This window comes from Bos indicus x Bos taurus, chromosome 21 (genome assembly GCF_003369695.1).
Source record: "Bos indicus x Bos taurus breed Angus x Brahman F1 hybrid chromosome 21, Bos_hybrid_MaternalHap_v2.0, whole genome shotgun sequence".
In the NCBI taxonomy this organism is placed as follows: domain Eukaryota; kingdom Metazoa; phylum Chordata; class Mammalia; order Artiodactyla; family Bovidae; genus Bos; species Bos indicus x Bos taurus.
In genome coordinates, this window is record NC_040096.1 from 33,433,231 (window position 1) to 33,502,739 (window position 69,509).

General features: G+C 54.5%; 2 protein-coding genes and 1 pseudogene across 3 annotated transcripts; 1 reads left to right on the plus strand and 2 right to left on the minus strand.

Annotated features, from left to right (window-relative positions):
• Window positions 1-573: 573 nt before the first annotated feature.
• LOC113879584 lies at window positions 574-9,955 on the minus strand (annotated as a pseudogene).
• Window positions 9,956-15,083: 5,128 nt separating this feature from the next.
• On the plus strand, window positions 15,084-17,224 carry LOC113879810 (taste receptor cell protein 1-like). Its single transcript, XM_027521621.1, has 5 exons — window positions 15,084-15,172; window positions 15,314-15,459; window positions 15,791-15,867; window positions 16,028-16,071; window positions 16,530-17,224. Exons 1-5 carry the CDS (start codon window positions 15,084-15,086, stop codon window positions 16,558-16,560), a joined length of 387 nt encoding a protein of 128 aa, XP_027377422.1. The 3' UTR covers window positions 16,561-17,224.
• An 11,234-nt stretch (window positions 17,225-28,458) lies between these two features.
• Window positions 28,459-40,013, minus strand: C21H15orf39 (chromosome 21 C15orf39 homolog). 2 transcript variants are annotated; one of them, XM_027521257.1, is made up of 3 exons: window positions 39,675-40,013; window positions 31,756-34,611; window positions 28,459-29,861 (listed from the first exon to the last, which is right to left on the minus strand). In XM_027521257.1, the coding sequence occupies exons 2-3, from the start codon at window positions 34,559-34,561 to the stop codon at window positions 29,494-29,496; spliced, it is 3,174 nt and encodes a 1,057-aa protein (XP_027377058.1). In that variant the 5' UTR covers window positions 34,562-34,611; window positions 39,675-40,013; the 3' UTR covers window positions 28,459-29,493. The 2 variants fall into 2 exon arrangements, with proteins under 2 accessions (XP_027377058.1, XP_027377059.1); XM_027521258.1 differs by having other exon boundaries at window positions 31,704-34,611.
• Window positions 40,014-69,509: the final 29,496 nt, after the last annotated feature.

Below are 69,509 nucleotides of genomic sequence, written 5' to 3' on the forward strand. Positions count from 1 at the left end.
ATCCATGTTGCTGTAAGTGGCATTTTTTGATGACTGATTAAAATTTCATTATATGTATTATATATATAATATACACACACACACACACACACGTGCGCGCATGCGCACACATAAACCACATCTCTATCCATTCATCTGCTGATGGACATTTAGGTTGTTTCCATGTCTTGGCTATTGGGAACAGTTCTGCTTATGAACATAGGGGTATGTCTGTCCTTTTTCTTTTTTTTGGACATGCTGTGTGGCATGTGAGGTTGTAGTTCCCTGACCAGAGATCAAACCTGTGGCCCCTGCAGTGGAAGCATGGAGTCCTAACCACTGGACCACCAGGGAATTCCTATGCATGTATCTTTTCTAATTATAGTTTTTTCAGGGTATATGGCCAGGAGTGGGCTTGCTGGGTCATATGGCAACTCTTTTTTGTTTTGTTTTTTGAGGAACCTCCATAGTGTCTCCCACTGTAAATTGTAGCTGCACCAATTTACATTCCTAGAGGCACTTCTGCATCTGTCCCAGGATGAGGCAGGGCCCCTTGTCATCTGCTGCACCTTCAGGCGGCCATGGCCCCTCACCTCACACCTTCAGGCTGTCATGTCAGTTGTCCTGGGCCATCACGTAGCATTGGTAACCATATATCACCTCCTTTATGATTGGAGTCCAGGTATGGTGCCTTCTGGTTGGACATTTGTGACCTGTCTGTAGTCTTTCATCACTTCGAGGGCAACTACTTTCCATGGAAAACCCTTGATGAAGGTTGGTTCTGGCTGAATACAGTCTTCACAGTTCTTGAGTACCACCTAAAACCACAGGAGTTTGCTATAGCGGGCTGGATCACTGTACAATTTGTACACTGTACAGTCACTGTACAATCTGGCATTGTTTGGGTTCTGTTTGATGGATTCTGTCTAAATGCTTCCTGGGGTGGGGAGAGTCCCTGTCCTGAAAACATTCATTGCCTTTGTTCTTCTCCTCTGAAGCCAACTCAGAGCGTATGGAGGCTCTTGCTCCTTCAGGATTTTCTCTTTCTGTTGGCACTCTTTTTTAATTGGAGTATAATTGCTTTACAATGCTGTGTTAGTTTCTGCTGTACAACATTGTGAATCACCCATGTGTTTACATGTATCCCCTCCCCCCAAGCCTCCCTCCCACCCCACTCCCCATTCCACCCGTCTAGATTATCACAGAGCACCGAGCTGAGTAGTATTGACATGTATACCCCTACCATATGTAAACTAGCTAGTGGGAAGCTGCTGGATAGCAGAGGGAGCTCAGTTCAGTGCTCGGTTGACATGTTTGGAGCACACCTGGGATTCAGTGCTCTGCTGGAGACTTATAAAAATGGACGGCGTCCTTGTACTTTTCTTCTTCGAAATAAGAGTTGCCAATTCGAGCATAAGCTCTGGCCATCTGTTGATAGTCCTTCTGGCCCACTTCAGTGGTCTTCTCACAAAGCTCCTGGCATTCACCGTAGTCACCCTTTGCAAAGAACATGACTGCTTGATTGGTCACATAAACCATGTTGGTGGAGTCCAGGCCCATGGCTCTGTCATGGAGCTTCAAGGCTGTGTCAAAACCTTTCTCGTTATCATCCCCTGGTTCTTTGTCTTTCAGTGCCTGCTTCTTCTCTGGAAAAATCTTCTTCCTTTGGCTCCGGCTTGGTCTGCTTTTGGGGAGGAGGTGATGGTGCAGGTGTCACAACGTCCTCCTCCTCAGGCATCCTGCCCACACTGACTCTGAGGAGGACGCTGAGAGTAGAGTAGTCATGATCAGGGATTTTGAAGTTTTGTGTCTAGGTTCAATGGCTTGTTTCATAGTTGCTCTGTTAGTTCCTGGTAGGTAGGGTTAGTGAGCTGTGTCCTTGTCCTGGGATCACTCTCCAGCTCCCAGGACAGAATGAGTGTATTGAAAGGGTTCATGCATTTCTTCTCTGCCAACCAAGCCTCCATGGTCTGTAAACCTTCTTTGAGCTGAGGAATGTTTGCCTTATGTTTTAAACCCGCCTCAGAGGTTTGCTTGGCTTCTTCAAATTCATTTGAGAACTCAAGAGTCTCTAGTTTTCACGAATAGCCCTTGCCCCAGTCAGGCTTGAAGTTGAGAGTTTTGCAGCCATCCTCTGAGGGGCTTTCTATTGTCTGCTGCTTTCATTAATTCTTGGTTTGTGTTTTCTTGTCTCCTTCTGGGCCTCATTGCTTTAGCTGTGTGCCAAACATTTTAAAAACAGTAGCTTGTAAAATGTTTTGAGGATTAAGATAATGTTATCTTCCACCAGAGACAATTTCATTTTCCTATCCCAGGGCCTGAATTCAAGAGCAATTCAAGATAATTGTAATCCAATTTTATGAATTGAGACTGAAAACTGGGCTGCAGTTTATGTGAGATTTGGCTTACTTCCAGATCACCCTTACTCCCAAGATACAGCCGTCTATAGCCATCCAGAGTTCCATACCAATGGTCTGTAGGTTTATAAGAACATACGCACACCCTACCCCAAACTTTGGCAGGTCCTGGACTTCAACCTTTGTCTCTATAGTAACCTAGAAGCTCTTCAAAGTACTGATCAGCTTCTCAGCCACCTTTTTAGAATCGACAAACACCCCCATGGGAAATGCAGCTCCAAATGCTGAACCGTTTTCATCTCGTACTTGTATCTTGGTCTAGGAATTCTTCACTGTTGAGTTGACTCTCTGATGCCTTCATGCAGATTTCTATTTCTCTGCAGCCAGTGTTTTTATTAAAGGTAGACATTGTGCTGGTTTTCCAATTTTTTCCTTGGTTAATGGGATTCCCTTGTGGTTCGGCCGGTAAAGAATCCGCCTGCAATGGGGGAGACCTGGGTTCAATCCCTGGGTTTGGAAGATCACCTGGAGAAGAGAAAGGCTACCCACTCCAATATTCTGGCCTAGAGAATGCCATGGACTCTATAGTCCATGGGATCACAAAGAGTCGGACACGACTGAGCAACTTTCACTTCACTTCAATCGGCGGTTCATAGTACCTACCCCTTGAGTCAGGAGCAAAAGCATGGAGTTGGAAATGTACCTGGAAAGAATGAGTGTTCCCACTTAGCCCAAGTGGAGGGTGCTTGTTGGGGAGACATGGCGAAGTATGAAGAAAGCAAAATCATAAAGGGCTAAGAGCGCCTAAAAGTGTGGGTTGCCTGGAAGGGATGTGTGCCCCCAAAGACTGCCCACTGCTCCCACTGAGTGAGCTCTGTTCATGTCAGCTGAGTCGGGTGCTGCCAAGTCAGAGAAGGAAGGCCAGGCATAGTTTCTACCCAATACAGGTGTAAAGTCAGGGCTAGGGCAGTGAAAAATAGAAAGCCCCAAATAACAGTGGCTTGAATAACATAGACATCTATTTCCCTCTCATACCCAAACAAGTTTGGAGGTAGATAGTCCACAACTGGTCAGGTGACTTCACAAGGATGTCTAGGACCTTCCTGTTTGCTTCACCATTTGACATTTACAGTCTCTACTTCATGGTTCAAGAGCTTGAGTTTCACATTTCAGTCGGCAAGAAGGAGAATGACGAAGAGTAACACTTTTTCCTGTCGAGGACATCCCTCATGGTGCTCTGCAGTCCATGGGGTTGCAAAGAGTTGGACTGAGCGACTGAACTGAAATCATGGTGCTCTTATCCTATTGGCCGGAACCAGATCACATGGTCACACCTACTGCAAGTGAGGCTGGGATATGTAGTCTTTATTCCGGACCACTGCATCCCAGCTAAGAATAAGGGATAGTTGGGAATTTCCCTGGCAGTCCAGTGGTTAGGACTCTGTGCTTCCAATGAGGGGGTGCAGGTTCAATCCCTGGTTGGGGAGCTAAGACCCCACATCCCATGCAGTATGAAAAAAGAAGAACAAGAAGAAGAGATAGTAATGAAAAATAGGAGAAGTATTCGGGGACAACTAGCGGTCTCTGCTAGTGCCCTCCCCTTTCCTATCCTGTCCAGTCCCTCTCCTCCAGGAAGCCTTCCCTGATATCTCCAGTACTTACTAAGCCCCATTTCCTTTGCTGCACAGTTCAGAGAATCTGACCACTGTAAGGAAATTTTGAATAAAAAAAATTACTAGATGTTTCCAGTGGAAAACTATGCGTTGCTTTGATTAAAACCATTCTTCTGAAACTATATATATATATATATATAATTTTTTTACAATCTTTTTTTTACAATCTTATGTTGAGGATGACTGATAGCAATGCAAAATAATTGTTTATAATCAAGCAAATAAAAAGTTTTACAAGTATTTATAAATCTATTTAAACATTTCTTTATTCCATATAAATTAAGGCTTCTTTGAATTCTCCCCTGAACTGGTCATAATGCCTGCCTGGTTCCCTCATTAATACTGAGTTAAACACAATCTCTAACATGTTCATTTTTCCATCTGCATGAGAGCCATGATTTTCCTTTCATTCAACTTTCAACACCACACACAGCCTGACTTGGTAAGCGGGGGAATCCAGCCAGAGGTTCCAGCAGGAGAGAGGCCAATCTGGGTAGAAAAACCCAGGAAAAATGGCATTAGGTATCAGACCCCTGACCCTCCTTAGAGGATGTACCTTTGGAGATAAAGGGCAGGTCTGGGGCCAGGTTTCCTACTTGGGCACTGTCATTGCCCGGGGCTGAAGGACAGGTAGCGGGTGAGGCAGAGACTGGGGAGAGGCAGGCCAGAGGCAGGAAGGCAGTCAGTTGACCTGATTCAGCTGGGATTTCTGCTTGTCACTTGCTCCTGACAGGGCCTCACAGAGTGATTCTGACCCTGTCAACATGCTTGGAATGGGTGGGTTGACACCCTGGGTACCTGAGTGATGTGATGATGGGCAGAGCTGTAAACTGAGACCCTGGGGGAGCCTGGGCTGGGCCCCAGAGGGAGCTGGGGAAGTGGGGGCTCTGGAAAGTGTCTGGACGGCGGGGAGGGGTCTACCCTTCCTCCTGTGCATGAACTGAGTTAGCTGTAGAGCTTTGCTAAGGCTGTTCTCTCGGCCTAGAACACCGTCCCTGGAAGCACAATGGAGTGGAAGGTGCCACTTCTCTCACACCGCTTCTCCTGTCCCTTCCCAGAGCTAGCACGTGGCCACCTCAGCAGCCATGGGCAGGGGTGGGAGTGGAGAGAAGCATGGGCTGCCGCTGGTCTGGGGAGTGGGCCAGGATGAACGTCAGCCAGGCAGGAGAGCCAGAGGCTCATGGAGAATTGAGAATTCAGCAGAGGATGCAGAGGGCCCTGCCTTCCCCTACTCTTCTCCCTGTTCCTCCCATGAGCCTCCTGTTCTGTCCTGGTCAAGTGGCCAGAGCCCTCAACCATGAAAGCAGCCCTTCTCTAAGGAGCAAAGTAACGGGGGATTAAGGTCTGGATGGGCAGGCACCTGCCAAGGGGCACATGAGTCATATAAGCTGGTCCCCACCCCACCCCACCCCCACTCCTCTACTAGAGGATTGGGAGCCCGGAAGAGACAGCCAGGAAGGGAGGACCAGCTTCATACCCACCTTTGAAGCCAGAGAGGCCTTACCTCCGGAAGGCACAGAGGCAAAGCTGAGCATCCACCGGCCCCACTCCCGGTGTGTCTAGGCAAATGTCTGCCCGGTCAGTCCTGGGAGGACCTGTCCTGTTTCTCCTCTTGGGATCCCCCTCTCACTCACTGCTTTATAGATCTCCAGGACTCTTTGGGTCTCCATACACCCTCTCTTTTGGTGCTGGACTAGGGTCATGGGATGACCGCCAGTGTAGCCCTCCTCCTGCCCCAGGAAGCCACTGCCCCAGTGATCACAGAGAGAGAGGGCTCCCCTCTTTACTCAGCTGTGTTAGGGAGCAGGGCATGGAGAGGGAGCAGAGCTCTTACACAGAACAGCAGACTATATAACTGGGCTAGACTGTGGTCCTCTCAGGGCTGTGGAGCTGGGAGGAGGGGAGGTCCTGATGGAGGGGCCTGAGCTGGCCCATGAGAAGAGGAATATTACCCAACACTTGGCTCCGGATCCTGCCCCAGAGGTTGTGAATCTTCTAAAAGTTTTTATTGAAATCCTTGATCTAGGGTTAAGATTCCCGCTCATTTTATTTCAAGGAGGAAGACAGGTTATTTCAGGTGTTGGGATGGCCTTCCTACTGAAGTGCAGGGGAAGAGTGGAGACAGCCCAGGTCTAGCTCAGCTCAAGTGCAAGTCCCAGCACCGATGCGGACACAGATTGAGCCTCATTCCCATGCATATCCTAAACCCTGATCCTAGACATAGACCTGAGCCCCAGTCCCTAGTTCTTGATTGAACTTTCTCTGAGATTGGTCTCGATCAGCAGGGGCTTGATGGAGAGAGAGAGCATGTCCTCATCTCCCACCTCTGGAGCCTAAGCCCATAGCCTTGCCCAGTGACGTGGAGTGGACCTCAGGCACGTTTCTGTCCCTCACCCCTCTTCTGTCCCTGGGAGCTCACGTTTTGACCTCACTGTTAAGCCAGTCTCAGTGCTGAAAGAGTCCAGTCCAGCCTAGCCTGGGGTGTGAGTGGCCTTTACTCTTGGACCAGAGCCATCAGAAACCAAACCTTCCTGGTCCTGAGGGTGCCTGGGAAAGGGGCGGCCCTGCCCATCTAGGTAGAGTTTGGGATTGCTGCGTTCACCATCTCCTTTGTGGAACACTGACATCTCCCGAGACAGAGGCTTCCTGGCATCACCAGGTAAGACCTGGGCATCCTGGGTGCACAGGCAAGGGAGATGGAATGGGGGTGCCGGAGTGGGTGATGGGGTCATGGGCCAGAATTTAGACCTGTGGAAGGGCAGGGGGGAGAAAGGGGGCAATGAAACTAGGCCTGGAGGCAGTTGTCGTCAAAGAACAAAGCCTGCCCTTAGGAGGACATCCACCCCAGAGCCTGGGGGGTCTGGACCCTTAACGTCTTCACGCAGAAGGGGCTGGGTGCAGATGGCTGTCTCTGGGTATGTGGACAGAATAGCTTGGGTTTACAAAGCAGTTGAGCTGTGGTTGAACGGCAGGAAAAGGGCTGGGCTGGGGCGTTTGCCTGATCCTGGGATGATATATGTGTTAGGGTGATGTTGGGTCATGGGGGAATTTTTCCCTTAGAAAGGGGAAGGGGTGCATTCAGGAAGGAGTTGCTGGGTGGTGGCTAGAGGCAGGCAAGGAGGGCGGGAGTTTCTGGTCTGATTTCCTGTTCTGAAGGGTTCTAGGGATTCTCTTCCCTTGAGGGGTTTCTGCGGCCTGCCTGTCCTGAGTGACCTGGGACAGGTCTTGGACCCTCCTGGAGGTCACATACAAGCCAGGAGCCTGGTAGGAGAGGCTTTGAAAGAGCTGAGAACCTCCTACGGCTGCCAGGTGTAGGGAGAGTTGTGGAGCATGGTCTGGGCCCCAGGCCTAACTGGCTCCCATGAAGGCAGCAGACCCCTGCCCTTCCTGCCCTCAGTAGCTCAAAGCTTCTTAGGGCCACCCTCTTCCTTCTCCTCCTGTGTCTTCGGGGGCGAGGGGAGGAAGGAGGCGGTGAGAGGAAAGCAGGACTGACCACAGCAAGGACCAATAGGAGGCTCTGGGTCTGCCTAGAATGCCGGGTCTGCAGGGGAACCTGGGGAGAACCCTTGACCTAAAGCCCACCCACCTCCACATTCAACATCCCCAGTCCAGGCCTCTGGCCAGGATTCCACGTGGGCCCAGTGTAGGGGGCATGATGGGGACTATTCTCTGATCTGCTCTCCTCCAGACTCCCCTCCTAGCCTGATGGGGTGGGAGCTGGGGCAGGGAACGGGCATCACTGCCCTCCACCAGGTCCCATCCCACATGGACACTTGCAGGGCTCCCACCACAGTTACTACCTCCACCACCATCACGAGTCTGCCATGACTGCCACTGTCGCCACAGCCACCCCCACCCCACCATCAGCACCACTAATACCCCTCCTACCCCTACCCAGATCATCTCCATCACTGAGACCCTCACCACCTCCATGAAGACCACCCCACCCCTAGACCGGACAGAACTTTTCACTCTTCTTCAATAGATTGTCAAGCCTATAACCTCTCAGGCTGTGGGGCTGGCACACAAAGTCCCCATTCAACAGAGCCTGCCGCCCAAGGGGAGAAGGGCTTTGCTGGAGGACACAGGGACTTGCGCCTGAGCTGCAGAGCAGGACTGTGGAAGGAGGCCAGGCAGACGCAGCTCAGGGCATAGCTGGAGGCGTCGGCTGACCAGAGCTCACGGCTGGGCCGCACTTCTTTCCTGAAGGGACATCTGGAGGGAATCTTCCACCTGCCTCCTCCCATCTGGTTCTGGGCTTGGCAGCCTGAGCAGGAGCCTTCAGCATGGCTGGGCAGTGGCTTCCATCTGCTGGGATTCTCCTGGCTGGTAAGTGGGGGTGTGGCCCAGGGGGGCCCATCCCAGACCCCGCCAGCTCACTTCGGGGACTCCCATGGCTCCCACATCAGGGCTAACCTTCCTTATCTTCATGTCAGCCTGGCTTTGTCAGCTCAAAGGATCCCCTCCTCAGTCCCCCAGGCTTGGGTCTCCCCAAGGGCACTCAGTGTCACTCACTGGGGAAACGTGGCGTTGGGCTGGCCCCATGGGGCTCAGTGCGCCCCAGCATTATGGCTTTCAGAGATGGGGCCCTCCCCATCCCTCACCCCTTTCAGCCCTCAAGCATCCTGGGTTCTGGAAATGTGACGAGGTGATTGCCTCGTTCCCTTGCTGGACGCTGAACAGCACTTGTCAGCCCCCTCCAGTAGCCTGGGTCTCACCAGAAAGGACTTTCCTTGGGACAGGGTCCTGCTACAGGGTGGAAGAAAAGAGTGGGACCCTTGAGGTATACCCTCTTATCCTCACAGTCCCCCTTTCTGGTGGCAGGGCAGGGTTGCCTTGTCTCTGGTGGGCTTGGATCAGAGAGGGGAAAAGTCTCTGGAGGTAGACCAGTGGTTCGGGGCAGAGCCAGGGCCAGGGTTTGGGTCTCCTCGGGTCCCCTGAAGCAGGGAGGTGGCAGGGAGAGCAGGCACCTGAGACTGTGGGCCAGTTCCCAGCCCACCAAGCGGCTGATAGAAAAGGGCTCTCCTGGTTTGCAGCTGTCCTGGTGGTCTCGGCTCCTGCCCTGCCCCTTCCTCCTGCTCACGAAGACCTGGGCCCATCTCCCTGGACCTCTGGCACATCTGCTTTGCAAGGTGGCAGCAAGAAGATACTCCTCTCATCATTAAACCACTTGGTGCCAGTCCCTGCAGGGGTCTCTCCCTCAGTCGAGAGGTCAGGGGAGGCTCCTAGCAGGAGGGCAAGAGGCCTTTTCCCAGAGGCCCCCGGGGACCAGCAAGGTCTCCTAGGCTTCCTCCTGGACTCGCAGCTCCTCCCGAACCAGACTGCCCCTTTGGGACCCTCTGGCACCCCAGGAGGCGCCACACACAGAGCAGCTCTATCCGCAGTAGCTGAGCCTGCAGCCTACGGCGCCCCCAAGTCCCAGCCAGTGTCCCATGTGGCTGCACCTGGAGATGGAGAGGAGATCTTGGTCCCTGGGTCTCCAGAGAGCGCTGCCACATCACCACTGCAGGCTTCTCCCCAACCGCAGTCCCAGCCTGTGAGCAGGCACCTCTTCAACCCCAAGGTCTGGACACCATCTGCATCAGGGCCCAGCAACTTCAGGCCAGGGAACGCCCCACTTCTGACGTTGGCTCCAAGGGCCCCAGAGAAGGCCGTGTCCTCAGCACCCCAGGGCCCACTTGCGTTTGCATCGATCAGTCACATGTTGGCTGCGACAGAGCTGCTTCCTCCTGTAGCAACAGTGCGGTCAGTGCTGGACACGGCTTCTGCAGCCCTCACGGTGGTCTCGGGCTCCCCTAGAAATGGTCTGGAGTCCAGTCTGGGCCTGGGTCCTTCAGTGTCGCCGTTGCTCTCAACAGTACCCTCTTCACAGTTGTCATCAGCATTACCGCCACCATCATACCCACTTACATCTCCGTCACCCACATTGGCATCACTGTCCCCCATCGTGGGCCCAGGTTCCCCCTTCACCGCCAGAGCCAGAACCTCCCAGGACACTTCTGCATCTGTGCTCCCCCACACAACCGCAGGCCGTCTCGTCAATGTTTCCAGCTTTCCACCTGCCCAGCCACCTCCGGCGGTTACAGGGATGGCTGCTCTTCAGTGGACAGTCCAGCCTAGGCCATTGGTCCCTGCTAGCCCAGCCTCCTTGGCCACCCTCTCCCTCAGATGTGCCCTTGGCCTTCCTGCTGGCTGTCCCAGAGTCCCAGGAGCTGTGGCCTCCCCCCAGTCGCCTTCCCTGTCTCATCCCCGCCAGACTGTCTCATTGCAGGACTCGAGATCCTCCTCCCCACGACCCAGCCGTGTGACTCACTTTGTGACCTTTAGGATCACCAATGAAGCCTTAGTGGTGGCACTTGGGAACCCTTCCTCTCCAGAGTACCAGCTGCTGCGTGACAACATCCGACATCAGGTGTGGGCTTCTTCCTTCATCTCAGGAGTGCTGACCCCAGCCCACCCAACCTCGCTAGCCTCTGAGCACACAGGCCTGTCTCTATTCTGTTTTGGCTCCTGCTATTCCTCCACTACCCTGGCCCTTGGAGGGGCCTCCCCCCACAACTCAGACCCTGGCCCCACGGAGCTGGCATCTCTCCCTCTGTTGGCTCCCTTCCCCACACTGTCCCATCCCAGCTTGCCTCTCCCTGTGAACCACAGCTCCATGCGGGCAGCTGGGCCCAGGGTGGGGTGCCCATGGGGGCTCTGGAAGCATGGAGTGAGTGAAACCCGCCCTGGGCTTCTCGTCAGTGTGGGGAGGAACATGTGGGGTGCACAGTGGGAGCCCAAGAGGTAGAAAGCTGACCCTGTCCTGTGAGAGGCTCCAGCAGGAAGCGGAGCCAGGCAGAGACTCTTGCAGAGACGGAGTGTGGGGAACTCTAACAGGATAAGCAGAAGACTGGATTAGATAGCTGGGGTCAGGGGGGTGCCCAGAGAACACCTTTCTGAGGAAGGAGAATTTTAACTGGGATGGACAGAAGGCTAAGCCAGATGAAATGAGCAAACGTTTCCTAGACAGAGGAAACGGATGTGTGAGGACCTTGGGGTGGAAAGGTGGGTAGAGGCTGAGGTCCAGGGTCACAGGTGAGAGGCTGTCTGGAGAAGACTTGAGGCCCGGGCTGGGCGGGGGGGAATTAGGAGGGGCTGCCGCCTGCAGGGTGGTGGCTGCGGGCATACAGGCTAATCGGATTGGAGAGCCATTTTCAGTAAAACTGCAGTGAAGGAAAGGCCTGGGAAGGCTGTGTGTTTGCTGGATAGCTGAGGGTACCCTGCGGTTCTCAGTAAAGGGTGGTGGGCAAGTGGTCTCTGGTAGCCATGCGGGGAAGTCTTGGGTGGCCCCGGGCTATCCAGGTGGACAGTGAGGCCACTGCAGGGCCCGGACCAGAGATAATGAGGGGGAGCTGGCGCTGTGGAGAAGGGGGCGCCGTGAGGGCCCTCACCTGGCTCTGTCTGCCCCTAGCTCCAGTCCCTGTATCATGAGGCCTTCTCCAGCTTTGAAGGCATCGGCGTCCTGCAATTCAGGTGAGTGAGTCTCTCAGGGTCCGCCACCCGTCTGCCAGGCGGTCTGCACCTTCTCAGGCCACATGTGTACCCGGCCAGGCTGCCCTGCCCTGCCCTGCCCCACCACAGCGCCTTGAGGGCCAGAAAAGCCCTCAGTGGGCAGGCAGGAGGCCCACATCTGGCTGCACCTCTGGCTGTGTAAACTTAGGGGACCTCTTGCCTGCTCTGAGCTCCAATTCCAGCTGCAGGATTGTGGCAGGGGTGCCAGGTTTTGCCTGAATCTGGTAGATAAGGCAGAGGACTTCCCTGGGCCAAGAGCCCTTAAATGACATGCCTGTGTGCTAAGTCACTTCCGTCATGTCTGGCTCTGTGGAACCCTGTGGACTGTAACTCACCAGGCTCCTCTGTCCATGGGACTCTCCAGGCAACAATACTGGAGTGGGTTGCCATGCCCTCCTCCAGGGGATCTTCGCAACCCAGAGACTGAACCCACGTCTCTTACATCTACCTGCATTGGCAGGTGGGTTCTTTACCACTAGCACCACATGGGAAATTAAATGACATGTAAGCAGGTGCAAATTCTCTGGGGTGGGGGGGTGGGGCTCTCTGGTTCTGAGCCTCTGAGGATGCTGTGGGAGTCCTAAAGCCAGATTTGGTCAGCAGATGCCAGTCCTGAAATCTTATAGAAAAGGTTGAGAAAGTCCAAATCATCAAGCCCCATATGAGTTGTGAGCTCAGTGTGGACCTGGATGGAAGCTTGGTTATACTTAGTGACGGGAAGTTCACCACCACTATCTTTCCTTGACCCAAGTTGGTTAGAAAGTTTCCCCTGTGAACTGAAATCAGTCTCTGGATTCCCTGCCCTGGGTCTGAACAGAGGCTTTGTCTTCCCAAACCCAGGAGGGCACAGCACAAAACGGGTACTCTGGGGAAGGATGAAGGAAGTCTGGGTCCTGAGGCTGCTTGTTTTCAGATCTTTCCCCACAAACTCCTTCAACCCCGTGCTCAGGCCAGGCTGCTTCCTTGGGATGTGGCCACATGGCCCACCTCCCACAGGCTTACAGAGATTCCTCAGGCCTGTCACCTCCCTCTCTCCCGACCCCCTGCTCCTTGTGATACCACCGAAGATGTTTTTCTCAGCCTGACTCAGGCTGACTTCCTGCTTGCTCACAGCGGCTCTTTCCCTGGGCGGGATTCCCAGTGTTCCCATCAGAGCCAGTTTGTTGGGCTGTTCAAGGGGACTGGCTTTCCCAAGCACCTGCTGTGTGCTCTCCTGGCTGCACCATTAGTCCCCACGCAGCCCTGCTGAAAGGAATCATTATCCCTACTTTAGCCAGGAGCTCAGCTGAGGCCCAGAGGGGTGATGTCACACAGCAACCCGGTCCACAGCTCCCTCCTTCCTCAGGACCCTGGTCCTGTGCACCAGCCGGGTCTTCATCCGTCCCCCAGGGGTCTCCCTGTCCCGCCTGGACCCCTGGTAAGGAGGAGTCTGTCCACAGGCCCAACTCCGCAGCTGTGAATGCCTCCCTTGTGTTTGGGGGCCACATCCCGGGCCCCTCTGCCCGTGAAGTCCTCTGGACCCTGCACCACTCAGTGAAGGCCGCAGGGCAGATGCTGGGGAACCTGTCCTTGGATGAGAGCAGCCTCGCCTCGGATGGTGAGTCTCTGCCCACCCCTCTTCCCCCACCCCTCCTTGGTGCCCATGGACAGATGGGGGTGCTCCTTAGGTGTACCCCCTTTCCCAACCATGAGGCAGGGGGTGGTGGGTCAGGAGGCTCCCAGGGCCTCCTGAACTCCTAGCCATGGCTCTCAGGGTCCAACCTGACTGACCTGGCCCTGGAGACCCTCAGCGTCCATCTCACAGCCATGGAGCCCTTCCATCCCCTGCTCCTCCTGCCCGGCTCTGCCCCCTTTGTCCTACTGGAAAAGAAGATCCTCCCACAGGTGAGGTGGCCTCTGGCCTGTCCTCCAAGGTCTGGGACTCACTTTGCCTTCCTTGACTGCAGGCCTCTGTGGCTTGGGGGTGAGGGGTGGGGCAGCCCCAGCCATGGCCCTATGGGAGGAGGCAGGCATGAAGGGCACACAGCCCTACCCACTGGGCCCCAGTTTGAGGGATGACATTCTGCCTGGCACTGGGGAGGTTGTCTGGGGCAGGCAACAGGTCATCTCAGGGGGTTATGGTCAGGCTCTGTAACCAGACACCCCTACCCAGGGCCAGCACTAGTGTGAGTGAGGGAGGCACCCAGAATGCAAGGTTTAAGGAGCTGCTCAGTCACCTCACCCCAGTCCTGCCCCTCCCCACCCCATGCTGAGTCTCGGGAGAGAGCTCCAGGCCCACTCTGACTTCCAAGACTCCCCACAGGTCACAGCTGTGGTGGCAGAATTCTATTCAGCGCATCCCCAGGAGGGCCCCCTGCTCCTCTTCAGGTGGGTGGGGCTCTCCCCCTGCAGCCCAGCCTACCTTCCTCCTCTCCTGGGGGCCGCCCTGGGGCAGAGGGGGCTGTGAGCCAGGCCATGGGAGCTGTGGGCTCAGGGGCCACCAGGGGAGGGCTTTGTCCTGGGTAGCCCCAACTGGCCCTGTAAAGCTCTGCCTTAGGAGGCAGGGAGCCCTAAGCCTGAGGATGTGCTGGGGTGGGAGGCTGGATGCCTGCTTCTAGAAACACGTGCTGGCCAAGCCTGTAACCCTTGCACTCCCTCCTCGTACTTGCCCTAGTAACGCGGACCAGTGGGTGGGCGTTTACATCGAATACAAGTTTCAGACCCCCATAGGTACCCACCTCCCTGGCTTGGCCAATTTCCTGGCCCAGAACATAATGGATCCTGCTGTCCAGAAATCCAGCATCATGGCCAATGGTGAGTCAGGGCCAACAGTGAGTCAGGGCTGGGATCCCTGGGTGTCCTTGGCCGGCAGCCTCTTAATCTCTCGGGTCTCAGTGTTCCTCCTTTGGAGAATGGACAGAATTTCATCTCAGTCACACATACTCTTGTCCTGGGGCCACAGAGAATCAGATGTGGGACCTTAGATGGGGAGCTGGAGAGAGAGGCTCTGTGGGCCATCGTGTCTGTCATAACTACTCGACTGCTCCCTTATAGGGAGAAGGCAGCCACAGACATCACATAGACAGATGGGCATGGCTGTGCGCCAGTACGACTAGACAGATACGGAGACTTGAATGTCATGTAATTGTGCCACAGGATGTTTTTCAACTATCTGAAAAATGTAAAAGTATTTTTAGCTCATGGGCTAAGGCAGCAGGGCTGAACTGAGCCTCAGACTGGATTTGGCTGATTGCTGGCTGAGAGTGTAGAGGTGGGGTGTGCAGCCCAGGGCTCCCAGGAGAGGGGTGCGGGCTGATGCCCACCTCCTCGCCCATCTAGGGGAGAAAGCAGAGCTGGTGCTTTGTGAAGTGTGGCTGCAGATCCTGGACCAACACTTCACCGAGGCCTTGAAGGACAAAACCAGCCCTGACTCCCGGAAACTTCGGGGGCAACTGACGAGATGGGTGAAGTGGGGAGGGGGAGGGAAGAGCAGGAGGCTGGAGGCCTCAGGGAGGGGCCCCAACAAGGCTGCAGTAAGGCCATGACCCTCTTCACCTTCTCTGCTCCCCAGCTGACCACCATCCTCAGGCCTCTGCGGCCCTTCAGCCAAGTGGTGGTGGAGAAGTTCCAGTAAGTCCTTGATGGCTCTGGGTGACCAGGGGCCCAGGGCTGGCCTCTGTGGGTGGGGTCAGGGGCTCAGAGAAACGGCCTTCCTGAGTGAGGCCCCTAGGTTCTCTAGCCTCCTGACACAGGTGGTGATCCTCTGGCCAGGCCTGACCCATTGACCGCCAGGGTGGCCACCACCTTCTTCAGGCCTGCGCCGGCCCGAGCCATCGTGCAGGACTGCGTGCTCCGGGGTCTGCGAGCCCTGCGGGAAACGGAGGGCCTCTCTGTGAAGATGGTCATCCCAGGCCTCGGTCAGTGCCTCCCTCTCTATCTTCTATCCATCTGCCTCCTGCCTCAGGCCTGTTGCCTTGCTGCCCCTGGTTGCCCTGACTCTGCAGCCTGCTGCCCCTCCTCCCCTCCCTTCTTCCTGCTGCAGATCTGTAGGGTCCAAGCCCAGCCTTCTCTTCCTGGGAGCCCTCCAAGGTGGCCCCACCTTCAGAGCTCTGTTCTTGTAGCATTTCTGGGCAAGGACCCCTCACTTGGGACTTCTCTGCAGGCCTGGCTGTGCCTTCTCAGGGGTCTGTGGTCTCGAAGAATGGTGACCAGCCCCAGCCATCTCCCTGCTTTGTTCTGCATCCTCAGGTCAGCCTGACGCCTCCATCCCCTGCTATGCTCTGGCACTCATCATCCTGGGTCTCCTGTTTATTGCACTGGTCCTGGTGAGTGTCTGTCTGGGCCAGGGGCGTTTTCCTGAGAGACATGCTGGACCCTTGACCCTCTGAGTCAAGGTGAGGGCTCGTTTCCCTCCTGAGCCCACCCAAGGGAGCTGAGGGTCTTCCAGCTGGAAAGCTTGGCCTGACCCCAGCCTTCCCATTTCAGGTGTGGAAGCGGAAGACCTGCTTTGGCGTGTCCAGCCAGACACGGTAAGGCACAGGGGTCAGTCCCTCTGGGATGTTTACTCTGGGTGGGGTCTGCCTCCCAGCTGCCAAGGCTTTGTGCAGACATTTCCCAGTGGGTGTTGACAGAGCCTGGGCGGTACAATCACTGTGCCCCAAAAGTTTACCCACTAATGGGGGCTGATCCCAGGGTGGTCAAGCAGAATCCTCTAAATGGGTTCCACTTACCCTCAGAAATGCTGCAGTGGGTGGGTGGACAGAGACAGAACTCGGGGCCCCACGTGGCCAGAAGAGTTGGGACAGGGAAAGAGATCTGGGAGTGGGGGGGTTGCCTCCACCACTGGAGCACCAGGCAGTGACTCCTCCTTAGCCTGGGAGAAGTGGGGACCCCAGGGCCAGGTGGATGCGGAGGAGGGTGGGGAGCGCCATGCTGGGGTACCTTGTGATTCCTGGATCCCGGTTTTTGTCCTTTCCTCCACCCCCAGGTGCCCCTTCCTGCTGTTGCTCCTCCAGTGAAACCAAATTCCAGACCTCTCCTCCTGCCCCAACCTGCTCCCAGCCTTCCAGAGTCAGCGCTCAGCCCTGAGAAGCAGAGCCAGAGCAGAAAGGCCCTAGCCTGAGGTCCCCACAGCACGGGGGGCTTCCTCCCTTCCAGCTCCGCCAAGGACTAGACTCCGAGGGAGCAACAGAGGTGGGCTGAGGGGAACAGCACCTCACTGCCCCCACCAGGGAGACCAGCATGCATTAGCCACGGCAGCCACCTCCACCCAAGGTCTGGGAAAACCCTCCAGGTCACCGTCATACTCAGGTCAGGCCCTGAGGAGCGGAACATGGCAAGATGGAGGCTGCAGAAGATGCGGGAAGGGGAACAGAGCTGGCTTCCTCGTACCTGGCCTGACACGGTAGTGGGGCTAGAGGTATTACTGGCCTCAAGACAAACTCTGGTTGTTTAGGGTATGGGAAATTAAATAACAGGAGCAATCAGAAGTTGGTATAAGAGATTGCTTTTGTTTCTAGGCAGTCATCTGACAGGAAGACATGGGAGAGGTTCGGAGTGGAGGAGGAGGAGGAGAGGCAGAGGACTGACAGGTTCAGGGTGGGGATGGGGACTCCTGGGGGGCAAAGTGTGGTCCCAGTGTCACCTCCGCCTTAGGGCCGGCCACCCTCAGACCAAAGGGCTTTGGGGGCTGGTGGCCAAGGTGAGGCCTGGTTGCTACTCAGCAAACTAGAGCACTGGGTGTGCGCCAGGGAAGGTGGGAGCTGTGGGGCAGGCCCAGTGCAGAGAACAGACTGCCTGGCTGGGGAGACCGAGGAGGGAAGCCAAGCTAAGAGCCCCTCAGAGGCCTGAGGATAGGGCCGTGAAGGCAGCTTTCCTGGAGGACACAGGCAGGTGAAGGCCTTGACTCACAAAGCTCAAGCAGCTCCTGGGCCCCCTGGGATGTGAGAAATTTGGTAGCACAGAGGGATGGCCTTTTTAAGTCTTTACAATATTGCTTCTGTTTTATGTCTGGGTTTTGGCCGGGAGGCAATTGAGATCTTAGCTCTGAGACCAGGGATTGAACCCACACCCTCTTCATTGGAAGGCGGATTCTTAACCACTGGACCACCAGGGAAGTCCCTGTGGGCTTTGAAACCGTTACCTAAAGTGGAAGGGGACTCCAGCTTAGTCTTACCTGAAAGGCTCCCTCTACCTAGAGAAGAGCCAGCAGGCCCAGTGAGAGGACCCAGGAGCCTAGAGCCCAGACCATGGGATTACCCAGCCGAAGACAGCAACTGACACCAGGATGCCAGAGAAGGTCAACTGTAGGTTGGCAGCTACAGCTACTCAGGGCCCCACAAGGCCAGGAGATTCCTCTGTACTTCTGGAATAGGCAATCATTCATTCATACCCCTGAAGGGCCCCTGCCCCCCAAGGCCCTACCCCTTGGTACCCAGAAGACCAGCACCCATCTTGGGTCAGCCCCTTCTTTCTACAACTTTTGACTCAAGGGCCAGAGCAGGCCAAGGACTAGGAACAGGCCCTGGTAGATGGTCTCCTGGCAGTCAGGATACCTAAAACATCCCTCCTAATGGTTTTCTTTTTTAAAAAGTTGTTATTTGACAGTGCTGGGTCTTAGTTATGGCATTCTAGTTCCCCAACCAGGGATTGAAGCTGGGCCCCCTGCATTGCGAGTGGACCACTGGACCACCAGGGAAGCCCCTATTCCTGCTACTGTTTTTCTTAGGGAGGGAGGGCTATGCCAGCCTTGCTCTCCGGAGCTGCCGCCCTTACCATCAGAGTCATTTTAGGGATAAAGGAGAGACGGAGAAGATAATGGCAACCCACTCCAGTACTCTTGCCTGGAAAATCCCATGGACGGAGGAGCCTGGTAGGCTGCAGTCCATGGAGTCACGAAGAGTCGGATACGACTGAGCGACTTCACTTTCACTTTTCATTTTCCTGCGTTGGAGAAGGAAACGGCAACCCACTCCAGTGTTCTTGCCTGGAGAATCCCAGGGACGGGGGAGCCTGGTGGGCTGCCGTCTATGGGGTCGCTCAGATTTGGACACGACTAAAGGAGAGAAGGGGGTGAGATAAGCAGGAACGAGCCTGAGGGCCAAGGTTGGCGGTAAAGCTTAGTCTCCCTGATCTTCAGGTTTTGGTTGCCTGATCCTCCACAAACCAGGCTGCTGAGCATCATGTGAGGCCTTGTATGAAGGTAGAGTTCAGACACACCCAGTGACTTCTGTGGGTTTGAGGGAGAGGGTACAGGGAAGGGAACCCACACGTGGGGACCTAGCTTGGTGTCTCTGGAGGTAAGGTGACAATGCCTGCACCACATAAGGAGAAAGGGTCCACCTGGCAACGTGAGCCGGCCAGATGGACGCCGGGCTGGGCAGACATCACCAGGGTCTGCCAGAGGGCGGAAGGGCCGGCAAGCTATCTCTGCAACACAGACGATAGAGTCTGTCCTAAGCCAGTCTTCCCTGTGGGCCTGATGGTGCCTGCAAAATACTTCCCACGATCCATCATCACACAGACTTGTTTCTCAGCAACTCTGGAGCTGTGCCTCCCCATCATCCAGCTAAATAGAGGCTCAGAGGTGAATGTGCAATGCTACCTTGATCACAACCGCTGCCACCTCCAGAACTCAGTTCATTCTAACAACCTAGCATTCACCAAGTACCTGTGACACAGGGGCTACCATCCCCCCATCACAGCTGAGGAAAGGGAGGCAGAGAGAAGTGACAGTCACAGGGCTGGGCTCAGAACCCAGGCTCCTAACTCCAGAGTCTGCGTTCTTGACTGCGTGCCTATGGCAGAGGTGGGCTAGCATCTGCACCAGAAAGGTGAAAATTCTGCTGCCCACCCAGGGGCAGGGCCTGCAGCCCCAGGTTTGCGGAGGTGGCAGGGCAGGGAACAAGGCAGCCCACTGGGCCAGGCTTCTCCAGGGCCTGCACGCCAGGGAAAGTGCTGTCAGCTGAAACCCCCACCCCACACCATGCACTGGGAATGTTGAATCGGCACCTGCTGGAGGCCAGGGAAGGGACTCAGCTCCCACTGCACCTGAAGGAGTGGGAGGCGGGCAGGGATGGGCACTCGGCCTCCAAGGAAAGCATGACCCCCCGGCTACTCCAAGGCCAGACCCGGGCCTATCAAGGTGGCTGTGTCTCTGGTGAGGGGCTGGTAGACAAGAGATGCAATGTCCGTGAGGGTTAAGGACAGATGAGGCAATAGGCAAGGCAGTTATGTTCAGAGGGAGCCTGGAGGGGCCAGAAGTAGACAAAGGTCAGCTGGGTCCAGGCCTGGCCCCCTGGAGGGACAGCAGGCTGGGGGAGGGGTGTCACTCACCAGCCACAGTGAGGGAGCTCAGCTCCACAAGCAGTTGGCCAAGGTCATCAGCACCTGGGGACCATCTACCAGGCCTGGCTCTGTGCTCAGGCTTCTGCTGGCCTGAAGTACGGAGGGTGGCATGCACACATGCTAAGTCATTTCAGTCGTGTCCACTCTTTGCAACCCCATGGACTGTAGCCTGCTAGGCGTCTCTGTCCATGGGATTCTCCAGGCAAGCATACTAGAGTAGGCTGCCATGCCCTCCTCCAGGGGATCTTCCCGACCCAGGGAGTGAACCCAGGTCTCTTGTGTCTCCTGCATTGGCAGGCAGGTTCTTTACCACTAGCTCCAGCTGAGAAGCCCAGGGCTGGTGGCAGGGCGGGGGCAGGGGGGCGGCTTGCCCAAAAGAGACTACAGGGGCCACGAGCTTAAACAAGTTTCCTCCTGGGACATCTTGTCCACATAAGTGAGACCTTATCCCCACCCTCAGCCTATAGCCTGGTCGAGGCTTGACAAACAGATGTCATTGCTGCAGGGAGGGGCCTAACCTCGCCTGAGACATCCAGCAAAGCTGTGTCTTGCATCTGCCAAGAAGATTCATCAACAGAAAGACCTTCAGGTCTAAGTCCAGGGCCCAAGAACTATGGGCTAGATGTCCATCCAGGGGCTGGGAGGTGGCAAGGCGATGGCCCCAAGGCTCCAGCAGGAAGCTGTGGTAACCAGAGCCAGTCTTGATGGGGCAGCCCTGGGATAGCTGTGCCCTGGGTCCCTCAGGGTTAGGAGAGGGGAATGCCAGGGGAGGGGTTTAAGGACTTCTAGGGTACCTGGATTAGGAAGCAAGTGTGGGTATCCTGCCCAAGGCCAGGTAAGAACCAGGGGGCTTCCCTGGTGGCTCAGATGGTAAAGAATCTGCCTACAATGCAGGAGACTGGGGTTAGATCCCTGGATCGGGAAGATCCCCTAGAGAAGGAAATGGCTACCCACTCCAGTATTCTTGCCTGGAGTTTTCCATGGACAGAGGAGCCTGGCGAGCTACAGTCCACGGGGTCGCAAAGAGCTGGACATGACTGAGCAACTAACACTTTGATTTTTCACTTTTCTCATCTAAGAACGAGATGCTGCAGCCCAGATGTCATCTCTCCCCGAACAAGAGATGAGCTGGCAGGGAAGCCAACCCATCTCCTCCCTCCCCCTCCTAACCAGCTCTGAAGGGAGATGAGAGGCTTTCGCAGGGCCCGTTCTGGCTGACTTCTCTAGCACCTGGTGGGGGTGGGGAAAGTGCAGTTGAGTGAGAAAGAATCCAAGGTTCCACTCTGCCCCTGGACAAGCTGCTTGCTATCTCTGGGGCCAGGAGACTCATAGGAGAACGGCCAGGTTTGGCGGTCCTGAGCCCAGAACCCAGAACTACCCATCGAGAGGACAGCCTATGGAGTCTTGTCCTCCTGATTCTGCCCCCAGCCCCTGGGAACAGCGTCCTCCCAGCTCAGAGGCCGTGGAGATGCAGGGGCTGCACCTGCTTTCGGCTTTCATTCTGAGCAGGGTTAAAAAGGTGACAGGCAGCTTCGCGGGCTCCAGGTGCTCCGAGGTATACACTGAAGGGCACAACACCGTCAGAGTATTAAGACGGTGAATAGGGGCCCCAGGCCATTCTGGATCAATACTCTAGCTTTGTTTTGCCACAGAGACTCTAACCAGGGAAAACCCCTGCTGTCGTAAGAGGATGTCGATATTGCCTTGGAAGGCAAACAAGGGCAACCTCAGCTCCCAGCAGGCCCGAGACCAAAGGAGGCAGGGTTTTGGGCTGTTCTAGAAGGTGAGTCTGGGGCAGACGAGGGCCTTACCCTGAAGGGATCACAGCCATCTGGGCCCTAGTTTCGACTCACCTGCTGCTGCTGCTAAGTCACTTCAGTCGTATCCAACTCTGTGCGACCCCATAGACAGCAGCCCACCAGGCTCCCCCGTCCCTTAAAACCCAGCCCTAACATGAACACCTACAGAAAGCTGTACAGTGAGGAGGCAAGAAGTGAAGGATGACCCGTGGGGAAAAGGTTCGTAGGGCTAGGGGAAGGTTTGAGCTGGGCCACGGGGCAGTCAGGAGGGTAAGTGACAGGCATCCTCGCAGGGTCAGCCAGGGAAGCCAGGAGGGACAAACGTGCGGTAATGGGCATGTTCCAGGAAAGAGTGGGCAGCACTTCCCCCACACACATCACTGGGGCTGAGCGAGGCCAGCCCATGCACCAGGGGCAGTAGGTACCCATGCGCTGGCCCACCTTGGCTGCCACGGTGCTAGGAAGATCTGAGGTGGCAGGCAGAATCTGCCCCCAGCCTCCACCGACACTCACTCTGGCTGCAGAGAGCCAGTGTGGCAAGGACTCTGCTGGTGGGCTAGCCAGTAGGGGAGGCCAGGCCCCTCCCCCGCCTGGAAGGGGCTTTAGAGATGGGCGGGGACCCAAACTTAGGCTTAGCAGCCTACCCAATCCATGGAGCCAAGAAGACGTACTAGAAACAGACTGGATTTTAGGAGGCCAGCAAGGAGGACAGGAAGCACCTGGACAGAGGAGAGGGAGGCCTCGAAGCGTGGACTCCACTAGGCATGGCCGCCAGGGAAGGACTGGGCTCGCTTCTGTCATTAACAGCTGGGGCCATGGGGGATCTATCCATCTCGCTGCCTCAGCTGGCCTTTGAAGAGGAAAGGAGGGATAATTGCCTCTCACATGGAACCCAGGACAAAACAAAGCATCAATCCCACAAGGGTAGGGAGAGAAAGGCCAGGGGCAGCAATGGGTGTTTGGGGCTGGGCAGGAGAAAACTACCTTCTTTGGGGGCCAAGGAGAAAGGAAAATGAGCAGGGAGGAACTCCCAGACATTCGGCCTCAGGCCCTTTTCCAGCCACCCCCTAAGCAGGCTTCTCCTTGCTCAGCCCGTAACTTGGGTGGCACTATTCTTACTGTCAGGATGACTTCCAGGCTGAGCTGGGGCTGGGGTTGTGGGATGAGCAGTGCGTAGATGATGTGCATGGAAGTGGAGAAGGGCATGGGAGCCTTGGTGGCCAGGCCCTGGGTACAGGCAGGCCATGCTGTAACAACCTGCCATCTGTGACCTCCAACTGTAAGGTACCCACATTCCAGGCCAGGACTGGAGCCAGGGACAGAGTGGAATGGGACACAGGCCACCCAACCAATACCAGGGCTTTGGGCCTGTTGGTCGGCTGGAAAGACAGAGGGACTCTGCTCGAGGGAAGAGCAGAGTCCCTCTGTCTTTGGGCCTGGACTGCTCAGACCTGCCTGTGGGACAGGGGCGGTCCCACAAGTCTGACCAGAGGGGACTTGTAGTCCCCCCAAAGCGCCCAGCCCTTCACACCCAAAAAAGAGGGACAGAAACACCAGGCACTCCCTGCTGCTGGCTACAGCCTCCTGCGGTGGTCTCCAGGACTCCTGAATGAGTCGAGTTGGGGGCCCCAACAGCCAAGGCAGAAGGACAGCTGGGTCCTCAGGACTGAGCCCTCTGCCCAGGGACACTCCCACTGCCTGGCTAAACCCTGAGAGCCAGGGCCTGGTGCCGGTAGGCTCTGCTTGTGATGTCCTGGGGGTCATTATACCTCTATGCCCAGGGGCTCCAGTGTCCAGGTTGTGGATGGGCCAGCAGTCAAAAAGCAGGAGGCTGTGGATCTAGACTGGTCTGAGGGCCTGGTGTGGGTTCCCCAGCCACAGAGCCAAGGGGGAAGGGGCACTGGGCTCTCCCTCACTGAAGTCCGTGTCATCAAACTCCAGAAGGGTCCCCGGGAGGAAGACCAGCATGAGAGGAAGTATTGCAGGAGCCTCAGGGTGGGCCCAGCTGAAGCTTAGGACCCACATCAGGGAGGTCAGCCTCGGGGCCACAAGGAAACAGGGAGACCTGCTGGGGCTGCGTGGAAAGCACGCCGGTACACAGAACGTGGCATCAGCCGAGCAGGGAGAGGTCTCCTCGAGGCAGGCCAGGCACCCTTTGCTGCAGTGCTGCAATGCGGGCACCCAGACACACATCTCTGCGCAGCTGGGGGCAAATTCTGGATGACACAGAAAGAGACCGAAAAGCCCAACTGCCACTTCTGAAGAACCGGGAACAAAAGCAGGATACTGCTCATGCCCTCTGCACACAGCACCACCTAAGGGGTGGGCAAACCACCTAAGCCACCCCTCCGACCCAACCCCCGAACACACATCTACCCTCATCCCATATAAGTAACCTGCTCGCCCCCACCACCACCATCCTGAGAGCAAGCAAGCAAGGGAAACTTACTTGTTCTGGCTCCTCCCTGCTGCAGCAGGGGCCCTAATAAAGACTGGCCTGAATTTCCCGTCTGGCCTCTGATCAATTTCTATTGATTAAGGAGGCCAAGAATCCTGGTCGGCACCATCCCCACCAGTCCTGAGGAGTGTTGGAGGAAACCAGGCTGCCAGGGGCTGGGGCCAGGGGTACCCAGGCCAGAAGAGGGGCCTGAGCTACCTTCAGTTGGGGCAGCATCAGGTCCAGAGAGGCTCTAAGCTGGACAACTGGCAAAGGCTGGGGAACCAGAGACTGGGGGCCTGGAACACCCACCGGGCTAGAAGCAGCAGGCAGAGCCGGTGGGGACCAGGTATAGCGGCTGGGATTCATGCCACCTGTGGGGCTTAGCAATGCCAGGGTGCTGGTAGACGGGGCTGGGGAAGACAGGCCCCCTGGAAGCTGGCGTCTATGTGTCCTCAGAGCCAGCAGGTGGCAAGCTGAGAGGGGAAGGGAAGTCCAGTCAGGGTGGCCCTGGCTCTCCCATATTGAGGAGGCTCCAAGTTTTGCAGAAAGGCGGGCAGGGCCCAGGGCTGTTGGAGGACCCAGGCCTCCCCAAGCAGGGGCTTTCATCACCATTTATGGTGGATGGGAGCCCAGGCCTCACTGAGGACCCTTCAGAAGGAGGGCCGAGCCCTCAGCAGGCAACAGGCTGGTGGAAGCTTCTAGATTTTCTGCTGTGGGGCCCCAAGCCAAACCCCAGTCCCTCTGACAGTGGGGCTTGGGGAAGGAGGTTTAGTAGGTTTGAGGAGAAGCAGCCACCACTCTTGGAATCCCAGGCTGTGAACCATCAGGAGAGAGGACTGCCCCAACCTCACTACCCCTGCGTGCGAAGGACAGGGGCTTGTTAATGATTTTATCTGGGGGCTGGTGCAAAGAGGAGCAGGGGACCCCCTGCCAGGCCTGGCAGTCATTGGAGGGGCCTCTTGAGGTCCTTCCATGGAGCTCAGAGGTTCAGCACCTGCTTTCCAGGAGCCTAGGTCCCTACTGCCCTGAGAAGGCACAGGGGCCTGGGAATTGGGCCCCTGGAAGACAGAGGTGGGGATGCAGGAAGCAGAGTGGCCAGTGCAGGCTGAGGCCGGGGCAGGGTGAGGGGGGCCAGATGGGGTGGCTACAAGCCTCTGAGTGGGCAGCAGCTAGAATGCCCATGACTGGCGTCCCCAAGGAGCCCCCCACCTACCTGCCAACCTCAGTCCAGCCAAGGGAGAGAAGAGGAGGGCCCTGTGGCCCCTCCCCTGCCTTGGGGGCTGGAGGCTGGCCCTGCACTGGGCTGGGCAACCTCTTGGGGAGTACGAGGGGTGGGGGCTGGGGAAGCTTCCCTGGGCAGAGGTCCAGAGGGCAGAGAAAACAGCAGCCAGCAGCAGGGCCCAGTGCCCACCGGCCAGAGATCCCCACTGCCTTCCCCACACCCACCAGCGCTCACCTCTGCTTCCTCAGCTGGGGCCAGGCCTACGGGGCAGCAGGCAGGGTTGGGGGGTGGCCCCAGGGGCTGAGGCAACCACTCCCACCTCTAGAGGGGCCTCTGGGGTCAGCAGAGGCATGTTCCATCAGGTGGGAACACATGCGCCATTTCCCCTGCGGGGACCAAGGGAAAACAGCCCCTTCACTCAACGCCTCAGTGACAACAAGCCTGGGAGGAAGCCGTGGAGGTTGGGAGTGGGGTGTCTTCATGTCCCTCACCCCCCCACAGCCCCGCCCCGCTCTCCTCCCTCACCCATGACACCCTGCAGAGCTGCCCCCTCACTCACCTTCTTGCAGGCTTAACTCCTGGCTGCAAAACCAGTGGGTTGGGACCCTCGGCTGTTGGTACTGAGCTGTGGAGCCAGAAGGGCAGCCAGGGGGCAGGGCCGCAAGCAAACCGAAGGCTCACCTGAGCACCTGCCTCCTTTTATTAGTAAAAGGAAAGAGGCCGCACATAGTGGGGCCACCTGGGCGGAGAGAAGCCAGGCCAAGGCAGGTCTGGGCCCAGCCAACAGAGGGCGGAGCAGAGCCAGGTACAGAACGTTCCCCGCTCCCCACTGGCCCCGAATCCTCAGGACTGGACACGGCCCCTGGTCTGCTCAAGGTCTGGACACAGTGCCTGACTTGATGCGACCATCAGCAACTTCCTGGACCGCTTTCCCCACCTGTGACCCAGAGGGAGTAGTAGTCCGTGTTACTAGAAATGATTCCTGACTCTGTGTCCCCTTGGGAGTTCAACTGAAACCTAGATTCCAGGGCTTTGCCTAAGACCCTTCTCCATGAGGCCCAGGAGAGCATTTTCCAGGTGATTGCTTGAAAAGTCCTGCCTGGTTGCAGCCCAGCCCAGGAGACTTAGCTGGCTGCAGGGGAACTGTGGGGTCAGAAGAGCCACTTGGATGAAACCACAGTGGAGTGGGCCCCGTTCCAGTCTCCTCAAGGGGTGCAGGCAGCCACCACACTCGCTTACACACCCTACCCTGGCTTCCTTGCCCTCAGCTCTTAGCCATCAATATTCCTATCAAAGAATGCAACGGGCTTAGTGAACAATTGTGACGGGTGGTAGCACTGTCTCCCGGACAGGAGGCCTGGGGTAGAGCTTTGGACCCGTCCCCACCACTTAGGCTGGGGCTCCTTGGAACACTGTGGTATCTCCTCCCTTAATAGAGCCCTCAGGCCAGGGCTGTCTCTCCCCTCAGGCTGGGCTCCCAGGTCAGAGCTGTCCCAAGAGATGCAGCCACCCCCACCGCCGCTCCAGCTCTGCTCCGCCCTCGCCCCGCCCCGGGGCCCCAGGTGGACACATGGACTCGGGTGCAGAGTCCTGTCCCTGGGGCCTCAGTTCCTGCCCTGGAATGGCTGGCAGGATGTGCACTCTGGCAGGTAACAAGGGACGCTGTAGGTGTACAAGGCAGGCAGGAAAGAAGGGACAGACGGAGGGGGGCAAGGAAGGAGGGAAAAGAAAATAAGAAAGTAAAGAAGCAAGAATCAGAGCCAAATCCACCAAGGGGCTGGCAACTGTGGACAAAACCCAAGGCTTTCAGTGCAGTCCTGTCTCTCCCTCTAGTAGCCCCGAGTGATTCAGACTCTCTGCTCTTCACCTTCCTAGAAACAACACGAACCACACCCCAGCTCTTCAGGTTGCAGGACTGACTGAGCTGCCAGCAGGATGGACTGAGCCGTAACCAGGCCCCACCCTCTCCACCTTGCTCCCACACTCCCGCCACACTTCTAATCCTTCCCAGATACTTTGCCCGAGCCTCCGCACGTGGTCTTCCTCAGGCCACACCTGGCACTCCCTTCACCTGCATCTTCCTACGTGGCTTCCACGCAGGAAGCATCTCGTCTGGAACCCAAGGACACCTTCTCACTGAGCCCCTTCTGAGCTTCCACTGCACTCTCCCCCTGGGTTCTGCCCTATAGTCACGTGTGTCAGAGTTGCCTGTTTCCTGGTTAGCTCAGTTGACTAGAGCGTGGTGCAATTAATGCCAAGGTCGTGGGTTCAATTCCTGTACAGTCCACAGAGGCGACTCACATTTTGGGTTTCCCTGATGGCCCATACACTGAAGAATCCACCTGCAACGCAGAAGACCTGGGTTTGATTCCTGCGTCAGGAAGATCCCCTGAAGAAGGGAATGGTGACCCACTCCAGTATTCTTGCCTGGAGAATTTCATGGACAGAGAAGCTTGGCAAGCTACACCATCCGTGGGGTCAAAAAGAGTTGTACACGACTGAACACACACTTCCCTTCCCCCATCAAAGGCCAGGGCACTCCTCAGGCCTGTGTGGTTAGACTACAGGAGCCAACGGGTCTACACAATAATGTAGCTGAGCTCAGTGAAAACCCACAGGTACTAGGGTTGATGCTGGTAGGTGTGACCAGCTCTCATGGACTGGTCCTGCCCAGATGGATGGTTAGGAAGCACCTCGGCAGCCCTGAGAACAAACCTGTAGGAATACAGGCCAGCAGAGGCAAGGTGTCTGAAGGGAACCTAAGCCCAGCTAAGATGTGAGAGGGGCTGTCCCAGGGGTGGGGTGGGGGGATGGGGACAGCTCTGTCCTACCTAGAACTTGGCAGGCATGTCCTTGGTCCTGGGAGAGGGGTATGCGATGGTGTCTGGTGACCAGCATTTCTCACTGGGCAGTGGGCTACAGACTAGTAACCCCCAGGACCCACATGGCCAGAGCTAGCGGGCAGAGGGTGCTGGAGAGCCTCGGCACGTGTGGGCTGGGAGCAGAGAGCTGCAGACTGTGAATGAAGGGCGAGGGACCTGGTGATGACACATGGAACCAACCTGTGACACATACCCCTACCCTCATTAAGACAAAGTCAAGCCTCAGGTCCAAAACAACCCAAATGTTTTTAATGTTTAATGGCCTGTCTCCAGGGCCCACAGCCTTATTACAAACCTTAACTAGGCCAGGGGCCCAACTTGCCAGTCTCTGGCTCAGTTCAGCACTCTGCAAGGAGCTAACCACAGCAGGCCTGGCTGCTGGGACCCTGGTGTGGGGAGGGCCAAAGTCCTTACTTAGTTGACATCTTCGGAGACTTCCAGGGCTGAGCTGTCACTCAGCCTGTCCCTTTGAGTCCCTGAGTCCCTGTAGCTGCTTGGCTTCCTGCAAACACATAACTTCTGGGGGAAATGCACCAGGTCACGGCAGCAGCACAGGGAAGTCACTGGGTCAGTTCATCACAGGCCAGGGCCCCCCAGGGGCAAAAGCAGCAGGGCAAGGATGCCAGCCCCGGGCTGTATCCCTATGCCCCTGTGGAAGGGGAAGAGCTCCCTCAGGGAGCTCCAGACTGGGGGGTTAGGGTCAAACCCCCAATGCTGGGGCTGCAGCTCTAAGCTTCCCTCAGAAATGACTCTAGAAAGTGTGTGAGCCACATACACTAGACAAGGGACCACTCTAAGATGACACCAAGACTTTCTGGAGGAAGGCCCCAGCTGAGATCCCGTCTCCTGTCCTGGGGCAGGAAGCAGAGAGCAAACCGTGACGGGTGTGTGTCGGGCACCACTCCACAACAACCCTCTGAGGTAGGCTGTGTTGTGCTATTTTACAAATGGAGAACCATGGGCACAAGAGAGGCAGGGGCCCGCCCAGTTACACAGCCAGGAACAGGAGCCAGGACTCAAGCCCAAGTCTGTTGTGCTCCAAGGCCCACACGTTTTCTCTAATAGGAAATATCCTTTCTGATAAACACCCTCAAGTTAAAAGTTCAGGGGCTCTCAGCCCAGCCTGGGGTGAGGGGCGGGGAGCAGGGTAAAAGCTGGAAAAACCGCAAGGCTGTGTCCGCTCCTAGTCCTCAGTAGCTGGAATGGCAGAAGCGGGGCTTAGAGCGATCCACAGATCTCCAAACAGCAGTGGTGATCCAAGGCTACAGCTGGTGGCTCTGGCTGCCCAACAGCTGCGGGCGTGGTGCGGTCCGGTCCGGTCCTGAGGCCTTGTGGCCCCAAGTGGGCAGTGCCAGGCCATTGAGCCAGGCAGATTCGAGCAGGCTGCGGAAGCGTGCCTTCACCGTGGGGCCGGGCAAGCTGGCGCCAGCAGCAGGGGTGGGGGAGGCACCTCGGGACCCCCCCGCAGCGGTAGCCTCTGCTTTCTCTGGGCCAGGGGTCGGTGGCTTCCTCCCTGGCTTTTTGGCTTTGGGGGCAGCCGACTTCCAAGTCAGGTCTAGGCTCCCCGGCTCCTCTCTGGCCATGGTGGATTCTGAAGAGGGCACTGATCCAGGCTCAGTGTTAAAGTCACCTGGAAAATGAACAGACTGTCAGACCGCAGACCCAGAACACCCTCAGGTCCCATCTTTGGGCCCCCAAAACCAGCTAAACCAGTGGTTCTGCTGTCCCGGGTGAGGGCAGCCCTGGTAAGGTCACAGACATCACGACCCTTCCCAGCACATGCCCACGGACAAGACTGTCGAGCCCGTCAAGCCAAAAAGGCGGGCCTCTCCCCAGGTGATGCCAGCACTATATCTAATGAGGGCCCCCCGCCAGGGCCTGTCTGGGAACAAGGACGAGAGGAAAGGGGCGCAACAGGCCAGATACCACTGGTCTGATCTAAAGGCTCAATGAATAGCTGTGGGAACTGGGGAACAGAGGGGGCCCTGACACATCACCCCCAGAGCCAGAACAAGGGCCAGAGCCCAGGCAAGGCTGGGCTGAGAGCACTGCCCGGGGGGAGGGGTGGGAGGGGGCTCCTGCTTGGAAGGCAGGCTGTCAGGGGAGCCCTGTCTAAGGACACCTCTGAGGAGCAGCTCCACAAAGATACGGAAGGGTGGAGATGGGGCCCCAAAATGCAGCCTGAGGCAGGAAGCTGGACCCCACTTTCATAGACTCGGTCTGGACCCCACTGCCCAGCAGGCAGCACAGGAAAAATGACCCGCCCCTCTGTGGGCCCCAGAGAGCCCAAATGTAGAGATAAGACTGGCTGGGGGGCTTGTGAGTGAGGCATCAACACCCATCCACCTTCATTCCTTCTCATCCAAGAATAGAATACTTGCATTTGCATGTTCTTTGCACCCCATTAGGGCAAATAACTCAATCTCTTAAGTGCTCAGGGGTCAGCAATGCTCGTCACTCAGACCCCAAGCTCCACATCTATACCTTGTTGCCTCAGGTCTCCTCTCTATGGAGCCTGGACCAGATGGAAGTCCAGGGGAAGGCTGCCAGGATGGGAAGGGGACAGGAAAGAGTTTCTGCGGAGACAGAGCCAGAGGCCTGGAGGACGGAAGGTCAGGTGGGCGCGGACTACAGAGGGGGCCTCAGCCTTCGATGCCAAATGTCCCGAAGCAGGACAGGCAGCGACAGACACCACTTGGTGCCATCACCAAAGCCCTGGCTAAGTACGATGGCCACGGTCCACCCGGGCGGCACTCAGCCCCTCCTGAGAGCAAGGTCCAGCTGCCTGACCTGATGCAGAAGATGCCCTCAGACACAAGGTCACAGGCGAGCATACCACGCACAGACTTCATGTGGCAGGGAAAAGCAAACCACAGAACAGCACTCCGACTCACAGGCAACTCCAGTGTCTGCCTGGGAGGACGGGGGAACTACTGAGTGCTGGGTGAGCACAGTGCTGCTCGCTGAGCTGGGACAGACTGGGGTGGGAAGCAAGTCAGGCAGATGCTCAGGAGTGGGGTTGGGTGAAGCTAAGGGTCGGGAGAGACCCCAGGTGCAGAAGCCCAGCAAGCAATCGGGGACTTGGGGTTTGAGCTCAGAAATGTGGAGCTGGGGCAGGACACACACAAGGGGAAATGACCTCAGACAGAACTCAGGGCCTGGTCAGAGCCCCAGGAACACCAGAGGAGAGACTTGCACCAAAGATGGAAAAGGCACAACGGAGGAAGAAGCGGGGCAGGGATCCGGGAAGGAAGGCCAAGTTTCCCTGGGGACACAGCAGCTGGCAAGCTGACATGCTCAGGGGCTCACAGAGGAGGCTGTGAAGGTGCTTGTTGACACTGGGGGTGAAGAGGGATGGGGGCCCCCCCCAGGAAGCCAGCCCCTGCCTTTCCCCCGTACCAGGCATGAGTCCTTCCCAGAGGCCCAGGAATCCCTCAGCCCCCAGCGGTGACCACTCACACAGCCCACACACCTGTCACTCGCTCACACAGCTCCGGCGGCTACGGGGGTGGCCCCATGCTCACCCAGCTGGCGGCGGACGCAGTCCCGCCACTGCAGGCCCAGCAGGTCTGGGTAGATGTCGGGCAGCTGGCGCAGCGCCAGCAGCTTCAGCATGCGCGAGGTGCAGCCGTGCAGGGCCCGCTCCCGCAGGGCCCGCTCCTCCGACAGTGTGGTGGGCCGCAGCTCCACGCGGTGCTCCTGCAGCACGTGGTCCACGGAGGCGGGCGGCAGCCGCGGGAACAGCCGCTCCTTCACCAGGTGGATGGGTACGAAGATGGCTCCGGCCCGCACCACGTGGGGGAAGGGGCACTGCTGCGTGCACACGAAGCTCTGCAGCTGCGACAGCAGCTTGCCCAGCAGCCCCTGCACGCCCTGGCAGTCCTGCCACGCCGCCCGGCCCCAGGGCCCAGACGTCGCGAGCCATTCGCGCAGCTTTTCAGGTGGGGAGTGGGCCACGGAGCCTGAGATGGCATCACACAAGGATGCGTGCAGTCCTGCGAAGTGCTGCTCTGAGGAGTCGGCCGTGGTGGGGGTAGAAGCTGGGGAGGGGCCAGCAACTGGAGCGGGAGCTGGAGCCGGAGCCGGTGCGGGCGACGGAGCTGGGGCAGGCATGGAGGCAGGGGAGGCCATGGCTACAGCTGGAGGGCTGGGCAGTGTCAGGCCAAAGCAGGCCATGGGCAAGGGCTGGGTGAGCATCTGTAGTCCAGGGGGCACGGGAGTGGGGGTGGGTACGGGCTGGGCTGGGGCAGGGGCCAGCGTGGGCACAGAGGGGACCACAGTTGCAGGCAAGGGTGCTGGCCGGATGATCTTGAACTTTCGAAACATGAAGGCCACCGAGCTGTGGAAGTTGGTCCTTGGGGTGGCCTCTGTGGTCACTGGTAGCCCAGGTGGTTCTGGCACCTCTGTGACTGCCTTTTGCAGGCCCTGCGGATCGGAGACCGTGTCCCCTGTACCTGGCACGTTGGAGACATTGCTTCCTGTGGCCGGCATATCCACGGCTGCGGTGGGCTTGGCACGTCCCATGGGATGAGGGACCTTGGTGGGGGAGGCCTCGGCGGTGGTCTTCTTCACACTCAAGTCCAGAGCCACCTCCTCCTTAAGTGAGGGGTGCTCACTGGAAGGGGCTTCCTGGGCAGGCAGGGACCTTCCACAGTCTCTGTCGTGGCTCTCATTGGGGGCTGGGGCCAGTTCAGGCTCAGCTGGGGCCTCGGGTGCTGGCACATCCAGGTAGTCACGGTAGGGGGCCAGGCTGAAGACATTGTCGATGACCGGCATGGGTGGAGAGCTGGGGGGCAGTGAGCCCTCATTCTGTGGCAGAGACTGGCGCTCCTGGGCACAGGGTGGGAGCGGCGGTGGGGTGCGCGGAACTGGACTATCTCCGATGACAATGGGTGCCCCGGGGTGCTCATCAAGCCGGGGCGGGGGCTGGGGCTGGGGCTGGGCCTGTGGCTGGGGCTGGGCCTGGGCCTGTGGCTGTGGCTGGGGATGTTCCTTTCTGCAGCTGGGCAGCCACATCTTCTCCTCGGCTTCCTGCACGGGCTTCTCTGCAGGCCTCATGGGCTCTGAGCACGGCCGGCTGGCAGGCAGAGGCTGGCATGCCCGCTGGAATGCCCCGGGCTTTGGCAAGGCCTGCACACTGTTCTGGGAAGGTGGCATCCCTCCAAGTCCTGGGGATGCTCCATAGAGAGAGAGGTCCTCCCGGGCATAGGGGAAGCCCAGCGTTTGGGGGGCAAAGTCCAGTGGGCAGCGTGGGGTGAGAGGCGGCTCCAGCTTGAGGCCTGGCGAGGGTGCCGGGAGTGGGGCGGAGGGGTAGGCGTAAGGGTCCAGCCCCACTGGGGGCATATAGGGTGTCTGAATGGCCTGCTGCCTCAGGTAGGGGCTGTTTAGCCCACCAGCTGGGTACCCGGCCCCCTTGGGGGCTCCCAGTGGCTGCAGTGGGAGCACTGAGCTGTAGCTGCCTGGCTTCTCTGGGTGGCGACAGGCTGGCGGGCAAGGCACGGGCTGTGTGGGGTGGGGCAGCGGATAGTGTGGGGGCGCTGCATCCTGGCAGGCTGGTCCTAGGGGTTGGGCCAGCTGGGTCCAAGGACTCGGGGGGCCCTCAGACAATGCCTGCTTGGGGTCCCCAGAGTAAGGACTTGCATACTTCGAGGCCAGGAAGCCTGTGCCATGGAGGGCCCGGTACTTCTCCAAGAAGGCCTGGCAGGGGGAGAAGCTCACCGAGGAGTCTTTGTCAGATGCCCCAGCTGGCACCCCACGCAAGAAGGTGCCATCCAGGAACTGGCCCTTGCCAGAGGCTGGGGGCAGAGAACAAGATGGGCCCACTGGTGGTAACAAGGACCCGGTCACCAGCGTCCAGTCAACATCCAGAGGCTTCTTCGGTGCCCCCGCTCCCAGGCAAGTCGCGAGCCCGTAACACAGGGGGCTACGGTAGACAGGTTTGGGTGCTGCCAGTGGGGGACCTGGGTAGGAGTGAGACTGGGGACCAAAGGGCAGGAGCTCGACAGGGCCAGAGTCCTGCACCTTCTCAGAGCTTTCTGTGGACGGGCGGTAGAGCAGGCAGCTGGTCAGAAGATTGTTTGCTCGGAGTGGGGGTCCTGCCATGCTGGTAGGGTACAAGGGTGGGTACGGGGTCCAAGGTGCCAATCGCTCAGACCCTGTCTTAGGAGGAGCCCCCATGGGGCAGGAGAAGTAGGCACCCTTGTAGCTGCAGGAGTCCTGGTTTCCAGCAGAGGGGGGCAGGCTGTGGCCGGGCCCGGAGTCTGCCTCCAGGCGGGGCAGCTTCCCATACATCACAGGCCCCAGGGTCCCCAGTGGCCGCTTCTCCGCCATCACTGTGAAGGCTTCAAGCCCTCCAGGGCCCCAGCTACTCAAACGCTGACCTGGGAGAGAGAAGAGGCAGGGGCTGTCAAAACACAGGCCACAGGCAAGCAGCAGAGAACTGCTGTTCTCACTGACTCACTGCCATGCCTAAGAACTTGGCACTTGGTAGATGCTCACTGAGTACAATCACATATGGACACGAAGTACACCCATTCATGTATGGGTTCACATATGCTAAGTACACCCATTCATGTATGGATGAATGAATGCATGCAGGAGCCAACTTTATTTCTAAAGCTGTAAAACCCTTGGCTTAAAGAATTCTTACACAGTAGCTCTACTATACCCCTACCCCACTCCGGGAGTCCCTTCAGTTCAGCTTTACTCCACTGACTCCCAAGACCCCTTCTGAAGTTTCAGACTCTGGGGTCACTTTGCTTGGTTACTCCTCCTGCTCCTGCTTCCATCCGTGTATAGATGAGGAGTCCTGTTTATCCCAGTCACTGATGGAAGAGATGGCATGAGAAGCAGGCTTCCTACTTCCCACTACAAGCTCTGAAGTCTTAGATGCCACAGTGATTTCCAGATTCCTACAGCAGCCAAGGTGTGGAATCAGGCACTGTCTAGAAATCCAGACTTCCTGCGACACTCTAGATCTCATTTTCTGACCTCTCAGTCTTCTTAAAAAATGGCAGACAGACCTGGAACCAAGTCCCTAGGCCCAGAAGGACACATACTGGCTTGGTTTTATTATTACTTTTTATTATTATTATCTTTTCTTAAAATTTATTTATTTTATATATATATACTTTTTTTTCTGCTAATGCAGAAGACGTGGGTTCAATCCCTGGGTTAGGAAAATCCGCTGGAGAAGGAAATGGCAACCCACTCCAGTATTCTTTTTTTTTTTTTTAATTTATTTTATTTTATTTTTAAACTTTACAAATTGTATTAGTTTTGCCAAATATCAAAATGAATCCGCCACAGGTATACATGTGTTCCCCATCCTGAACCTTCCTCCCTCCTCCCTCCCCATACCATCCCTCTGGGTCATCCCAGCGCACTAGCCCCAAGCATCCAGTATCGTGCATCGAACCTGGACTGGCAACTCGTTTCATACGTGATATTATACATGTTTCAATGCCATTCTCCAAAATCTTCCCACCCTCTCCCTCTGCAACAGAGTCCATAAGACTGTTCTATACATCAGTGATTCTTTTGCTGTCTCGTACACAGGGTTATTGTTAGCATCTTTCTAAATTCCATATATATGCGTTAGTATACTGTATTGGTGTTTTTCTTTCTGGCTTGCTTCACTCTGTATAATAGGCTCCAGTTTCATCCACCTCATTAGAACTGATTCAAATGTATTCTTTTTAATGGCTGAGTAATACTCCATTGTGTATATGCACCACAGCTTTCTTATCCATTCATCTGCTGATGGACATCTAGGTTGCTTCCATGTCCTGGCTATTATAAACAGTGCTGTGATGAACACTGGGGTACACGTGTCTCTTTCCCTTCCGGTTTCCTCAGTGTGTATGCCCAGCAGTGGGATTGCTGGATCATAAGGCAGTTCTACTTCCAGTTTTTTAAGGAATCTCCACACTGTTCTCCATAGTGGCTGTACTAGTTTGCATTCCCACCAACAGTGTAAGAGGGTTCCCTTTTCTCCACACCCTCTCCAGCATTTATTGCTTGTAGACTTTTGGATCGCAGTCATTCTGACTGGTGTGAAATGGTACTTCATAGTGGTTTTGATTTGCATTTCTCTGATAATGAGTGATGTTGAGCATCTTTTCATGTGTTTGTTAGCCATCTGTATGTCTTCTTTGGAGAAATGTCTGTTTAGTTCTTTGGCCCATTTTTTGATTGGGTCGTTTATTTTTCTGGAATTGAGCTGCAGGAGTTGCCTGTATATTTTTGAGATTAGTTGTTTGTCAGTTGCTTCATTTGCTATTATTTTCTCCCAGGTGAAGGCTGTCTTTTCACCTTGCTTATAGTTTCCTTTGTTGTGCAGAAGCTTTTAATTTTAATTAGGTCCCATTTGTCTATTTTTGCTTTTATTTCCAATATTCTGGGAGGTGGGTCATAGAGGATCCTGCTGTGATTTATGTCACAGAGTGTTTTGCCTATGTTCTCCTCTAAGAGTTTAATAGTTTCTGGTCTTACGTTTAGATCTTTAATCCATTTTGAGTTTATTTCTGTGTATGGTATTAGAAAGTGTTCTAGTTTCATTCTTTTACAAGTGGTTGACCAGTTTTCCCAGCACCACTTGTTAAAGAGACTGTCTTTTCTCCATTGTATATTCTTGCCTCCTTTGTCAAAGATAAGGTGTCCAAGGTGCGTGGATTTATCTCTGGGCTTTCTGTTTTGTTCCATTGATCTATGTTTCTGTCTCTGTGACTGGCTTGGTTTTAGAGAGTAGCAGTCCCCAGGAGAGGTGGCCCAGGGGAACCTTTGGTGTAACCCCCACCCTCACCCAAGAACAAACCCCAGCAGGAGAGCAAAGACTGTCCAGCAGATGGCGCTGTGGCACCAACAGGAAGCTCCCACAAAAGTGCAGGAGGAGAGCCTGTGTCCATCCCAGCCCCCAAGCTGCAGTTGTCCCAAGGCACACGGGGGCAGCACAGGACCATGGAGCAGGTGGAGAGGCGAGAAGCTGTGAATATCCAGGGAGGAGCTTCTATGGGTCACAAAGTGCTAGTTGGCAATGACCCCCTTGTACTGAAGGAAAAACCGAATGCCAGAGAAAGACTCTAAGGTCCCCAAGCAAGGCCAGGCAAGGCCCAGAGAGGTCAACACGGATTTCCTCAAGGTAGCAGGTACCCCGTGGCCCAGGCGAGGTCATCTGAGGCCAGTCTGCTAGAACCACACTGACCTGCTTCTACCTCCCCCAGTGCCCTGTTCCCCGAAACCCTCAGGTGGCTTAAGAAGGATGAATAAGCTCAATCTTGCTATGATTAGGCCGTGGGCCAGGTGTCACAGGTTTCTGTCACCAAGCCAAGACCAACCTCCACCCCCCCCTCCCAACCCCTGCAGTTCTCTCCCTTCAGCTGGTGACCAATGACACCCACAGGCTCAGAGTTAGACTGGCACATTTTGAAAATATGCCAAGAAAAGCCAAGGGTATTATGGGAGCCAGTGACCACCCTTATTCCAGCCTAAGTGCACCAAGGAAGCCGGGCAACACTCAGACAGTTGTCTCACCTCCTGGCCAGACTAACCTCAGACCAGCCTGAAGCAGCAGATGCTCCTGAGAAGACAGGAAGGGGCAGCGGGGCCACAATACCGATGGCAGTGCCCTACAACAGGGCGCTGCATCCCAAGGGGAAAGCCTCCCACCCCGGTGCGCAGCGGCTTTGCAAGAGGTGGTTGTATGGTTGGGGGGGGGGGGTGGTGTTGAGACCCCTGCCCTTGGGGAGCTCTGGGTTAATTAAGTGTAGGCTCTAGTCTCACTTCCCCCACCCCACCACTCCTTGGGACCTTCTCCATACCCAGCCCCGGCCCCCAAGAGCCATTCTCTCCTGGGCTCTGCCCATTGTGTGCCCTTCGCCCTGGGGACTTCCTGTGACACCCCTGGGACTCATCCAATAAAGGTGAGGCCACTTGGGACCCCCCAAGTCATTGGGGGAGAGATGAGGGCTCCAGGGAACCAGCAGAGGGCTATGAAGGGTATGGGGGTAACACGACCTCCTGCTATTAGGAGGTGGAGAGCCCAGCACACAACCCCTCAAGGCAAGGCTCCTCTCCACACCAAGTGGTAGCCCAAATGTAGGTGCCTCCTTCCCTCACACAACCCAAGAGGCAAGCAATTGTTTGAAGAAGGGCAGGGCTCCAGGGAGCAGGGCCACATCACCCTTGGGGCCACCCAGCGGCTTCCTGACAAGTTGGAGCTGGGCTGGTAGGCCCATTCTCAAGCAGCGCCCAGGAGAGAAGCCCACTGCCGCCGTGCCATCCCTGCCCTAAACAGCAGGGGGCGCAAACAGCTCTCTGGCCCAGTTCCAACGCCTAAGGGGTCTCCTGATAGACATTGGGCAAGACCAGGAAGAAGAGAGCGATCCTGCCCAGCTGTGGCCAGCGCCTCTTAAAGGCTGAATCGGCTCCGCTTCCCGTGTTATCACACCTCCCCCGGCTGAGGTTTTGGGCCCTGCGTACGCTACAACCGCATCTAGGGGCAGCCCAGGCTCTAGCGGTGGGGGAAGGGTGGCGGGATCCGCTCCACGCCCCTGGCCTCTACCTGCCTCGCCCTGAACTCCAGTGCCTGGGGCCCTCAACCGACCGACCTGGCCTTGGGGCTGCCGCCGCACCCGACCCCGGCGGCTTCCGGCCGGCCCCATGCTCTATTCGGTGGCGCTGGGGCGCACGTGCACCCCAGCAGGCCGATACACAGGCCGCCACCCATGCAAACCCGTGCCTGCAAGTACATGCCTGGCCCGTATCTGCACACACTCCCCTCCAGAACTGCGTTCTCCCCTCGCTCGGGGTCCCGCACACGTGTGCACGCGGGCAGGTCGGCGCACCGGGCCCCACGGACCGACATCTAAAAACTGGCGGGAGGGCCGGGGCAGGGGGCGGCCCGGCAGCAGAGTTCGGGCAGCCACCGCCTCCGGGCGATCCCGCCAGCCTGGGCTGCGGCCAGAGGGTGAGTCAAGCCTTAGCGAGGAAACCGCAGGGCCGTCCCGTCCCAGCAGGGCGCGTCCAGGGCCCCAAGGCGTCTCAGTGCCAGCCGCCCCCAGGCCAGGCCCCCGCCGCCCCCTCATCTCCGCCCGGGCAGTCCACGTGAGCCGGGCCCCGCGGGAGGCCCGAGGGCTCGGCCTTAGCTCCTCTTCGCCAGCCCCGCGCCGGATCGGTTACCCGAGCTCCAGAGCGCTACCAGGCCCCCGGGGCCTCGAAATCCAGGGAAAGTCGGGGCAGCGGCGCGACCCTTGCCCGCAGCCCGCCCGCCGGGGTCCCCCTCCGCGGCAAGTAGGAGCCACGCCACATCGGCCCAGGCCCAGCGTGCTCCATCCCGGGACCGGCCGGTAGGGGCGCCCTGGGGCAGCGCCACCCGCCCCTTCCCCACGCGCCGCCCGCAAACTCGGCCCAAGTTTCCGCGCCCGCCGAGTGGGCGAGCTCCTACCTGCAGGGCACCCGGCTTCCCGCTGCTGCTGCCCGGCACCGCGGCCGCATCCTCCAGCGCCGCTGAGGACGCGCGTCCTGGTCCGGCCGGGCCCTGCGCGGGAAGTCGCGGTGAGCACCGAGCCCGGAGCCACCCTCCTCGCTGCCGTTCGCGCCGCCGCCGGGCGCCGTCTGCGGTCCCGGGCGGGGCGGGCTGGGGGCGGAGCGGGGGCGGGGCGGCCCGCGCAGCAGGGGCAGAGCCCGGCCGCGCCTCTGGGAGCTTGTGCTCCCCTGAGCCCCGGGGTGCAGAGGGCCTGCCTCTGCCAGCCCTCCGGGAACCGGGCCGCCGGCGCTGTGCACACTCTGTAACCCCCCGCTCTCCGCGAAGCCATCGCCCGGCGCGCCCATCACACGCCTCCGTTAGACCCTTCATTCATTGCCACTTTTTAGTTCTGTGAACTTGGGCCTGCCACTTGACCTCGCTGAGCCTTAGTTTCCTCATTTCGGTAAAACTGGGATTACATTATATTATAATGGTGGTGTCGTAAGGCTTAGAAGTGTTGGTATTAAATATGTGACTCTCTTGGCTAGTACAGTTGCGTTGCTGCTGCTGCTGCTAGGTCGCCCCAGTCGTGTCCGACTCTGTGCGACCCCATAGACGGCAGCCCACCAGGCTCCTCCGTCCCTGGGATTCTCCAGGCAAGAACACTGGAGTGGGTTGTCATTTCCTTCTCCAAAGCATGAAAGTGGAAAATGAAAGTGAAGTTGCTCAGTCATGTCCAACTCTTCGCGACCCCATGAACTGCACCCCACCAGGCTCCTCCATCCATGGGATTTTCCAGGCAAAAGTACTGGAGTGGGTTGCCATCACCCTCTCCGTTAGGAGCCTGGAGAAGGGCTCCTTAGTCTGTCCCCTCATTCTCGGTGCAGCCGGTGAGGGCAAATTCCTACAAACCTATCTCAGTTCGGGTTATGCCCCATACCTTCTGAGGAAGGGGTGATTTCCCCATCCCTAAAGAGAACCAGGGCTTCCCTGGTGGCTCAGATGATAAAGAATTCGCCTGTAATGTGAAGACCTGGGTTTGATCCCTGGGTCAGGAAGATTCCCTAGAGAAGGAACTGGCAACCCACTCCAGTATTCTGGCTTGGAGAATCCTATGCACAAAGGAGCCTGGCGGGCTGTAGCCTATAGAGTTGTAAAGAGTCGTACACAACTGAGCAACTAACACATGCAAAGTGAACCAGGTATAAGGATGCTGGGAGGTTCGCTAAGTGGCTTCAGTGAATCCGCTTGTCCTTTAGGACAAATCTCCCTCAGTAAAACAGGCCTGTGCACGTTTGGCCTGGGAGGTCAGATGGGGTGGAGCATTCCCAGCCAGGATTGGGCCATTACCTAGGGAGGAGCTGGAGGGGTGGAAGGGCTACCTCTCTGGGCCATCTCATGATAGATGACAAGCCCCTTGGTGCAGTGCTGCTGCCTTCTCTGAAAAACCTGGTCCCTTGCATTTCCTGGGCTGTCCTAGGACTGGGGACAGGTGTGTGCCATGGAGGAGGGAGGGACCAGGTGGACATGCCAAAGGTCAAAGCACGATCACGGGGCAAAACCACCCAGGTCACCTGCTTAGATCCCAAAGTTCAGGCCTGCCTGAGTCAGAGGGCAGAGCAGGCCTAGGACTGCAGGTTCCAAGAGTAAGGATGACGCTTGAGCCACTGGAGCTGGGCAGCAGAGACTGGGCACAACATGGAGGAAGAGGAAGTAAAGGCCACCCGGGGGCTGCAGAAAGGGTGCCACTCAACTGAGAGCTGGAGGATCCTTAGGAATTGAGTTTGGAGAGAGCTGGGAAGCAGGGACTCAGAGAAGGTTGGGGCTTTCCCAAAGTCACCCAGCAGGTTGGGATCAGGAAAGTGCATTTGTGTGCTGACAACCAGGGGTCATGGCCCAGTCTCAGCTCACAGGCTGTACTTCCCCACTCTTGCTCCTCACCAACTCTGCCCTCCCCTCTAAGACACCCACTTCCCTGTCTTTGCCCTGTAATTAGGAGTTGGGTGGAGGGCAGTGTTCTCAGCATTCGGGGTCTAGTCTCAGGACTGTCAAGTTGTATGCTCAGCTGGCCAGGTGTTCTCTCCAATCTCTCTGAGCATGAGCGGGGCCCACTCAGGCCAGGATAAGGCTGGTGAGACCCAACGGGGTCACAAGATTCTGCAGTCCCAGCCCCAGTGAGGCTTGTCTTAGTTCAGAGACACATCACAAAGTGTCTTCACTTAATCAGCATCTTGTCCATTCCTTTTCAGCATCACTTAGATGCTACCTTTGTAACTTTCTGAACCTCAGTTTCCTTATCTGCAAAATGGGAACCATGAAACCTGCCTCACAGACTGAAGTGAATGTTGAACAAAATCAGTGTGGGAAATTGCTGTAAACCCTAAAATGTTTGTAGAGTGTCAGCTGACTATGAGCTCCTGAAGGCATGACCTTGCCCCCTTCTTCTCTACCCTAAGGGTCATGTGCAGAGCCTGTAGAGAGAGATGCCTATCAAGCCTTTGTTGGATGAAAAAAGGTAACCAGTACAAGGTGGCTGCCTTGGGATCCCCCCTCCCTTCCACTGCCCAGTGTGATTCTTAGCCTGTGGTCATGGAGAGGAGAAATGGTATTGCCGTTGGAAGGAACAGTGTGAGCCAAAGCAGAGAAGAGAATACTGCCCTTACATGGGTTTCCTGGCTGGAGGCACAGTAGAATATAAAAGCCTGGAAGGAAGGACATTCCTCCCCACCCTACCCCCAACACACACACACCCTAGAACTGCATAGACTCCGAAGGCAGATTCTCCTTCTCTACCCGACCCTAGACACTGACTACTCCTCCTGGCTCTCTGGGAAGGCAAGGTCAGCTTCCTGAACCTCAGCTTGTTACCTACACATGGTTATTAATAACAATGTCCCTCACTATAATGAGGCCACACCTGCTATTTACAAATCTCCTTTCTTTCTCACAGGAGCTCCTTCTATATGCAGAGAGACAGAGCAATGTTGTGCCTTTCCCCAAGGCACACAGCAACATGCTCCCCAGTCCTTTCAGACCTAGCTATAGGCATTGCCTCCTTCAGGGAGACCCCCAGATTGCCTTAAGGTGCTCGGTCCTCTATACTTCCTCATGCTTCCCCTCCTTCCACCCAGCAGAGGAACAGCTAGCTCCGTGCTGGTGGTGTTACTGAGTCCAAGCCCGCTCTGTTCCCTGAAAGACAGGCCAATGAATTGGGGACGAGATGCTGAGGCAAGGAACATGACTTTATTTGGAAAGCTGGCTGATGGAAAAGATGGTGGACTAATGTCTCAAAATAACCATCTTATTGGGGTCTGGGTGCCAGGTTCTTTTATAGATCAGAGATGGGGGAGGTGAGGAAACAAAGGCTGTTAATCTTGCAAATATCTCGTAGAATGGCAAGCTTCAGAAAAAGAATGTGTTAATTTCTTCCTTCCTGCCATCCACAGGTGTACGGGGTCCTGAACAGAGACACTTGGGTTTATCGGTCAGGGGTTCTCCGAGGCAGGCCATTATGTACGATTATAGTAACAAAGCAATGAAAGGCAAGACAATGAAACAGTTCCAACATGGAGTCAGAATCAGCTTTTCCCTGCAACAGTGGGTGAGCAAGGCTAGAAGGCAAGCAGTTCACACTCCTTGAATGTGGCCCTGTGCCGTACATCACATGATAGATGTGATCTCATTTAAATCTCACAACAAGCATATGAGGCAGGAGTGTGAAAAACAACCAAACTGAGGTGTGACCTGCTGGGCTGTGTCACCTTAGGCAAGCCCCTTAACCTCTCAGTTTGCTCATCAGTCAAATGGTCATGATTAGAACATGTCACAGAGTGCCTGCAGATCCAAGGAGTTCACAGTTGGTTTTTGATAATAAATCCTCAATCAGTAGTAGTTCTGGAGGGGAAGGGGGAAGCGGCTTGCCCACACAGCCAAAAAATAGAGGAGCTGGGACTTTCCCTGCCAACCCCAGACTGTGTGACCCTGAACCCTTCTGAGAGAAGGCTTAGGCACAGCTGGTGGTCAGGAAGTCTCTGCCACCCAAGTACAGAGTCTGAGGAGGGCCCTGTCCCAGTGGCTGCTGGCTTGGGCACCAGGCATCTCAGGGGGTCTGGACTGGATAGGACCTGGGGTGGGGAAGATTCACAGGATCTGATCAGTGTGTGGTGAGCCACTTCCCAAAACTGTGCTGGTAAACCAGAGTTTCCTTCTGCATGGAGGGCCAGGTTGGGGGAGGAGGGCAGAACTTGCTATTATGCCTGGGTAAGCAGGGAATTGGGAGTCCTCCCAAATTCTGGAGGAGCCTGAACTCCTCTCCAGAGGAAATCAGAGTCTCTCAGAGGGGGATCCCAAAGATCAAGAAAAAGGGAAGGCCTTTCACTAGGCCACTTTGGGACCATGTACTGCAGGGGAGTAGGGGGGTGGTGGCGGGCACCCTCTGATTAATTGGCAGCCAGGATGGATGGACTGTCCTTCCTCTCCTTCCTGCCACTATTGAGCTTTGTGCTGAGTAGAATCCTGGTGCTGTTTTCCTGTCAGTGAGAGAGATGCCTGTAAAACAGACCATGGCATTCCAGCATGACGTGTGCTTGTGTGGGGTGAGGGCTGCTGTGGCCCAAGAAGCCCAAGAAATAGGGTCCTGGGCCTTGAATCAGGAAAGGCCCCCTATCTGGCTGTGCCAGAGCCAAGCCACTTGTCGGTGGGGTGGGGGTGGGGGTGTGTGGGTAGGGGTCTGGCTAGGTGCTGGAAGCAGTGGGAAACATTCCCTCCCTAACTCCAGGAAGGTGGTTCTAACGCCCACATCTGACCCTGTGTCACACGCTCCCCAGTGCCCTCAGGGTCCAGTTTTCCACTCTGGCTTCTGCCTGTCTCTTGACTGACCCTCTCCAGCCAGCCTGCCACTGCAGCTCCCAAAGTCCAACTTCCTAGCCGGGTGACACCTCCAAGTTTTGGAAGATTCTCTCCCTGGACCTTGGCTGCCTGTCTAGCTCCTTTTTTTGCTAACTCCTATTGGCCTTCAAGGCTCAGCTCAGGTCCCTTCTTCCAAGAAGCCTTCCAGAGCTCCAGGCTCAATCTGGTCACCTCTTCTGAGGCCTCTTAGCATTCCACTAAACTGGCTGGTGGCAAGCCGGGCTCCCCTACTAACCTGGAGATGGACCTTGGTCCTGGGCAGGGCCTGGGTCTACCTGAGAGCTGGGACTCCAGTACCTAGCACAAAGCTAAGTCAAGCCATGGTCGTGGAGAGATGGGTTCATGGCAAAGCAGGACTCTGCACATCTGAAAGGGAGAAAAGGCAGAAAAACCTCCCCAGGCCCAGAGGTGAGAGCCTAAGAGGAGCCTTTGCTGCAAAGCCTCCCCTGCACGCCCCCCTCTGCCTCTCAGGACCAGAGACTGCAAACCCCAGACTATTGGCAGCCCATTGGTCGACATGGGGAAACTAAGGAGCTGGGTTCAGGTCTCCTGAAGGCCTGTTCCAGTCTGAACACTGGCTTCCTTCTTGTTCCACCCCCTACCCCCAGACCTAGGAGGGAGAAACACCTGGCTAAGCTCCACCTGGATGCCTGCAGCCCCTTCCTTGGAGGCCCCCAACCTGGGGCTGGGGTTGTAAGGAGGAGAGAAGAGCCCCTGAGAGACAGGGAGAGGCTGACGCACTTCCCCCTCGGTGTTGCAGGAGGCTGCTCCCCTCCACCAGAGCCTGGACTCTTGCCAGCCTCTCTAATCACCTCCTTTCCTTTCCCCATCCAGGGCCTCTCTCTGGGGGTTCCCTCCCCCGGCCTCCATGCCCTGGGCAGAACAGCACAGCTGTTTCCAGGATGGTGGTTTGGGCCTGAGCGAGCTGTACCCACAACCCTGACTCCTGCCCAGTGCTCACCTCACCTCGGTCAGGCCTTGGACTCCATAGGGAATTACCTTCGCCCAGCTCCCCAATTCAAAGGTCTTGGGAGATTGCCAACCCAGTTCCTCCTGGCCCTGCCTGGGCCCCTCCCTTACTGCTGGAGCACCCTCTTGTCCTCCCGTGGGCAGGCCAGGTGGACTGTCCGTCGAAGCCTTCCTAAAGCCAGCTGGGGCAGTGGGGTTTGGGCCGGGCTGTTGGCACTGTGCCCTCGTTAATGGCCCACTGGGGTTTCCATCACTTAGGGCTGGTTACCAGGCAACTGCATCCGAGGGCTCGGCTCTGGCTTCGGGCTGGCACAGCTATTGCTGCTGAAGGGGGAGCCTTGCAGTCAGATCAGTTGAGGCCAGGGTCACTTCAGGAGGCTTCATGTGCCTGGAGGAGAGGGGGTGATGCTTCAGATTTGCAGCCTCAGAAACTCCTGGTCATTTTCTCAGCTTAGACCCACAGCCCTGCCCCATTAAGGGGGTCTCCAGGGTCTCCCACACAAACACCTATACTCAGGTTTCCGGGAGGCTGAGTGGGAGCAGAGAGGGGCACTTTTCCCTCTTTAGGGACTGAGGGCACTACCCTGTGGCCTGAGGTGGGGACACGAGGAGTCTGTTTGCCCAGGTTACAGGGTTTAGGCTTTGCCTTTAAATCCTGCCCTGCCTCTCAGTGGTTGTGTGACCCTGGACATGTTGATTTGCCTGAGACTCAGTTGCCTCAATGTAGAAGACACGGGTTCGATGCCTAGGTTGGGAAGATCCCCTGGAGAAGGAAATGGCAACCCACCCCAGTATCCTTGCCTGGGAGATTCCAGGGACAGAGGAGCAGGGCAGCTTACAATCCATGGGGTCACAAAAGAGTCAGACATGTAGAATGGGATTGTAACCCTTGTCTCATTAGGCAGTGCGCAGTTTATAATATGCTCAGCGTAGCGCCCGGCACATAGCCTCCTCTCCACACCTGCTCATCCCCTTCCTCCAAGCCCCGCCATGTACTCAGTCGCAACCTTCCTGCATTCCTAGGAGGCAAGTATCACAGATGCTGACAGCCCACACATGGTTCACCCAGTATTGCTAGGTGAGCCCAGAATGTGCCATCTTCATGTCCAAGAATAGCTTTGTGCCCTGCCCTTGCCCCTTCCTTGCCTTACTCCTGTGGAGTTGATTTTTTTTTTTTAAGACTCAATGAGTTTTAGATTATGTCCTAGGCACTGATTTAAATGTATCAGCTCTATAAATATTAAGGGCTTCCCTGGTGACTCAGTGGTAAAGAACCCGCCTGCCAATGTAGAAGACACAGTTTCGATGCCTGGGTTGGGAAGATCCCCTGGAGAAGGAAATGGCAACCCACCCCAGTATTCTTGCCTGGGGGATTCCATGGACACAGGAACGGGGCAGGTTACAGTCCATGGGGTCACAAAAGAGTCAGACATGACTTAGCAACTAAACAACAATAATAAATATTAATGTGATCAACTTATGTAATCCATTTAATGGGTTAGGTCACTTCATTCATTTATTATATTAATCCACTTAATGGATTAAAGAACATAAGTTGAGGTGAACCTATAGGAGCTGTGCAGAGATGGGAACCAGGCATGCTTCCCTCCCAAACGAGGGTTGCTTCAGCTGTGCTGCTGGGTTGGGTGCCAGTCCTGCCTCTTGCCACAGAGCCAGCCTGGCTGGTATCACCATGGGCAAGTCAGAGTTTCAGGAAGAGCAGTGATGGCTAATTAAAACTTTGGCTCAGGGAGGCCCCCTTGGGATAGGGATTGCCTCAGGCAGCTCCCTTGAGGAGGTCCCCTAATTGGACCCCTGAGCCCTAGTAATGATGCAAACTCACCAGGCAGAGGGTAACAGGCAGGGAGGGAGGGGAAAGGGGGAAGGAAACAGGTTGGCAAAAAAATAATAACAACCCCCCGCCCCATTGTGAGGGAGGGACTCAAGAGTCCCCAGACTGTCACTTAGTTGCTGTTTAACTTTGGATGGGTTGCTTGACCTCGCTGAGCCTCCAGTTCCTCCTTGAAAAGTACAGACAGAAACTCCAGCCCTGGAGGGTTGCTGTGAGAAGATAAGCATGGAAAGTACCTAATGTGGTGCCTGGCCCAGAAGTGGGGACTTGGAAAATTGGAATAATTGTCATCATGTTATTAAACCTGTATTACTACCAATGGCCTTTCACACCCACTATCTCACTGAGCTCTGAGAGCATCCTAGGAGGAAGGAGAAGTGGGGACAAGCATTCACCTGGGGGAGGTTTAGCCTCCCAGCTTTCTCTCCTGATTACCTGGTCTGGGTCCTGGGCCCCCTGAGGAAATGGAGTGGAGAAGCCAGGGCTGCAGGTCAAGCAGAAGGTCACAGAGCTGTCTGAGATGCAGATGGAACCAGAGCCTGCAGAGTGGAGAGGACTTAACTAGGCAGAAAGGAGCAGAGAGGGTATGCTTTGGGGGGTTGTGGTGGTGGGAAGGTTGGGGACAGCTTTATAAAGGCCTGGAGACCAGACAGAATGCAGGATGTGGTCAGGAGCCACGGGGCGTCATCAATGGGGCTAGAGCTGCTATGGGCTGACGTGAATGACAGTCACATACTGTTCTACTGAGGCCTGGGTTCTGGCCCTAGGTGAACAAAGACCCTCTCACTCCAGGCTGCTGAGAACTACTGTGCCAGAAAGGTGGGCTGTGAAGAGAATCCTTAAAAGTTGCATCAACATGGCCATACTAACTCCCCCACCCTCTGTCTGGGCATCAGTCTCATCCCTTATCTGTGAGCCTCCTTCATTACAGAGCACAAATCCACCTCCTCGGGCTCTCCAGGCCACACGGGTCTGTTCTTGAGGGACAGGGCCCAGGCTAAGGTCCAGAAAGCGTCAGGGCTGGCAAGAGCCCCAGACCCCTTCGCAATGATGCAGCTCAGTGACTGCACCCCAAGGGGCCCCAGCCCCACACCTGCCACCCCAGAGAAACTGTTCACCACAGACTGGGACTTGAGCCCATGTGCATGGGACTCAAACCCAGCCAAAACCCATGGTACCTGGTTTCAGGACCTAATGAAGCTCAGATTCTTGATGTCTCATGGCAGAAAGAATTCAGTGAGAGAGAAAGTGATAAGTAAGAAGGGGTTTATTCAGATTTAGAGAGAAGCACACTTCATAGACAGAGTGTGGGCCATTGCAGAGGGTGAGTGCAGCCGCCAAATATGGCATGGTTAGTTTTTATAGGCTGGGTAATTTCAAATGCAATGACCAGTGCATTCTCTTGGCAAAACTCTATTAGCCTTTGCCCTGCTTCATTCTGTACTCCAAGGCCAAATTTGCCTGTTACTCCAGGTGTTTCTTGACTTCCTACTTTTGCATTCCAGTCCCGTATAATTAAGAGGACATCTTTTGGGGGTGTTAGTTAGAACCGTTCAACTTTAGCTTCTTCAGCATTACTGGTCAGGGTGTACACTTGGATTACCGTGATATTGAATTATTTGCTTTGGAAACAAATAGAGATCATTCTGTTGCTTTTGAGATTGCATCCAAGTACTGCATTTTGGACTCTTTTGTTGACTATGATGGCTACTCCATTTCTTCTAAGGGATTCCTGCCCACAGTAGTAGATACAATGGTCATCTTAGACAAAGAGCCTCTTGATGAAAGTGAAAGAGGAGAGTGAAAAAGTTGGCTTAAAGCTCAACATTCAGAAAACTAAGATCATGGCATCTGGTCCCATCACTTCATGGGAAATAGATGGGGAAACAGTGGCTGACTTTATTTTGGGGGGCTCCAAAATCACTGCAGATGGTGACTGCAGCCATGAAATTAAAAGACGCTTACTCCTTGGAAGGAAAGTTATGACCAACCTAGATAGCATATTAAAAAGCAGAGACATTACTTTGCCAACAAAGGTCCATCTAGTCAAGGTTTTTCAGTGGTCATGTATGGATGTGAGAGTTGGACTATAAAGAAAGCTGAGAGCCAAAGAATTGATGCTTTTGAACTGTGGTGTTGGAGAAGACTCTTGAGAGTCCCTTGGACTGCAAGGAAATCCAACCAATCCATCTTAAAGGAGATCAGTCCTGAGTGTTCATTGGAAGGACTGATGTTGAAGCTGAAACTCCAGTACTTTGGCCACCTGATGCAAAGAGCTGACTCATTGGAAGAGACCCTCATGCTGGGAAAGACTGAGGGTAGGAGGAAAAGGGGACCACAGAGGATGAGATGGTTGGATGGCATCACCGACTCAATGGACATGAGTTTGGGTGGACTCCGGGAGTTGGTGATGGACAGGGAGGCCTGGCGTGCTGTGGTTCATGGGGTCACAAAGAGTCAGACAGGACTGAGCGACTGAACTGAACTGAATTTCATATGCTAATGAGTGGGAGGATTATTCCATCTATTTTGAGGAAGGAGTGGAGATTTCCAAGATTCGGGTCATGCCCACTCCTTGGTCTTTTGACAGTGCCTTGGAACTATCATGACACCTCTGGGTGTGTCATTTCACTTGCTGATTGAGCATCAAGGTCTAGCTTGTCTGCCGTCTTGGTCCCATTTGATTCTAATTGGTTTATGTTGTGTCCTTGGGCTATATCATTCTTTCAAAAGTTTGTGCCCTGTCCCTTTCCTTTCTGTTACACCAGGACAGGGTTGACCTCCCTCCTCCTCCAGTCTCCCTGGAGCAGAGCACTCTGCTCCCCAGTGCTCAGGAAAGATCCCTTCCAACATGTGTGGCCTCAGAGCACAAGTCTTCCTGTGGAGAGAAAGCCAGGCCAGGGCTGAGGTGTGGAGGAGACCAGGATGCGTCGCAAGACAGCTGGCCAGGGCTGGTAAATCAACAATTCCTGAACAAACACAGCCGACTCTGGTCCTGGGCCTCCTCCTCACCCTCTGTGGGCAGCCCCCTCCCCTGGGCAGTTCCTCCCTCCTGTCAGCCAGGCCATCTGTAGCTCACTCAGCTCCAATTAGCTCAGTAATTAGCACCTCATCAGGCCTGTCTGCCTTTGAACAGCACCCCCGGGAAGGGGTTTGAGGAGGTCTCCATGACCTCAGGGCCCAGGGCTGGGCAGGTTCAGGCAGGCCCAGGGGCCAGGCTGCAAGGCCCCATCAGTCTCCCTGCACCCAGAGGTGCCCTCAGCTGATGTGGGCTTCCCAGCACTGGGCAAAGGAGCCATCTGAAGAACCCCTCTGGGATTGGAGTAGGGGGCTAGAAGCCTTGTAGGGGGCTAGAAGGCTTCTCCCAGCAATCCCTGGGACCCTTCTCAGCACCCACACACACCTTCTCACCAGCTCTGCTTATTTAGGGACCCCTGGCTGGCTGGGATATCAGGGTGATAGGCAGGGGAAGTTAAGAGGACAGCTGAGTCCCCAAGGGAAGGGGGCAAAAGGGTAGGGTCAGATCAGGGAGCTAAGGGTGGGGTGGGGACAGCTTGTGGCTGGTGGGGTCAGAAAGGCCCCACTGTAGGAGACAAAAGGAAGTGGCGCAATGTGAGAGGTTGTCAGGGTGTGTGAGGCCGCACGCAGCACAGTGGAGAGTCTCTGGGGTCAGGGGCAGGCCGAGATGTCCCCTGACTGAGCTCAGTTTCCACATCTTTAACAGTGGGACAGTCATAGGAATAGTTCCCAGGTTCCAGAGAGAATCACAGGATGTGAGGTGTGGGGCGAGCCATAGTGCTATGGAAGTGGCAGGCAGGCAAGTGGCGTGCAGGGACCCAGGCCATGGGGCAGGAGATGAGGGTCACAGCCTTTGTCTCCGTCTCCCAGACTCAGAGCAGCACTGACCCAGGGAGAGAGGTCTTGACAGGGATGGGGGTCCCACCAGGTACTGCTCAGGCTTAGGGGAGGATGTGAGCGAGGGCATGTCAGGCCCAGGTAATCAGCCAGCTTGGACAGCGCAGGGGACACAGACAAACAGGAAGTCAGCCTCATCCCAAGCCAGAACCCACAGACCGGGGTGGCTTGGGGCTGATACCAGGCTGCGGTCAACCCTGAGACTGGAGCCCCAGCAGCCGGAAAGGCAAATACAGAGCAACCTGGGGAGGATACTTGGCCAGGGCCTGGTCTGCCCCTGCAATGAGTCTCCAGTTCAGTCTAGAAAAGTCCCACTGCTTTGAAACTCCTGCCTCACTGTTATGGTGCCAAAACTCCCCATCAGTGCCTCCTTCCTGGGGATAAGCATGGCTTTCTTAAGCATGCTCTGGTGGAAAAAAAAAAAGCCACCAGCCACTTAACCCCGTCCCAAATCCCAACTTGCCACTCGTGGCTGTGGGACCTCAGGCAAGGAGGCCCTTCACCTGGCTGAGCTACAGGGTCTTTGACTGTTGAACTGATGCTCCTGCCCCAGGTAAGGCTCAAGTGCCCAGTGTTCTCAGGTGTTTGATCGGGCCCGGAAGGCCATAAGCACTTGGGGAGACTGTGTTCCCATGCCTTCCTCAGGCCAGTTCCTGAGAAAGCCTCGGGACCCCGAGAAAGTGCAGGGTCGAGGTCTGCTTTCCCTTCTCTAGAAAGGAGAAGTCCTGTAAGTCATGGTGGGAAGGCCAGAAAGCCAACCCCCACCATCCCTCCTCCCTCTAGAGGCTCCCTGCTGGAGGGGAGGGCCAGGCAGACCCTTCCAATAAAGTCTCCTGCTCTTAAGCCTCCAGTTCCCAGCCCATCTTCATCCCCACTCCAGTTCCAGCTCCATCCTCATTCCTGTCCCAAGTCTGAGGAAAGAGCCAGGAAACACACCATGGTGATCCTAGTAGGGCAAAAGGCCTTGCAGGGGGTTTGTTCAGTTAAGGCAAAGGGACTCAGACCCCCCATGGCTCCTTGCCTCCAGGGGGCAATCTGAGGGCTCCCACTGCCCCTGGCCGGATCCTCCTTACGCACCCTCAAGTCCATGGGGGCATCCTCTGACCTGCACCATGGGTGCTGATGGTGGAGGGCAGAAGTATGAGGCTCTGGTCACCCTGTGCCCTGCCTGTGACCGTGGCCCTAGTTTTCCCTAGAAGGGGCAGCATAAAGCCTTGAGTGCCAAGGGCAAATGTGAAGGCATTTGGGGGGCAACTGTTCCCACTACTCAGCTCGACTGTGGGGGTGGTGGGAGGCAGCAGGGGAAGCTGGTGAACCCAGGAAGAGGATCTGGCTTGGATGTGAAAGACCTGGGCAGCTCCCTGGGCCCATCTGACCACAGCCTGTGTCTGCCCTCTACGAACAGTCTGCTTCAGTCCTCAATCAGGGCCGGCCCAGAACCGGGGCCACCTCTCATCCACTCCTGCAATCCCTTCAGTCCCACGCACTCCTGTGGACTTTGAGGGGCCCTCTGACTGGCTGACCTAAGATTCCAGTCAGGGTGGGTGGAGTGCTAACCACCACCCCACCCCCAGGGCTATGGCTGGGAGCCAGTCCCTGGGGAGCCAGGACCATCACTGTGATCTGATACACTTCTACCACGGTGCGGGGCTTTTCACCCATGGCAAGTCGAGACAGGCCTCAGAGTAGACTGAGGACCCTCCCTAAACTTAAGAATGTGCTCCCAGGACCAGGGCACTGAAGGTCAGAGGCCCACACTCTGGGCTGGAGGTGCCCCGTCCTCAGCTCACATCCTGCCTGTGCTGCTTTTTAGTTGTGTTGCCTTAGGTGAGTCATTTTACCTCCCTGAAGCACAGCTTCTGCAGGTATAAAATTAGGATAACTGCCCCCCCTACCTTGTGGGGCAATCAGGCAGACTAGGCAAGAGTGTGGATGTGAGGAACCCAGAGTGAGCTGGAGGTGAACCCAAGGGGTGGAGGGCACCAAACTGGGCTGTGCAGCTGGGGGTGTGCGTGCAAGTGGGGGTCTATCCTGGAACAGCCAAGAGCACCCCGTCTCCACAGTACTGGAGGCCTGCCCCCTCCCTAGCCCTCACTCAGCCTCTACCCCTCCCCATTTCCCATCCAATCTCCTGCCCAGCCTGCTGCCTGTGGACTCTGTCCAGGGCTGTTGACTCTTCTCATTAGCAAGGACAACATGGGTCTAGAGCCTTACAGGTCATGGAGCTCAGTGGACTGTAGTGGATAGCAGTTGCCAGAGCTGTGGGCTAGTAGGCCAGTCGTGCAGATGGGGCAGCCCGGGTGAAGGGACCTGCTCAAGCTCTCACTGCCAGGGAGCAACAGAAGCAGACCCCAAGCTGGAGTTCCTCACTCCCAGCCCTGCGCTCCCGCCAGCGTGCCTGGAATGGAGCCTTCCCAGCCCGGCCAGACTCACAGGAGCTTGGAGGACCAGGAGCAGACGTTGCAACCGCTCAGAAGCACAGCCACACACGAACAGACACACCTTCAAACATGGCTTTTCATTCATTCTTTTCCCATTCATTTACACATTCATTGGCTCACCCCCTTGTTCTTTTTTTTTTCAAGGCTGAGCCCACACAGCATGCAGGAATCTTAGTTCCCTGACCAGGGATGGAACCCATACCCCCTGCAGTGGAAGTATGGAATCCTAACCACTGTACTGCCAGGGAATTTCCCCTTTGTTCTGTGTCCTGCACTCTGCCACGCCTGTTATGCCAAGGTATGCATGGCCTCTGTGTGTGTCCACAGGACCCACTAGTCACTCAGGGTCCTGAAAGCCCTCTAGCCTGGGATAAGGAAGTGTGGAGAGGGTGGGTGTTGGGATGGGGGTGTCCACGGCCCTCTACTCTGATTTTGTTCCCCTAACTCCATGCCCAGGCCTGCCCCTGCACTCACTGCTTTGGGGGTTACACTGAGTTCCTCTGCCAGACGAGCAAAGGCGAGTTTGCATCCTGGCTGCACCCCAGCCAAGCTTTGTGAGCTCAGGCCAGTCCTTGGACACAGTTGGCCGGTTTTCTCATCTCTGAAACGAACTCTTCCTTTCTTATAGTGGAAGCAAATGAAAAGCACAGCCCTCATTGGTTCCCCTTTTCCCACTTGAAGCCCAGGCTGCTGCGTCCCCATCTATACCAAACTGGAAGACGTGTACCATATAGACAGGGGTTGGGTCCCCTGACTCTGTTTTCTCATCTGTAATTTAGGAGTAAAAATACTCAATGGTATGTTGTGAGACTAAATTAGAAAATCAATGTATCTGGTGCACAGGTTCATTATAAACAATAGGAATGGATAAATAAAAACAAACCCTCGAGTCTGCTCTAACTTCAAAACCAAAGCAAACCAAACTCTGATCAGAAAATGCAGATCCTGTATGGCTCGTAGTATACCCCTTGGGACTCCCATTGTGGGCCCCATTTCTGTCCTTGACGTCCCACAGGCTGGACGCATTTGTGGAGGCAGGCTGCCCAGAGGAGGTGGGCCTACGGCAGCCCCAGAAAGAGGCAGGAGGCGGAATTAGGAGTTAGGATGAGGCCCTATGGGTCTTTCTCTGACTCAGGATGGTCTAGAGCAGCAGCCCAGGACCTGCACTGTGTGAGGGACCCAAGCAGTTGCTGCCGGAGAGGCCTTAAGGCTTCAGCTTTCAGCAGAGGCTCCACACAGGGCTGCTGCCAGCCCACACAGCCTGGGGAAAGGCGCCACGCTAGGCAGACAGAGCCCTGAGCCAGAGCATCTGACAGGGGGAACAGAGCATGTGCTGGACTTCAGGGGCTGGACATCCTTACACACTGCCCAGCCTGCAGCTGGCAGGGACCAGTGACCTCCCCAGTAACTCGGAGGCTGGCAGAGCAACTTCTCTTTCTCCACACAGCAGCTCTCCCTGTGCCCATCGCCTCCAGGCCCACTCCTCCCCAAGCTGGATCCCGATACCTACTCCAGCCCCTTAGCTCCTCAGCACTGTCGGGCACAAAGCAGTATCAGTGTTGGATTTCCACCAAAGGTCAGGAGGGTGGAGAGGAACATCACAGCTAAGCACTGCAGGCAACCAAACGGTGGCCATCTTGTTTTAAAACCCATCAGCCGTTTCCTGTCCTGCCACACCTGACTCAGGCCACAGCTTGCAGACATCTGCTGCTGCTGCTGCTAAGTCGCTTCAGTCGTGTCCGACTCTGTGCGACCCCATAGACGGCAGCCCACCAGGCTCCCCCGTCCCTGGGATTCTCCAGGCAAGAACACTGGAATGGGTTGCCATTTCCTTCTCCAATGCATGAAAGTGAAAAGTGAAAGGGAAGTCGCTGAGTCGTGTCCGATTCTTCACGACCCCATGGACTGCAGCCCACCAGACTCCTCAGTCCATAGGATTTTCCAGGCAAGAGTACTGGAGTGACATCTTCTAGGGTTTCCCCAACCCCTGTCTCAAATGCTTGTTCTCCCACCCTCATTTGTAGCAATTTAGCCTTTTCCCCCCACCCCCACCCCGGCCCCCGCCCCCGCCCCCGCCCCAACCCCAGCAAACGAGCTATGTCTCTGCATTTCTAAGCCCGCCCAGGCAGCTTGCTAAACTAAGGACACCTATCAGCCCAGGCCTCTGCAACCTTCAGCTACAATGTCTCTTTTAACAAGCTACACCCGTTCACAGACAGTGCTTTCCTGCCCACCCACGTAGAGAAATGGACAAAGAAAGATAGGAAGATTTATTCCTCTGGGATTTATTTCTTCTCCCGCATGAGTTTGGTCACTTTGCTACCTCATTTTTAATACGTGAAAGGCGATCTCAGGTTTTAGACAGTGAGCATGTGTTAGAGGTTTATCATAAACTGGTTAGCAAAGGAAGCAGTCAAGGAAAACAAAACACAATAGATTCCTCCAGTATCGGGGGAGAAGCTGTGTAATGAAGTGATTTGCAGCACAAACACAAAGCCAGACAGCCTAGTTCCCATCCAAGTTTTGCCTCTTTCTAGCTCTGTGACCTTGAGCAAGTTGATTTAACGATTCTGTGCCTCGGTTTCCTCACCCATGAACAATGGATAATAACTCTTCGGACGTCATAGGGTGGTTGTTGTGCCTGAAATCCAACTGAATTCAAATTAAGTTAATTAATATGTGTAAGCCACTAGCACAGTGCCTGGCACACAATAAACACGATAAGAGTGGTAGCTATTATTATTATGAGCAAGTTTATATAGGAGAAGAAAAAAGGAATGTTAGATAAGGTTGTTTAACTATGTACAGGTCTGGTTAGCTTTACAGAGCTGTAAAGCTGTCACCTTCATATCAGCTGCATGGGCTAAACCTGGGTCATACCAACTAGGACAGCCCTCAAATGACCAGGTGTGGGTTGTTAATCAGAAATAACCAGCTGCAGAAGTGGTGTCGGGTTTTGTATGTGTATGTGTGCATCTGGGCTATCTTTCTTGCCCAGACATCAGCCTGTACCCCTTTGATGATCAGGCACATCTTTTAATCAAGTAGAGCCTGGGGAACAGGAGGAGGCAGAGAGGATGAGAGAGCTGGGGAACCTGTTGCAATACTGCCAGGTGCTACTGGGAGGGCTTGTAGAGAGAGGGCTTTGCTGCCACTAATTGATGGGCAGGAGGTGCTGTGTAGTGAGGCTGGGGAATGGGCAGCTGAAAGGCTCTTCTGTGGTCCTGGCTACGGGAATAGCTCTCAAGGGCCAGCCATGGTTTCTGGCCACTGGCCACACTGTCTTCTGAACCCTTGGCCTGTGTGGAGCTCCCTCCCTGAGTTCCCAGAGCCCTGGCAGGCCCCAGGTTCCTCTGCCCAGCCTTCTGCTGGCCTGAGTGTCCTGTGGAGGAGGGGAGGCAGGACTGCAGGAGGACCCAGCCAGGCTGAGCTGGGAGCCAAGAGGGGCTTGGCAACTTCTTGAGGACTGGCACAGTGCCTCTGCCTTCTCCAACAACCCTCTGCCTCGCCCCAGGGAGCTGCTCAGGACCTGACCGAGCATTCAGTTAATAAAGCCGTGTTGATGTTGCCTGGTAAAAGTAAACCCAAAGACACAAGGTCACCTGACATTTAGTAGTTCTGGCCAATAGAAATATAATACCAGCCACATGTTTTTAAAAAATTTTCTAGTGGACACGGAGAGAGAAGAAAACAGGTGAAATTAATTTGAATATATTTTATTTAACCCAATTTATCCAAAATATTGTATGTAATCAATACATGAAAATTTTAATGACATTTTAAAATTATTCATGACGTTCTTTTACTTCAAACTAAGTCTTTGAAATCCTGTATTTTACACTCTTGCACATATTCATGCCGACTAGCCCCTGCATGGGAGGAAAAAAAGTTTCCTCTGCCCTCCCAAGGTTCAGTTGCAGAGGCCAGAGAATTAAATTGACAAAGGACAGATTAACAGAAGAAAAAAGTGTATTTCGTATGCATTCGGGAGCCAACAAAGGAAGTAGCTGGCTCATTAAATGATTAAAGGTTTACAAACCTAACTGAGGAAAGAATCGAGGGGAAATAATGGCTTCTATGGGAAAAAAAACAAATAGATTTCTTCAGGAATGATAAATGGGTTTTTAGGCGAACCATTGTAAGAAAGTTTGTGGTAATAATTGTCTATACAAGTATGAATGGTCTCTTGTCTTCTTTAGGGCCGTGAAACTCCCCTGGAGAGGGGATTTATGGTAGCCTCATTTCCCAGAAGCTGCTGCTTTTCGTCAGATAAGGGACGCTCCCAGGAGACTATTTTCCTGCATCTGTTGAATCTCAAATATCCTCAGCTTAAAAGGATCTTCATGCCAACTCTGTGGTTCCAAGTGGGTCCCCCACACTATATTTCAAGTGCTCAACAGCCACAAGTGGCTAGTGTTTACCTTATTGGAGAGCGCAGGTGCAGAATCACCAAACCGTGGAGTCCCCGGACCGGGCACCTCCTGGGGCTCGATGGGGCCAGCGTCCCTTCTGCGGCCTTCCGGACCTGTTCTGGCCCATCTAGTGTCTGCCACAGGCGGGGACTCATTGCCTCCTCGGGCGCCTGAGGCTCAACTCAGGCTCCGACGTGCAAGCTGTGGATATTGCGCCGCAACACCTTTTTCAGAGCGCAAACCCGCTGTGGGGGTGGCGGGCAGGTCTTCCTTCTACCCAGAGGGTCGTTGTCCCGCCGCAAATCGGGAGAGGGGAGATGCTAGGATACTACAAAGTCATCTTTTTGTTCTGTGCGACTCACGGTCACCCAGGCCCCTCGGAGGGGAGGGTCTGCGTTCTGGGACACCTGGCTTTTTGCGAGCTCCACCGCTCAAGGAGAAAGCTCGGCTCTGGCCGCAGCCATTTCTTTCGGGGGTCGGCCCCTCGCCCCGGGCTCAGGGCGCACCTCTCCTGCCCCTAGTTGGATGGCACAGAACCCTCACGCAGCCCCCTGGTTTCACAGGTGGGGAAACTGAGGTGCAGTTCCTGTGCAGCCACGCCGTGACCCCTTCCCTCCAGCTGAATCGGTTTCCACGAAGTCCCAGGGGCCGCCCGAGAAAACCTGGAGGCCTTCCAGAAAACCTGCCCTGAGGAGCCTGGGGAGGGAGACCCCTCGCTGACTCTCCGCTCCTCGGACACAGGCGGCGGGCGGGCAGGCGAGGGCCGCGGGGACCAGGCGGCCGGGGCTTGAAACTCCAGGGGACCGTGATGTAACTCGGCGCCGGGCTTGCACGAGAAGCCCCAGGCGCGCACAAGAAGCCCCAGGCGCCGCAGCGGCTTGTTTACCGAGTCGGGAGTTTACTGGGGGCGGAGTCATAGGCGCCTCGGCCCCGCCCCCGGTGCGCCCCGCCCCCTGGAGCCCCCACTCTGGTCTCTGAGAGCGCGCGACTCTGTCCTCCGTGGGATCCCAAGAGTCCGGAGCCTCGAAACAGAGCTCCAGTGGATTGGTCTTGTTTCAGTCTTAGATGTTTGAAGACCTAAAGCGGTGCCCAGGGGTGACTATGATCAGCTGAGCCCCCAAAGCAACTCAGAATAGCGTTAAAACTAAGTAAAAAGCTGGAGCTTGCACCTTCAAGGCGAGGTCCCGCCTTTCTGTACGTACTAGCGTCTCCCCTGCAAGTGGTGGTGATTGTTAAGTCGCTCAGTGCCCGACTCTTTGTGACCCCATGGACTGCAGCACGCCAGGCCTCCCTGTCCTTCGCCATCTCCCGGAGCTTGCTCAAACTCATGTCCATGGAGTCGGTGATACCATCCAACCATCTCATCCTCTGTCACCCCCTTCTCCCACCTTCAATCTTTCGCAGCATCAGGATCTTTTCCAATGAGTCAGGTCTTCGCATCAGGTGGCCAAAGTTTTGGAGCTTCAGCTACCTGCAGTGGTATCAAGTCCCTGAATCTGTCTAGGTGTCGGTTTTCTCATCTGTACTATGGGAAGCAGGCTTCTATACGATGCATTGCCACGACAGTCTCTGATTCTAGGCATTATGGGGAGCACTTATCTGGACCTTCCAAAATTGGCCTCCAAGGGAAAAAACCTCCAGTATTTCCCAGGGGTCCTTCCTAGTCTTGCTGCCATGGAGATGGAGTTTGCTCTTGATTGGGAAAAGTCATTAATACCCCGGAGGATTGAAGGGCAGAGCTGTGGGGGTCTGAGACTCAAGGTGGCCTCCAACTTCTCTATCTGCAGCCCCTCCCAGCTCCATGCCTGGGCCTGGTTCACTGGGGCCAGTGGAGGAGAGCAAGAGTCCCTGTGTGCCCAGCACTCACCCCAGCTGAGCTCTCAGGCTAGGCTCAGGCCTCCTACCCCTGGAGGAGCGGCTGAAGGCGATACACTGTATGGTTGGATGACAGTGGGTCTGGATGGAGCCCAAGGCTTGGACAGTGCTGATGCCAACAAGAACTCTAGCAGCTGTGACCTGTGCCCACAGTCAAGGTTTTCCCACCCAGAGTCTCAGCGCCCTGGTGGGGCAGGCAAACAGTCCAGATGAGGCAACCCAGGCTCAGAGAGAACAGGGTAGCCCCAGATCACCCTGTGAGTTGGTAACAGAGTTGCAAGTAGGCCCCAAGCCCCTGTTTTACTCCCACTTCTGAGAAGGACTCAGATCCCTCATGCTTTCACTCCTGAGAGGGCAAGAGCTCTGTGAGCAGCAAGCATTCCTGGAGGGCTTTCTGGACTGGAGGCCAGGTCCAAGCTAGGTAGGGCAAGAGGGTCAAGATTTGCTGAGGGTGTAAGGCAGGAAGGGCTCCCTGACCTGGGAGGTAAGAAGAGAGGGGAGGCTCCCCATGGGAGAGAGTAGCCCTTGAGAGCTGTAAGAAGCAAAGGTACAGGAGCTCTGGCCAGATATGAGAGACTAGAAAATAATACTCCAGGCCAGTGAAGTTCAAGGGCACTTCTTGAGTAGGAGGGCCATAGACCAGATGCAGGAGACTATTGATATTGGGGGTGAGCTTTCCCTTCCTACCTCCACTTTAAGCTCCCCCATTTCCCAGCCATTGAGCATGTTCTCTTCCCTCAGTGGGCCTCAGTTTTCTCATCTGTAAAGTGGGGGTCATCTCCCTGTTCTGCTCACGGCTGAGAAGGTGCTTTGTAGTTGGGCTTGACATACTTGAGGGTGTAAGGGACTCAAATATAAGTGTGATAATGCAAATGGCATCAGTGAGAACCTCTCTGAGGGGCTTCTTCCTCTCCTGGATTCCCTGGCTCCAGAAGAAGAGCCTCCATATACCTGCTTCCCTGAACCCTGCCAGCGTGTCTGGGAGGCCTCTGGGCTTAGCAAATATTTGTGCCTCTGATCTAGTCAGTGGCTGCTGGAACATTCTGTCCTGCTGCCCATTCGTCTAGGCCTCTGCCTCAGGCTGTGAGGATCCTGGAAGAGGACAAAAGTGTAGGCTTTGAGACTTATGGGTCCTTCTCCGACTCCCCTCTTGCTTTTCGTCCTGAGCCCCTCACCTCAGTTTATTCTTGAAGTTCAGAACCCTGTGCTGGACACAGGGGACATGTGGCTCTAAAGAACTTCTCCTAAGAGCGAGGACCTTGGGCCCAATGTGAGCTCAGTAGCTGTCCTGCTGTGTGGCTTGGGTGAGTCCATTGCCTCTCTGAACTTGTCTCTTCATGCCGGAAATGGTGGTGAAATGGTCTGGGCACTTAGTAAGCTGTTTTGTTTTTTTTTTGCCCCTAGCTTTCCTTCTGTGGCTCTGCACTGTCCCCTTAGAAGTTTGGGCCTGCCCAGCATAGCCGATAAAAATAACAAGAGGAAGAAGTTTCCAGCGTTATTGAGTGCTCTGTGCAGTGGAGTACTGGTAAATGTTTAACAACCAGTTCTAAAAAAAACAAAACAAAAAACAGTCCTGGTTTGCAGCATTTGCCTGATTTCTGTCTTGTTAATATTATCACCAGGGCCCTTTCAAGTTTCTAACATGACATCACTGGATGTGGAGTGGGCAGCCAGTGAGAGCTGGCTCCAGCACAACCCTGCATACACAATTGGCTATGTAATCCACCAGGCTCAGTGCAAAATGAAATGGCAGGGTCCTTTGCTCAGAAAGCAGGGGAAAAGCTAAAGCGTTTTCCTTCTTTCTGCGATTTCTCTCTCAATCCATCCTATGCTCCTTTGATTTAATTAATGTCACCCTCCTTCCAGCATGTGGATACTCACAGGCGATGCTCAGACCCTCACAAATGCGCAGCAGGATAGGCAAGTCTCAAGACTTGATACACCCATCTGGGATCCACTGATGACCAGGTTGCCCCTCCTGTCAGCCACCGGGTAGATGCTCCGGGGAGTCAAGTCAGGCATCTAACCTTTCCACAGGACTACAGTCCCATCCTTGTCCCACACCTCCAAGTCAGGATATGCTCAGCACCTGTGTGGGAGTGGGAAAAAGGCTTGCCCTGGCCAGGTCACCCTGCTGAGCACACCACATTGCTGCCTGTCTAGAGAAGGATGGCCAGGTGAAGCCAGGTGTACCAGAGGATGAGAACATGTTCCAAAGAGACAGGAAGGTGGCAGGATGCAAGACCATGTGTGAGCAGGAGGCCCCAAGTGCATGGCACTGGCCCCATTACCCCACTGGACTTTCCTTACAAGACACAAATTCAAAGACAAAATTATGAAGAATTTCAAGATGCTGATCAATTCCAGTGCATTAAACCAAACTCGGTGCCCTTCTGAGTGAGGGTCCTGGGGCCTGCCCTGGCCTCAGGCCCATGAAGCCAGCTCTAACTGTGTGTGTCATCCACATGAGAGAGGGCCAGCCCAACAGGCTCAAGTCTCAGATGCCTGCAGATCCTGGGCCAAAGAAGCCAAGGAGACCCACAGACCCTCACTACTCAGAGAGAAATCTCTCCTGTTTCATGGAAAGCATTCACAGGGCATTGCAAACTTGGCAAAAACTTGTTCAACAACAGCAGAAATACAGCCTGTTGTGGAACATTTATCATCAAGGCTTTGCAAGTCTCATATTTGCATTGTGCCACTTTTCCTTTTTTTGTACTTTATAAAAATTCATCTTTTGGGGACTTCCCTGTGGTCCAGTGGCTAAGACTCTGTGCTGCAATGCAGGGTTGGTTGGTTTGTTTGTTTGAATATTATTTGTTTATTTTTAGCTGTGCTGGATCTCCCTTGCTGCGAGGGCTTTTCTCTAGTTGTGGTGAGCAGGGGCTCTCTAGTTGTGGCTTCTTTGTTGCTGAGCACAGGCTCTAGGGTGCGTGGGCTTCAGTAGTTGTGGCACGTGGACTCACTAGCTGTGGCTCCGGGGATTGAGAGTACAGGCTCAGTAGTTGTGGCGCATGGGCTTAGTTGTTCTGCAGCACATGGGATCTTCCCGGATCAGGGATCGAACCTGTGTCTCCCACATTGGCGGGTGGATTCTTTACCACTGAGACACCAGGGAAGCCCCAATGCAGGGTTTGATCCCTGGTCACAGAACTAGATCCCACATGCCATACTAAGAGTGCATATATTGCAAATCAGATCAAAGCTCCCACATGCTGCAACTAAGACCTATGGCAGCCAAATAAGTAAGTAGCTATATATACATGTATATATATATATATTTAAAATGCTTCTTTTGCTTCCAATCAAGTGAAAGAGGGGAATTCCCTGGTGGTCCAATGGTTAGGACTCAGCGTTTTCATTGCTGGGGCCCAGGCTTCAACCTCTGGTCGGGGAACTAAGATCTCACAAACTGAGCTGTGAGACAAAAAAAAAAAAAAAAAAAAAAACGAAACAAATGAAAGATAACAGTTTCAAACATCCAATTCATTGCCCATGTGCAAAACATACAATTGGCAGCGTTCGTTTGTCTACAGAGCATCCGCAACTCTAAAAGTTTTCTCTATACTGTTATTTGTCCTGGGGATTGAAGACCAATATTGACTCAGTTTTAGCAACTTTAGAGCAGCAGCTTCTTAGCTTAAAAAAATATTTCAACTTGTCAAGAATGGTTGTTTGTTCCCTTAAAGGGAGTGACTGTGGTATCCTAGGCATCTACTTCCTGATGATGAGAATTTCGAAGGGACTCTTTTCACACCACACCACAGCAGCCTCAGACCAGGGTGATACGGGTTTCATTTCTCAGGAGTGGCCAGGTGCTCAGGCATGCTGGAGGGTGCACCTCACCAGAGAAGAGGGCCGGAAAGTGAGGGCAAAGGACGAGAGGACCCCACAGCTCTGTCCAAGTGATACCCCATCTCTGGGGGTCCAGGCTCAGCCCATGAGCTCCCAGGCCATGCTGCACTGGGGGAGGGGAAGAGGGCTTCGCTGTTCCAGGTGAGCCCTCATCTGGACACACAAGTAGCCAGACAGGAAGCCACACAGAAACCTTAGCCTGAAGTGCATTGCAGTGCATTGGTCATACAGCACTATAGCATATTGAGAAAACCTGGTGATTAAGGAACAAAGACCGTCCCTCTAGCATATTCTTCGATTGACTTCTTCATATAAATTCAAACCGTGTTTTGAGCCTAACCCAGGCCCTCTTAACCCTTTGGTGCTCTTGGGCAAGGTCTAGAACACATCTGAGCCTCAGTTTATCCATCTTCACAATGGAAAAGTGATGTATATTGTCAAGGTTGTGGTCAGAATTAAACAAGATGCATATGTAATGTGTGTGTGTTTATGTTTATATGCCAGACACAAATCTGGTGCTATAGTAGCTGATGGCAATAGGGGTGGCTATTATTATTATTAGCAGTCAAATAGTAAAGACAAGGTCTGCTTCACTTCTGGGCTCCTGCTGCACCATAGGTGGTACTGGGTGATGTAAATTCAACTATTGGGCCTTGGCTGGGCTCTCGGGGGTGCGGCCACAGGCAGCAGAAGGTAGAGGTGTGAGTGAGCTGTGCTGGGCCCCTGGCAGCCCTTCCCCTCTAAGAAACACTCAGAAATGGAGGAAGGAGGCCTGTGGGGGAAAGGTCACCATCAACCAGCTCCATCCCAAGGCCATGATGGGATGTCCCTCTGTTTCTATGACGGACACGGGATGAAACTGTGTCCATCTGCAGTGAATGTATTACACTAATTCCACTGGCTTCAAAGTAACTTTGTAACCCAACCCTAACGGCATCTTGGGGTACAAACCTTAGGTGCTTGCTCAGATTCTCCCAAGAATCTTCTTTATTCCACCTTTCCCAGCCTTACTTATCTTTTCTTTACCCTTGCTACCATGGGCTTGAACCTCCCCAATTAACACCTTAATCCTTGCATTAAGCTCTGTTTTCTCAGAGAACCCACCATAAGATGGACAGCATTTCCAAATTCTTTGTATTTATTATAGGATTATGCAACGTCAAAGATCCCCCATATAGAACTATTCCATCTTTTCAGATAAAAGGATTCTTTATTGCTTTAGTTCAGATGGTAAGGAATCTGCCTGCAATGCAGGAGACCCAGGTTCGATCCCTGGGGCAGGATGATCCCCTGGAGGAGGAAATGGTAACCCATTTCAGTATTCTTGCCTGGGAAAATCCCATGGACAGAGGAGCCTGGTGGTCTACAGTCCATGGGGTTGCAGAGTCAGACACCACTGAGCATGTTATAGGAGTTATATTATAGGGTTATTCAACATAAAAGAACTCCACATAGAAATATTCCATCTTTTCAGATAAAGGTCTCTATTAATATGTACTACACACATACACATTTCTTTGGAGCAAAATAACCATGGTGCCTTAAGCTCCAGATGGATGCCAGTGGTGATCAACTTGCTGGTATAGATGCTGTCTCTCTCATCAACAATGGGGAGGGTCTAGAATGCCATTCTGCACTGGATCTCCTGTGAAGCTCTTTATAGTAATACACAGAGCCTCCTGCCAGAAATTTGCCTTTTATTTCAAACTTTTTTTTTTTTTGCATATTATCGATAAATAGAGGATGGTGGTAAGAAAGTTCTGGGTCTTTATACTCTGCAGTGGGGAACTCTGTTTTTGTTATTGGTTCCTTTGTGGAGATTTTCCCCACATTAACAACACATTTCCTAACACCACCTGGGTGCCCAACAATTCAATTCCTACACTATCTACCTGGTGTGAGTGTCACATCCTACAAGTTGAAGGGCTCAGTCCCATAAGATTGACCCTATTTCAGATGTCAGTTGCAAATGGGGTACCTGGGGCATACATACTTCTTCTGGGCTGACCACAAATTCTTGGGTTCCCACAACTCCCCACTCCCAAGATCAATAATTAGCTAGAATGACTCACAGGACTAAGGTTTATTTTACAGGCTCAAACAAACAACCAGAGGGAAGAGACGTATAGAGCAAGACATGGAGGATGAGATAGGCGCTTCCAAGCCCTCTCCAGGTGTGCCACCCTACCAGCACCTTGGAAGGTCTCGGAACCTCATTGGGTAAGAGTTTATATAATCCGATTTCCAGGGCCCCTTCCCCTTCCTGGAGGTCCGAATCAGGTGGGTGGAGTGGAAAATTCCCACCCCCTCATCACATATTTGGCCTTTCTGGTGACCAGAAAGCCACCGCATTAACATGAATTCAGGTATAATCAAAAGAGCTTGTTACAAATAATAAAAGACACTGCTATCAGTCGGGAAATTCCAAGGGTTTGTCATGAAGTCGTGTTCAACTCTTTGAGGCCCCATGGACTCTAGCCTGCCGGGCTCTGCTGTCCATGGAATTTCCCAGGCAAGAATACTGGAGTAAGTTGCCATTTCTTATTCCAGGGGATCTTCCTGACCCAGGGATCGGACCCAGGGATCAACCCAAGTCTTTTGCATCTCCTGCATTGGCAGGAGGATTCTTTATCACTAGTACCACCTGGGAAACCCCTTAGAAGCTCTATGACAAGAATAAATTAATATATCCAAACCTCCAAGTCACAGCACAGCAATAGCACAGTGGAAGCTTTAGGTTCTTTTAATGCAATTATAGCATCCCTGTGAAGTTGCTCAGTTGTGTTCGACTCTGTGATCCCATGGACTATAGCCTACCAGGCTCCTCCGTTCATGGAATTTTCCAGGCAAGAGTACTAGAGGGGGTTACCATGTCCTACTTCAGGGGATCTTCCCTACCCAGGGATCGAACCCAGGTCTCCTGCATTGCAGGCAGACACTTAACCCTCTGAGCCACCAGGGAAGCCCTAAATTAATATATAGATATATTTAAATTTATATAAACATATGTATCTATAATTATATTTAAATAATAAACATACAATTCAGAGATATATTACATGTGCATTATATGTAAAATATTATTTCACATGTAAAGTATATACTGTATATAAATACTATATGAAGTACATAATATTTTTAATCACACACAGTTCCCCTAAGGGCATTGCCATTCATTTCTTCACTGTGATTGGCTACATGCAAATTAACTAAATTTTTAGGTGTGACTGTTGACAGGAGAGCTGGACCGTAAAGAAGGCAGAATGCCAAAGAACTGATGCCTTCGACCTATGGTGCTGGAGAAGATTCCTGAAAGTCCCTTGGATAGCAAGGAGATCAAACGAGTCAATCTTAAGGGAGATCAAACTTGAATGTTCACTGAAAGGACTGATGCTGCTCCAGTATTCTGGTCATCTGATGCAAACAGACGACTCTTTGGAAAAGTCCCTGATGCTGGGAAAGATCAAGGGCAGAAGGAGAAGAGGGCATCAGAGCATGAGATGCCTGGATGGCATCACCAATGCAATGAACATGAACTTGGGCAAACTCCGGGAGATGCTGAGGACAGGGAGACCTGGTGGGCTGCAGTTCATGTGGTTGCAAAGATTCAGACACAACTGGGCGACTGGACAACAACAACAACGTGACAGATTAGTGCATAAATGCTGCTTCTGCAACCCCATCACAGTTGGCTGTAGGTCTGATAGGTATGCAAATTAGGCAACCTTCATCCATTGATGCTGATAAGATGCTGTGGTCACCATCTCTCTGGGACTTGGGAGTCATAATTCCTGCAGTCATATATACTGCATGGTAGATGCAGTATAAAAATGTATACATATAGAAAAAGTTATTGGGAGGATTAAATTAGGTAACACATCTTCAGTCAGTTCAGTCGCTCAGTCATGTCCAACTCTTTGCAATCCCATGGACTGCAGCATGCCAGGCTTCCTTGTCCATCATCAACTCCCAGAGCTTGCTCAAATTCATGTCCATTGAGTTACTGATGCCATCCAACCATCTCATCCTCTGTCTTCCCCTTCTCCTCCTGCCTTCAATCTTTCCCAGCACCAGGTTCTTTTCCAATGAGTCAGTTCTTTGCAGCAGGTGGCCAAAGTATTGGAGCCTCAGCTTCAGCATAAGTCCTTCCAATGAATATTCAGGACTGATTTCCTTTAGGGTTGACTGGTTTGATCTCCTTGCTGTCCAAGGGACTCTCAGGAGTTTTCTCCAACACCACAGTTCAAAAGTATCAGTTCTTTGGTGCTCAGTCTTCTTTATGGTCCTACTCTCAAATCCATACATAACTACTGGAAAAACCATAGCTTTGACTATAGGGACCTTTGTCGACAAAGAAATGTCTCTGCTTTTTAACATGCTGTCTAGGTTTGTCATAGTTTTTCTTCCAAGGAGCAAGTGTCTTTTAATTTCATGGCTGCAGTCACCATCTGCAGTGATTTTGGAGCCCAAGAAAATAAGTCTGTCACTGTTTCCATTGTTTCCCCATCTGTTTGCCATGAAGTGATGGGACCAGATGCCACAATCTTAGTATTTTGAATGTTGAGTTTTAAGCCAGTTTTTTCACTCTACTCTTTCACTTTCATCAAGAGGCTCTTTAGTTCCTCTTCACTTTCTGCCATAAGGGTGGAGTCATCTGCATATCTGAAATTATTGATATTTCTCCTGGCAATCTTGATTTCAGCTTGTGCTTCATCTGGTTCAGCATTTCATGTGATATACTGTGCATAGAAGTTAAATAAGAAAAGTGACAATATACAGCTTTGATGTACTCCTTTCCCAATTTGGAACCGGTCCATTGTTGCATGTCCGGTTCTAATTGTTGCTTCTTGATCTGCATACAGAATTCTCAGGAGGCACGTAAGGTGGTCTGGTATTCCCATCTCTTTAAGAATTTTCCACAGTTTGTTGTGATCCACACACTGAAAGGCTTTAGTGTAGTCAATGAAGCAGAAGTAGATTTTTTTTTTTTAATTCTCTTGATTTTTCTATCATCCAATGGATGTTGGTAATTTGATGTCTGGTTCCTCTGCCTTTTCTAAATCCAGCTTGTACATCTGGAAGTTCTCAGTTCACTTACTGTTGAAGGCTATCTTGAAGGATTTTGAGCATTACCTTGCTAGCATTTGAAATGAATGCAACCGTATAGTAGTTTGAACATTCTTTATATGCAAGTATATAACACAGCATTCTTATCTATAATCATCATACTATACATTAGGTCCCCAGTATTTATTCATCTTATGCATGGAAGTTTATACTCTTTGACCATCATCTGCTCATTCCACTCCACCCTGCTGCCCCAACCCCTAGCAACCACCACTCTACTCTGTTTCTAGGAGTTCAACTCTAGACTCCACACTTAAGTGATATCATATTGTATTTCTCTTTTGTTATCTTATTAGCATAATGTCCTCAAGGTCTATCCTTGCTGTCACAAATGGCAGGATCGTCTTCTGTCTCATAGCTAAATAATATTCCACGGTGTATTTACACATACACCACATCTTCATCCATTCATCCATTGACAGACACTTAGGTTATTATCATGTCTTGGCTATTGTGTATA

Excerpts from the sequence above, each read along its gene's own strand:
- LOC113879810 (XM_027521621.1), top strand. The coding sequence starts at position 15,084 with ATGACCCTCTTCACCTTCTCTGCTCCCCAGCTGACCACCATCCTCAGG. Across the intron at positions 15,173-15,313 it reads GTGGTGGTGGAGAAGTTCCA|GCCTGACCCATTGACCGCCA; the intron begins GTAAGTCCTTGA and ends TCCTCTGGCCAG. Across the intron at positions 15,460-15,790 it reads GATGGTCATCCCAGGCCTCG|GTCAGCCTGACGCCTCCATC; the intron begins GTCAGTGCCTCC and ends CTGCATCCTCAG.
- C21H15orf39 (XM_027521257.1), bottom strand. The coding sequence starts at position 34,561 with ATGGCGGAGAAGCGGCCACTGGGGACCCTGGGGCCTGTGATGTATGGG. Across the intron at positions 29,862-31,755 it reads CTGCGTCCGCCGCCAGCTGG|GTGACTTTAACACTGAGCCT; the intron begins GTGAGCATGGGG and ends TTCATTTTCCAG.